At 38.3% G+C, this 72089-nt stretch overlaps 2 long non-coding RNA genes across 5 annotated transcripts; one reads left to right on the top strand and one right to left on the bottom strand.

Annotated features, from left to right (window-relative positions):
* Nucleotides 1-15823: 15823 nt before the first annotated feature.
* Nucleotides 15824-18518, bottom strand: LOC107808307 (uncharacterized). Of its 2 annotated transcripts, XR_012695753.1 has the most exons (4): nt 18112-18516; nt 16867-17009; nt 16577-16649; nt 15824-16073 (listed from the first exon to the last, which is right to left on the bottom strand). It is a non-coding gene; the product is annotated as an uncharacterized LOC107808307 (long non-coding RNA). The 2 variants fall into 2 exon arrangements; XR_001653112.2 differs by having other exon boundaries at nt 16867-18518.
* A 2498-nt stretch (nt 18519-21016) lies between these two features.
* LOC107808308 (uncharacterized) lies at nt 21017-31537 on the top strand. Of its 3 annotated transcripts, none has more exons than XR_012695752.1 (5): nt 21017-21123; nt 21989-22448; nt 23874-23944; nt 24789-24851; nt 25376-31537. It is a non-coding gene; the product is annotated as an uncharacterized LOC107808308 (long non-coding RNA). The 3 variants fall into 3 exon arrangements; XR_001653114.2 differs by lacking the exon at nt 25376-31537 and adding an exon at nt 21802-21862 and having other exon boundaries at nt 24789-25084; XR_001653113.2 differs by lacking the exon at nt 25376-31537 and having other exon boundaries at nt 24789-25084.
* Nucleotides 31538-72089: the final 40552 nt, after the last annotated feature.

Raw genomic sequence — 72089 nt, 5'->3', positions numbered from 1 at the left:
TCCAAGACTGAACAAAACTACTATTTCGCTTTGCAAATACACGAAATAATTTCTAGACATCAAATTCAATACATAGAATGACACAAACCTCACACACACATGGCACATAACTCACTCAGGATTGGACTCATCAAGACACTCGAGTCAAAGTAGTTAAGCAAAGTTATATAGATTAAGGTACTTATTCAAGAGTCAAAAACTGAACCTAAGCGTCACTACCAAAGTATTCACTATTCTCAAGACATAACAAAGTCAAGAGATATTGCTTCAATTCCAATCGCAGCACACTGCTCCTACATACTCCTAAAAAAATACAACCAACCATAACCAATTCAAACAAAACCCTTAGAAAAGAACCGTGGCACAAAGAAAAACCAAGGGAAAATTATTACAATACCTAACAAAAGAAAATCTTTTTGTCTTTTTTATTTCGAACTAAATCCCTCAAAAAACCTGTCGAATGACATCCATCGTCGGGAAAAGTCCCATTTTTTGATTTTTTTTTTCCGTTTTTAACAAAGACTACTACACTAAGAATGAGTACTACAACTAAGCTAAGATAGCAAAATTACCCAAGCAATCTCCTCACCCCACACTTAAAATTGTGCAATATCCTCAATGCACACTATAAATAACAAGAGGGTAGAAGATATACCCTGCCAAAGGCCGAAGAATTAGCAGCTCACGGGTACTCAGGCTTCCCCAGGTATGGTCCTTTGTGTGGGCACCCCACACTTAGTTCGCACCATCTAGCTCGTTTTTGCATATTTTCAATGGCTTTGTTTCCTATGTTTATAATCCTAAAAAATCAAAACAAACACTACAAAATAATATAATAAAAATAAAAAAATAAAAGAAAGCAGTAGAGTTGGGTTGCCTCCCAACAAGCGCTTGATTTAACATCGCGGCACGATGCCATCATTTTCACCATTTTTCCTTCCACTTTGAGGATATAAATTGCGCTCCCAATTTTGCATCAATTTTTCTATTACGTTCCTAGGGCGGTGGTGTAAAAAGAAAGGAACTAAGCAATAGGTATTGCACCTTGCACTTCTATGCCTTTAAGTACGAGATGTAGTTTTGCCTCTTTGGTATGACAAATTTCAGAATTTAAATACTTTATTCCTCATCCAGTTACTCCTCCATATGCTCAAATGGATCAATTCTCGTGTCACCAACCAAGCAAAATGTTGAAAAATTATTAGAATGAGGTTCAATGCGCTCCAACTTTAGAATCACTTCACTTTTGACATCCTCACTTTTTCACACTTTGTCAACCTTGGCATCATTAATAATTTGGTCAAATAGTTGGGATTCCTCTTTTTGCTCCATAAGTTGGCCAGTATCCACAACAATTAGTTGTAGGGCATCAGACGCCTCAACTTGTTTTATTCAATTTAGCCTGCATGTCATGGATATCTAAGCCAAATTGGTCTATCTCTTGCCTGAGCTCAATTCTTCCTTCTATCAGTTGTTCTGTCATATTTGAAAGACCATCGCGAAGAAACTCGTGAGATTTTATCAGTTGAGCTTGTTCCTCTAGCCAAGATTGGCTCACTATATCTACTTCTTCAAAATTATCTTCTTGCGAGAACTCGCTCTCTTCGGCCACTTCTTCCGCCTCGACCTTCATTCTCATGATTGTTGCAATAATTCTTTGTATAGTCTTTTGATTTTCATCTTGTTTCTCGGCCACTTGCCTCATCATGTGCATAATACGAGCAACGTATTCCATATCCTCCACTTCATTGCTCCAATCAAACTCATAAACATTATTAGAAACATTAAACTAAGAGTTTTAAGAAGGACAATAAGAATTAGGACAACCATCCCAATAGCCACCTTGACAACCACACACATTACAAAAATTTCACACATCATATTGAGATGCATAATTTTACCACAAGTGTGGTCCTCCATAATAGGATAAGAATTACCATAATAAGAATAACCAATATTCTACCAATTATCATTCCAGGATATCATGTCAACAAAGATAATAAAATATTAAACTAAGATAAAAATAAAAAATAAAAACTTGAATAGACAAAAAGTGAAAATCCAATCTAGTAGACTAGATAATTTCTAAGTCCCCAGCAACGGCGCCAAAAACGTATTGTTCCCAAACGCACATGCAAGTATACGTGTGAGAACAATATTCTTATTGCACTGTCTACAAAGAACAAGGCTGGAATGATCAATGGAAGAATCTCCCAGTCATCGATCACTGGTGAGATACAACGACATAGTGTTTGCATGGTTAATCAATTCTTTGCCTAAAGATATTGTTGACAGTCTCCTACATTGTAACACTGCAAGGGAAATTTAGAGAGATATAGAGGAGAGGTATGGGAAGTCTAATGCCAGTAGCTATTATCAAATTCATAGAGAGATTGTTGGTATCTCTCAAAGGTCTTCTGATATTGCTAGTAACTACACCAAACTTAGGAAGTTGTGGGATGAGCTAAAAACTGCCTCTTTTGGTCCATCTTGCACATGTGGGGCTGAACCACAATGCAACAAAGGGTAGAAACTGATCCACTTCCTAACTGGGGTCAATGGCACCTACTCCAATGTCAGAATGACCCCTGTGCCAATTCTAGGAAAGGCCTATTCTATGCTCCTTAATGATGAAAATCAAAGAGAATTTCAATTATCATGGGCCAACTTCCTCTCAGAGTCTGCCTCTTCTGTCAAGACCTATCCTACTTCACTTACTGATCTTTCTCAGCCTAATAACACTAACAATGTCTACACTCAGAGGGTCATTTTTGACAACAAAAGGGTGACTAGTGTTTGCAAATATTATAAGAAACCTGGACATTCAGTTGACAAGTGCTACATACTCCATGGCTTTCCGGTGGACTTAAAATTCACTAAGGGAAAGAAGTCTGCAGCTTGTGCTCAAGTTGATGAACTTAGGATAGATTCTTCATCCTCCTTGAAGTTACAACACCTGCTCTTGCTCATGGGTTCATCAAGGACCAATACCAACACTTGATGAATCTCTTCCAATAATCTCACCTGACCACATCAATCCAGGAGGCTCCCACTAGCAATGTTGCCATGGGTGCTTTTGCAGGTGTGTTCTGCAGCCTTGCTGTATATTCCACTGCCTTGTGTTGTGCTTCAGATTTAAAAATAAACACTTGGATTCTAGATTCAGGAGAAACAAATCAGATGACACCTCACAAAGATCTCTTGCACACCATTCAACCTTTACCATTTCCTTTTCTAGTAACACTCCCATATGGTTATAAAGTAAAAGTAACATGCACTGGTTCTCTAAATCTTTGTTCTGATTTTACTTTGTCTAATGTACTTCTAGTTCCTTCTTTTCAGTTCAATCTTATCTTTGTTCCTCAATTAGTTTCTCAATTCAGTTGTACAATCTTTTTTACCAAAGTTTCTTTTCTCATACATGGCCTTTCTCTGAAGAGGCCATTGGAAATTGGTAGAGCACCAAATGAGTTGTATATCATTCAATCATCATTTTCTAAACTTGATACATGTGTACATACCATTTCAGCTACTACTTCTTTACCCAGATGTGATTGCAGTGCTTGCACTACCTTTTGTAATCATGTTACTTCAAGCAATAAAGTTGATTTCCTTGGCATCAAAGATTAGGACATATGTCTTTTTCTAAAATGAAAACCATTTCTGATTTGTCTGATAAACTGTCTTCTAAGCAATTTTTTATATGTTTTGCATGTCTTTTATCTAGACAACAAAGACTCCCATTTCTAGATAGTTCCATTAAATCTACTCATCCATTTCAACTTGTTCATGTTGACTTGTGGGGTCCTTATCATACTAGAACATATCATGAATTCAAATACTTTTTATTCATTATGGATGACTATTCTAGAGTCACATGGACTCATTTGCTTTCTTATAAAGGTAGTGCCTTCAATCTTATTAAAGCATTTGTATTTGTGGTAAAAATCCACTTTCACACTTCCTTTCAAACACTTAGATCCGACAGTGCCATTGAAATTGGTTCAAGTTCTCAGGCTGCTTCAAGTTCTCAGGTTGTTTCCTTCTTAGTTGAATCTGTCATTATCCATCAAACCACTGTACCTCACACTCCCTAGCAGAATGGGGTGGTTGAAAGGAAATATAAACATCTTTTAGAAACTTTTAGGGTCTTACTTTTTCAGTCCAAACTCCCTGTCAAGTACTAGGGAGATTGTGTCTTAATAGCTACCTATCTCATTAATAGGTTCCCTTCCCTGTTATTCATAATATATCTCGCAATGAGAAGTTGCATGGTCATCCTCTCATTTATAATCATTTGAGATCCTTTTGTTGTTTGTGTTGTGCCACTTTACCCAAGATAAAGAGAGACAAATTTCAACCTAGAGCTTCTCTGTGTATTTTTAGGGTACCCCTTGGGCAAGAAGGGTTATAAGAGTTTGAACTTAGACAATCTTTTCTAGGGATGTTACTTTTCATGAGCACATCTTTCCCTACCATTCTTCTACTCCCTCTTCTGTCCCTCCTACTTATTCAGTGTCTATGCCAACTCCTTCCTTTTTTGAAGATTCTCTTGTTTCTACTCCTCCTTCAGACCATCCTCTACCTACTCCTCCTTATGACCATCCTCCTTCACCTTTTTTCCATACTCCTTCTCCTCCTCTCAATGAAGTACCTTCTTTTCCTTCAGATTCTGCACCTTGTTCAGCTCCTGCACCCCTCAGACATTCTACTAGAGTCATTAATCCTCCCACCTTTCTTAAAGGTTACATCTGCACTTCTGCCAGCTCTGCTGCTCCTTCCAAACTTTCTCCACATGTATCTCCTTTCCATGAACCTCAGCAATTTTAGCAAGCTGGCCCTCACCCTGCATGGCAAGATGTTATGCTCAAGGAATTTAAGGCCTTGGATGCCAATCATACTTGGGATATTGTACCTTTGCCACCTGACAAGAAGGTTTTTTCTTGCAAGTGGATATACAAAGTCAAACAGATTAGTGATGGGTCCATTAAAAGATATAAAACCAAAGTGGTCATCAGAGGTGATTCCGAATAGGAAGGCATTGACTACACTGAAACTTCAGTCATATGGTCAAAACCACTAGCATCAAATGTCATCCTCACTAAGAACTTTAATACATATACTTTATACCAGTTGTTCTGTCATATTTGAAAAACCATCACGAAGAAACTCATGAGATTTTATCAGTTGAGCTTGTTCCTCTAACCAAGATTGGCTCACTATGTCTGCTTCTTCAAAATTATCTTCTTGTGGAAACTCGCTCTCTTCAGCCACTTCTTCCACCTCGGCCTTCATTCTCATGATTGTTGCACTAATTCTTTGTAGAGCCTTTTGATTTTCATTCTGTTGCTTAGCTACTTACCTCATTATGTCCATAATACGGGCAACACGTTCCATATCCTCCACTTCATTGCTTCTATTAAACTCATAAATATTATTAGAAACATTATAACAAGAGTTCTGAGAAGAATAATAAGAATTAGGACAACCATACCAATGGTCATCTTGACCACCACACATATTACATATATTCCACACATTAGATTGAGATATAGATTTTTTTTTCACAAGTGTGGTCCTCCACAATATGGACAAGGATCACCATAATAAGAATAACCAATATTCGGCCAATTATCATTCCAAGATGGCATATCAACAAAGATAGTAAATATTAAACTAAGATAAAAATTTAAAAACTTGAATAGACAAAAAGTAAAAATCTAATCTAGTAGACTAGTTAATTTCTAAGTCCCCGGCAACGACGCCAAAAACTTGTTGCTCCCAAACGCACACACAAGTATACGTTTTCGACAAGTAATATAGGATTGTAAGTCCAGATATCATACCCACAGAGACGATTAACTATAGACTAAATTAAACCCAAACAATTAATCTATTCAAACGAATTCTAAAGTATGAATATTTAACTAATGATAATCTAGAGTAGTTAAGAAACAAAGTAAACAAATTGGTGAACTTAGACACGAATTCAATGGGAGAAAATATTCTAGAGCTATGGGTTAGCTAACAATCCCGTTGAGTTTTCTACCTAAATTGTCTAACTAATTTATCTGGTTTATTGATTGACGGGGTTAGTATTGCTCGTAGCTTTCTCCCGAAGTACAACTCGCCTATTCAAGCTAACCTAACGCCTATATCCCTATAGAATTAGGATTAACAAGAACGCATTTATAATTCCCGTATAATAATCAAGCAAGGCGATTAGGTATATTCATATCCTAACCGCAAATCCGTTTTCGATACTCAAATTTAAGATCTTGCTTTACTCAATCTTAAGTGCAATTTAGAATTCCCTCTCCTGAGTTCTCCTAGATTCGTAGATAGTATTCGATTAGTGATCAAGCAATCAAATAATTAAGTGCAAGAGTGAATAAATAAACCAATATGATAAAATAGTAAGAACAATCTAAGTTTCAAACTACAACGTTCATATATCATTCCACAACTCTACAACAAATAAACTATGAAACTAAAAGAAGAGAAGAGAAGAAAAACTAGTTAGAAGCTTCCTGTCACGACCCAAAAACTGACCCGATCGTGATGGCGCCTATCATGATATTAGGCCAGCCAACTATTACCCATTTACTCCGTTTTTCAATTAAAGACTTAAGAAAAATCATATTTTTAAGCAGAAATCCAATAAGATAAATATAGAAATCAAATCCAGCGGAAAGAAATACATGCTCGACCTCGGGCGTCACTAAGTCATGAGCAAAATACTACAACCGTTTTAAATAACCAAGACTACATAGTCTGAGAAAAATTCAATAAAAATACTACAAGGAAGATAAGGAAGGAGAAGGCAGAACTGCGGTCGCCATGCAGCTACCTCACTATCTCCAGAGAAAAGCCTCCAACTGATAAGATCAGCAACTGATACCGTGCCCCGAGATACCTGGATCGACACACAGGGGTGCAGGGGGTAACGTGAGTACACCAACTCAGTAAGTAATAAGTTCAAACTATGGACTGACGGTAATAACGAACCAAACCTCAACAGGTAGCAATATTTAATTGTATAGAAAAGTAGACATGCTTACAGTTCAAGTAAATTCTCAGTAGTGATTACACACAATATGAACAATACAGAGTATATAGCTCAGGAACCTCTAAGTACCAATGCACAGATAGCATGATCAATGTTACATATAATACTTTCACTCACAGTGCTCAACCACTCGATACTGTATATGGCCCATTCGTTCCAAGGAAGATCCATTCCGGAATATATACATCACTGACTATAAGTCACCCAGTACCGAGGAAACAAGCCAATCCAGCCCCATGAAGAAGATCCATCTCTATGCCAATACTTCGGACAAGATCCATGTCTAGGGAAGATCCATCCCTCAATATCATCAATTGCGCTCTCTGGGGGTGTAAAGACTCCGGAGGGGCTTCTCTAAGCCCAAGCGCTATATCAATGCAAGCGAAGGCATGATCAATATCTTGTTGCGGCGTGCAGCCCGATCCCATACTGTCAATCAATATCAGACTCTCGGCCTCACTCAGTCAATACTCTCTAGTACATGGGCTAAAAATGTCATGATACAAGCCCGAATAATGATATGATATGATATGTCAAATAGCAATAATTGAGACTGAGGCATGATATAATATGTATGAACATGACTGAGTATAGAATATAAATGAAGCTAGTGACATGAGAGCAAGAAAATGACCTCTCGGGTATCAACAGTATTGGCGTGAAGCCTTAACATGATAATTAGCATGATTTGCAGCTCATTAACTAATCACATAATTACAACACATATATCAATATAAAAGAGTCACTAAGTGGTGCCATGGAATAATCCAGGTTGCATTTTTTCCGGTGCACGCCTACATGCCTGTCACTTGGCATTGCGTCACCTCAACAATAATCATAGAATACGTAGTTTGGGGTTTCGAACCCTCAGAATCAAGTTTGGAAGCGTTACTTACCTCAAGCCAAGCCAACCTCTAGCCCGCGACTCATTTTCCTCTCGATTCGGCCTCCAAATGCCCCGAATTAATCAAAATCAGAACCATAACATCAATATATGCTAAGGGAACAAAACCCACGTGAAAATAATCAAACTACATCACAAATCCCAAAATTGGTCAAAACCCGACCCCCAGGCCCACGTCTCGAATTCCGATAAAATTTACCAAACTAGATTCCTTATCCTCTCACGAGCTCATACATACCAAATACACCAAAATCCGACCACAAATAATCCTTCAAATCCCTAAATCAAAGTCTCCAATTCCAAGCCCTAATATCCCAACATTCCTCCTTAATTTTCCACTAGTACCATGATTAAACAATGGAAAATGGCCATAAACACAAATAATAAGGCTTAAGAAGCTTACCCAACTGAAACCCTTCGATTTCCTTGAAAAATCACGGCCCTAGCTTTCTTCCCGTCTTCAAAAATGATGAAACTTAGCAAAAATTCGCAAAGACATCTATTTATATATTTTGCCCAGTGATACCGCACCTGCGGTCCATTTCCGCATCTGCGGTCACCGCTTCTGCGAATTTCCAACTGCTTCTCCGATTTTTTATTTAATTTCCCTTACCGCACCTGCGACCCAATCCCCGCATTTGCGGGCTCGCAGTTGCGACATACCATCCGCATCTGCGATGCTCGCCCAAACAGTTGACCTCCGCTTCTGCGGTCAATACGCCGCTTCTGCGCTTCGCACCTGCGGTCCTCAATCTGCAAGTGCGGTTGTGACAGAAAATAAGCAGCTGAAGCTACTCAAACAAATTTCCAAACTTCCCAATAACTATCCGAAATCATCCCGAGGCACCCGGGACCTCAACTAAAAGTACGAACAAGTCAAATGCCACTATTCAAACTTATAACAATCTTCGGAACACTCAAAACAACGTCGAAACACCAATCACCCTCGGATTCAAGCCTAAGGATTCCAAAACTTTCAATTCCCGCTTTCGATCAAAAAGTCTATCAAACCTCGTCCGAATGACCTAAAATTTTGCACACACATCACAAATCACCACGGACCTACTTCAATTTTCGAAATTCCATTTCGACCTCTATATCAAAATTTCCACTATCAACCGGAAACGCCAAAATTCCAATTTCGCCAATTCAAACTTAAATCTACCCCGGACCTCCAAAACCTATAATGATCACGCTCCTAAGTACAAAATCATCTCCCGAAGCTATCTGAATCATCAAAATTCACATCCGAGCCCTTTTTTCATATAAGTCATCGTCTGGTTGACTTTTTCAACTTAAGCTTACTCAAAAGATACTAAGTGTCTCCAAATTCCCAAAAATTACTCCGAACTCGAACCAACTAACCCGATACCACATAATACAACTGAACAAGACATAAAGAAGTAGAAATGGGGGAGACGGAGCGGTAACTCATGAAACGACCGGCCGGGTCGTTACACTTCCTCCAAGTGTGGTATGTGTTTCTCCCTCCCAAAAGTCATGTTCACTTCAAAAGTTATTTATATTGGATAGAGTTAGCATGGGGTAAAATAATACAAGCCTACTTTGAAACAATCTTTTTAGGTTAGCTCGTTCACTCTCTCGTGTGCACGCGAGAGTGAACGAGCAAAATTCTTCTCTTATTCTTTTTCTTCTAGGTCTCTCGTGCACTTCCATATCTTTTTGATATACTTCGCGGTTTTTTTTCTCCAAGCTCTTCCTCAATAGCTCGTTCACTCTCTCATGTGCACGCGAGAGTGAACGAGCAAATTCCTTCTTTCGTCTTTTGGTCACGAATCAACTTCTTTTGCTCACATTTCGTTCAACTTGCTTCTACACATAAGAATGCTCGTAACGAGCATAATTCACTACAAAAACTCATATAACTTACCGTGACCACACAAGTTATAAAATGAAAGTATATCAAAAAATATGCATTTTTTGGCCGTCTATCAATATCTATTCCAGAATTGTCGATGTATTAATGAAAAGAATAGGGCACTGCCATATTTAATTCTTGTTTTGGGTACAACGGTGCTATATATTTCTACCGGTGTATCCGTGCACATATATTGTCCGTAGTTTACAAAGCCCAGATTACGATTTTTACTGATAGCATTGGTTATGACTTATGTCTAATATTTTTCCCATTTTCTTAGTATAAATAATATTATCCTTTTATTTTATCTAGATCTACTTCTCTTTTTTCCTTTTGGTGTTTCAAGTAAATGGGACAGATCTCAAAAGGTATTTATTGAATTCTGATCAGCAATTCCTCATTGCATACACATGCTTAGTGAAGACAAAACAAGTGTACGTAATACTTGGTGTAGTATAGGAGAAAATAACATTAACCACACTTCAAAAGCATTAGAAGCTTGTAATTAAGACATGGCAAATGACTCCTAAATGTCAATCTCAGCTTAATAAGAAGTAAAGCAGCCCAAAGTTTTTAACTAGCTAGGCGTTTTGGACAACATTTGAATCGAAGCTGGGCAAAAAATAGTACTTGAAGCTAAAAAGTTTTGTGGAAATCATTTGCGTTTAGATACGAATTGAACTTCACTCGGAAAAAACAAAAGTTGGCAAAAATTAAAACTTTATGAGTGAAAAATCCGTTTCACTTGAAATACAGCCTAAATCAATGTTTCAGTTGAAATTCAAAGAAAAAAAGTAATGATTCATGGCAACACTTAATAGACATCCCTCTCTGGTCCAGGAAAACGTCAAGGTGGTAAAATGTTGACAAACTACCAACAGGTCATAATATTTACTTCTCTCTACACAATCTCCGATCCCCTCTTTTTATAGACCCTGAGAACAGTGACAACTCCCGATCAGCAGACCAGACAGTCACAATATTGGTTAAGATTTGAAGTAATGACAATAAAAAGAGGCATATAGGGACATGAAAGCTAGCTAGCTTATAAATGTGTCTTTAATGTACTATACTATAAGTTATAACTTTGTCCTATCAATTTTCTGACTCCAGTACAACACTGATACATCATCTTATTTTCTGCTCATTCAGTTCTTTTATAGTATCATAGTTATGTACTGCTTGCACCAGTGTATATATATATATATATATATATATATATATATATATATATATGAACCTTTCTTAACAAAAAATTTGAATTACTTTAAATTTGGATTGGTGAAAGAGTTGAGTTTGTCTTTGACTTCCTACAGCCAGGGTCGGGGCCGGAGCCGGAGCTAGAGAGGCAGAAGGGGTAATTACTTTCTTCGCTGAAAAATCACAATTAAAACTTTTTTATGTATATATAATAGATATTGAACATTCCTCGTTGAAAATCCTGCTCCCGCCACCGCCTCAGGCGCAACTAATTATATTAATTGTCTGAAGGTATGAGGGTTTTCTTTATATATGATATATCTGGGAGGTGTAGACAACTAATTTCTGTTTCCTAACTGATCATCAATCATCTCCTTCGTTTATACGTATGTCTAGTATTCAAATCCTTATAAGCTAGCTCTGTGTTATTCAGTTGCGTATGCATACCCAATGTCGAACGTCAATCTGTCTTAGCATATACCCATCATATATGCTTGTCTAATTAATTAATACCCCTAGCTAATGTAGTAGTTTATAGAACAGTAGTAACTATTAAGTAGTATTCCTTTTTTTTCGCTTTGAAAAAGCATTAAGCCTACAATGGGTCTTTGTAATTTGATGGGAACAAAGTTATCCTAAGTTTATCTTGGCATTAATTGGATTATTTAGTGCTATTGCTTTGCTTACTGTTTAGTTCATTGGATTAAAAGTAGAATATACTGTATATTATCCAAATATATGTGTTTGACTTAAAGGTAGATAAACTTGAATAAAGAATCTTTGATATTTCATGACTTAAAGAAACAAATATTTTAATACCAGAAAGCTCTAGCCAACAATATTTTCTTATTATAATAAACCTAAATACCCAACTCTCACATAACCAGCGTAGTTAAAATATCCATCACTGTCTGAGTTTTGACGTTAATTAATTAGGATAAAGATGCAAAAGTACATACTTAATCTCATGACCATTCCAGGACATTATATATTAATCAGAAGTCTTGTAAAACAAGTTTTTAAACTAGAATATGATCAAATTAGCGTTTCTTTTTCTTAAAGGTCTTGGCTTAAGCTGGCCACATGATAAACACCAATATTAGGCGCACTCACGTACTGCTTGGCTATTTTACATATGTTCCTTTGTTACTAAAACGGAATATACATATATAATGAATGGAGTCCGGAACCAAAATGTGGTTCTTTTGGACTTAAAGAACCAAAATGTACTGTAGAAAAAAAATGGTGACCAATTTATATATAACATCTTTTAAAAAAATACTATACGTTAACGGCCATTTCCCAGTTAAGTATAGCGTCCTTTTAAACGATGCTATAGTTGAATTAAATAAACCGGGGAAGTATAGCGTTCTTTATTAAGACGCTATACCTACCCCTTTCCCTTCCTCCCCCATTTTTAAAACGTGGAAATTGTAGCTTATAGCTTAAAGGGCTGCATACTTGTCTATAATATGATACTAAAACTGAGCAAAAGAGCGTATAAACAGGCCTATGTATGGTAGTGAAAAATGCAGACGGATAATCTGGTCATTTCTTAACTTTATTCTAGGATAATTTTATCCCTCTTCTTAGATGGGATTATTAATCTCAATGTATAGTGTGAGACTCATACTGATTTTAATTAATCTATACAACAAAACATATGATAAATTTAATTTTAATTTCTAAACGAAGATATATATAACCTTTATCCCATGACCAAACGGCCGTATCTTTACACAAGATCAGAGACTTCTCTTCTTTTCTTCTTCCTCTTTTGTCTTTTACCAGCTTTGGCTTCCTTCATTCAAGTCTGCCCCAGTGACCTTTCTATTTTTTACCCTTATCTTTTCTACTATCCATAAAGTGCTAGCTAGCTTCATCCTGTAACTAGGGTAAATTCATCTGATTTTTACTTCCTTCGTTTGCTCTCACTTTCTCTCTGTGTCTGAAGAAAGATTAGATTCTACTTTCTGTCTCAATACAGATTTTTCACGTGAATGACCCCTTGTTTCCATAATCACCAATCAGTTTTTACTTTTTACCTCCATATATATCATATTTAATGTACCCTTATGTGGTCTTATGTCTTGAGGAGCATGTATATACGGACAACAAAGTTTTTTTATGAGCCGAGGGTCTGCCGGAAACAGCTTTTCTGTCTTGTTAAAAGCATAGATAATGTTTGCGTACACTTTATCTTTCTCAGACCCGACTTACAAAATTACTATGAATATGTTATTGTTGTAACTTTTAGAGTTTTAGTTTACTTTTTATTTTTTTTGTCACTTCTCTTTGTCCGAAGGAGGATAATTCTTGGCTTCTTTTGTATTTGACTCAAACTCAACCCATTTCTTTTCTTTATTTTGGGCTTTTAAATATTTATAAGTAGTATATTTTATAAACTCATTTACGAAAAAATATTTCTTTCATTTTTATTTAGTTGTCAGGATAAGATCACTATAAGAAATAAGGCTAATTGTGAAGGTTTATTTGTGAGATAATAAGAACCCCCATAATAAGATCATTTTGTGGCGTTTCTTTTAACCCCTGAAATAAAAAAAAAAAATTGTGGCGGTTTATTTGCGGATGCTTTTTATAACCTCTGCAAATTGCATCAAATTGTGGAAGTTTGTAAAGTATCACAATTTGATACAATTTGTGGCAGTTAATAACCCCCATATTTAGGGGTCAACCAAAAGCATAAATTATGGAGAAGCACTTTAGGGCATAAGAATTTTAGGATAAGTAGAAGTACTATTGAATACATGCTTTGCTTTTAGCCAACCCATGAGGAAGTTGAGGTGAGACTAGACTGAATAGCAGTACCAAAATTAAAATAATTAGATATTTATGCTCGTTATTTCAAAAGAATAGAATGATAGATAAAAATGTTACTCGTAGAGTACTTAAATCAGATGGTTGAATAGACAAGTGCTACCGGGATGTTATGTGACAAAATAGTGTCCATCAAAGAGAAGAAATACTCCTTAAAATAGTTATAATACCGACAATGTTATATGGTCGTGAGTGTTGAATTGCTAAAGTCCAATATATCCACAAGATATGTGTTGGGCAAATGCGGATGCTAAGATGGATATGCAATTATTCAAGATTAGATAAGATTAAAACTTAACCACATTCGCCAGAAGGTGCAAGTCGTATATATTAAAGATAAAATGGAAGGTCGCTTCATATGACTTAGTATGTCCAACATCGACATATAGATGTACCGATCCATAAATACGAAAGAGAAATCTTTAATGACCCGATAAGTCATCTAGAGTTCTAACTTCTCATTTCATAATTTAAGATCTTATATAGCTTTAGTCGATGATTTATGATTTGTGTGCATAGTCAGTTTTGATTTTTGAAAATTTAAATGTGATTTTTTAAAAGAAAATTTGATTTTAAAAGTTATAAGTAATTGAAGTTGATCACGGTCAATATTATTGGTAAACGACCTCAAATCGGTATTTTGACAATTTTACTAGGTTCGTATGATGATTTTGAACTTGTACGCATATTTGGTTGGCGTCCCGGGTGGCCCGATTCTGTTTCGGCGCTTATTATAAAAAGTAAAAATTTAAACTTAAGAACTTTGAAATCTTTGAGTTTTGATATGTGATTTTTAGTTCTTGATGTTATTTTGATGTTTTGAACTTACGAGTTAGTTTGTTTGAGGTTTATATACTTGTGTGGATGTTTGGATGGAGTCCCAAAGTGCCCAAGTAAGTTTCGAATTGATTTCGGACTGGTTTCGTAGAACTTAGAATTTGCTGGTACTGCAATTATCGCAATTATGATAAACTTCTCGCAAATGTGATGTTCGTAATTGTAAAGTGGGCCTCACATTTGTGAAGGTGGGATGGGGTGGCCAGCTTCGTAATTGCGAAGCTAGAGTCGCATTTGCGACCCTCCCAATTGCGAGATCTATGTCGCATTCGTGACACCTGAGGCTCAAGGTCATTTTTGCATTAGCGAACACTGTTTCGCTTTTGCAAGCTGAGCAATTGCTTAACAAAAGTTTGCAACTGCGACATCTGCAGCTGAGTAAACATAAAAAAATTTGGGATTAGCTTATTTTATTTTATTTTTTAAGACCTAGACTTTGTGGGAGATGATTTTTGAAAAGAAATCGTTTCCCGTCTTCAAGGGTTAGTAACTTTAACTTGTTTCTTATAAATTTTCATTACTTTTAGTTGATTTTCATCCCTAAATATAAGATTTCATCTAATAGAAATAGGGCTTTTGGGTAAAACTTAGGATTTTTCTATTTTATAGATTTAGACATCGAATTGAGGTCGGATCTCAAAACAAATCACATATTTGGACTTGGAGCTACAAGAAATCTGACTTTTTATGGCGACTAAAGTCGCTACAAAAGCCCTAAAAGTCGCCACTAAATGGTTATAGCGGCGACCAAGGCTTGCCGCATGTACATCTGTTACAAAATGTTAGTTGTGACGACTAGGGAGAGTCGCCACAATTAATAGGCATTTGTGGCGACTTTCGTCGCGGCATAAAGTGAATTAGTATGCAACAAAAACATGTTCCACAAAATAGATTGGGGAAAGTCGCTGCAAAATAATTACTTTTAGAACAATCGCGACAATTTTGTTGCCACTGAGACTGTTTATTTTTTGTGGCAACTAAGGTCGCCACTAAAGGCTTTTTTTTTTAAAAAAAAATAATAATAATTTAATGGGCATCATTATTCCTGCTAGCTGCTCAACATGACAAAAATAATCATGAAAACCATCAAATACGCTTAAACAAAATTATGTACGAAGTTTTCATTACCAAATAGTCTATACATCAAAGTATACGACGCTCCATAATACATTGTACTTTGTATATGCACATGGAAAGAGAAAAAAAAGAAATCAAATGTTTTGAGCTCCTACTTGTTGAAGAACTTTATACTGCTATTTTAAGAAAAAATACAAAGGATCATATCTTCAAACTTGTCTTCGAGCAACTTCATTTTATTTTCCAGTTGTTGAAGTACTTTATCCTTGCTATTGAAAAAACAAAGAACATTAATATAATGTGCACTAAAAAAAAGTGTTGATGCTAAGTCAAGTACTAAAGGAAAGCATATAAAAAGAAACGTCAGTTAGAACTACAGAACTGTGCCAAGTGATTGTCAAGATATTCAGGGCTTAAACTGAATTTGCACTGTATGCCTTGGGAAATAAGTACTATTAAATTTTGAACTCAAAACTGTTTGTGCAACCAGAGGGTCCAGAAACATATTCAGTTATGTGAATCTATTAGAAGGAAGATTGATCATAGTTCCCTTCTCAGTGTTATCTTTGATTCATCTGCCTCCCCAACAATTAGTATATCTTGCATCAAAATACAAAAAAAAATATTTTCTCATTAAGGAATGTCTATTCTTATCCCATGTTGTAAACTCACACCATGCTTTCTTGTCAGAGATGAAACCGTTAAGTGGTGATCAGCAATAGAGTAAGAGATATTAATACTAAATTTTACCACGCATTTAAAAGAAACTTACTGAAAGGGCTAACATCTTGTTGTCAAGAATGAGGGATGGAGTGATAGAACCAGGAACATTTGTACCAAAAGGGCTACAAAGGCAAAACAAAAAGTTCAAATGCATTAGCTAATTGAAATAGATCTTCAGGCACCATAAATGTATACTAACTTCTAAAAGCAGCTCCAAAAATTAACAAAGACATTCATTATTCAATTTAGTCTACTAGAGAGGTTAACCATTTATAAGCTGAATTTCTTCAGTCCATTATATTTGATTTGTGTGATAATTGCAACAACCAAGAAGCTAACCTTAGAAGGAAGCACGTCCCAAGAATAACCATCACCGTAGTGGTAACCATCGCTAAAAATGCTCATGCCTCTTTACCCATGGTCTGATGGTTTCTTTCCATCGAAATGCATTTCCTACTACTTACCTTCGACAAAACAGCACTCTACAGACATACATAGTAATAAATTTATTCACATTGAACAAGATCATCAAAGACGCTCAAATGGAAGGTTATCCATATAGATGGATCGGGAAGAACTTCACAGAAGCACATGGCAAAATAAAACGTAGTAAAATAAGAGCACAAACATGGAATAATGGTCCATTGATGATTAACTTTTCTGAAATTTAACTAGCATGTATATCCTATGTCCTACAATATGTTAATATTATCTAAGATACTAACTTTGATTCTATTATAAATAAACCACAATGCCCTGGTCCATCAGCTCGTAATGCTACGCAATTCACATAAACTAGTTGAAAAGTTGGAAAATATAGACAACTACATATATAGTATATGATACTTATACTATTTCAGAAAGTACCCAGCTTCTTTAGTCTATTTGAACCGGTTAAAGCTACAGATAGATTAATTGATTCTTGTGAATGTACATAACATATTAGTTTGCAGCTCTTTCCCTGTTCAATATTCTGCAGAAATGCATAAAAATAAGGACAGCTAGTAACAAGGACACAACAAACTCATGAGTATATGGACATAGAACTGCTAGAGTATCTAAACTTTGAACGACCCATAACTACCATCTAACATCAACTACATCCACCACCAATCAACAAGGTAATACTAACATATTTACCTTTCTCCAACAAACCAAGCAACATTGGTTGGTCCTCAATCCACACATGAGAAGCTACAATGATATTTACTGGAGTGCTCTACCAATAATTAAACTTTCCGTTACAAAAGAAAGCCAAAAGAATACATGCTTTACTTTTTCTTTTGTTTAAAACAGTAAGAAAAAAAATACAATCATTTACATTTCATAAGATAGAGGCTAAAAGAAAATGAATACATTGTTTTCAAGAGCAAGATTCAACAAATTTCTCTGACACCTAAGAACTTCAATCCTAACAAGTATAAAGAAGATTAGACAGATCAAGAAGGCATCACATAAAAAGGAAAAAAGGAAGGCACATACGCTACTCAAGCACATTCACCAATATGAAAATGGAAATTCCGAAAACATCAATCAGCTACATATGAAAAACATATACAGAATAAGGTGGAAGAGGGAGGTTGCCTGTCTGGATTTTGTGCGATTTACCCTCTGCATAATGAAGATCTAAACCCTCACCAGCAAGTCAGGAATTATGAAGAACAGCAACCTGAATACCAAAATGGTTGAAGGAATGGTAGACAAAGGGGTTAGGGTTTTTGCCTCTTCAGAGAAGAAAGCAAAAAATTTGAGTTGTTTGCATTTAATCGATTCACTAGGGTTTGGGTAGATGCATAGATTTTGGCTAGATACGAAGGAGAGGAGATACGAAAGAGAAAAGAGCCGAGTTTGGAAGGGAGAGGGAAAATCACCGCATCAAACTTGCCGGAGAAGTGATTTTGGGAAGAGGGCGTCGGGTAGGCTGGAAAAGCCCCCATTTGGTTTTTGGGGGAAATGAGATCTGTATTTCTGCATTTCTGGAGGGATTTCCAAATTATACTAACATTGTAAAATTCACAATTGCTCCACTTGTTGTAGCGACTAATAGCCCGTTTGGTCAAGCTCCAAAACTCAGCTTATTTTGATAAGTGCTTTTTTTCAAAAGTATTTTTCTCAAAAGTACTTTTGGTGAGAAGCAGTTTGTGTTTGGCTAATTAGTTTGAAAAATGCTTTTGAGCAACAATTAGTGTTTGGCCAAGCTTTTAAAAACTGCTTCTAAGTGTATTTTTCTCAAAAGTGCTTCTCAAAAAAGTGCTTTTGGAGAGAAGCTATTTTTTTCTGCTTCTCCAAAACTGCTTCTGCTTCTCCTCAAAAGCAATTTTTTTCCTTCCAAAAGATTGGCCAAACACCTCAAATTTTGGCCAAAAAGAAGCTTGGCCAAACAAGCTATAAGTCGCCCCAAAAGACTCTTCCGTGGCGACTATCTGTAGGTCGCCACAAATACTTTGTACATCCATATTTCCCCTCGAAAACTCGATACACATTTGTGGCGATACAAAAATAGTCGCCTCTTAAAGGTTACTTTCTGTGGCGATTACAAAGGTCGCCGCTAAACCTTTCAGCTTTAGCATCAATCTTTCTAAGTCGCCACAATAACCTTATTTCTTGTGGCAACTGCTTGAGTCGCCACTAAACGTTGTCACAGAAAATCATATTTCTTGTAGTATTCAAGATTTAGTCTTCATTTCGAATTTCAACCAAGTGGATCCGAGTTGACTTTTTATTGACCTTTCTAAATATGCTAAAGACGGACTTTTTGGATACAAAGATAGTTTCTAAAGCTTATTTTGACTATTTGAGTATTAATTTGCCATATTCGAATAATTTGGAAGCTTGTGCTAAAGACAATGCAGTATTTGAGGGTTGATTTGTCCTAGAAAGAGGTAAGTGACTTGATTAACCTTGATTTGAGGAAATTAGAATGTAACTACGTCTAATTGCTATGTGTTGGGAGCGACGTATGCGCAAGGTGAGGGGTGCATATGTGTTTGCTATGGGTTAAGCATACCGGTAAAACTGACTTTTATGCTTTAATTAGATTGTGAAACTCTTTGACTATTCTTATTCATGTTGGTAGTCGTGTTGAGCTTGTTGCGATATTGGGTAGTAAGGCTATTGAAATGTTGATTTCGCGATTGGTGATAAGTGATGACTACTTTCCTTATGGCAAGTTATATTCAATCACTCTTCTTGATATTATTTGTTCTTTTCATCTTGCTTGGCAATGCTTTACATGTTTATGCGTGGTGGGAAGAGTGAATTGCACAAAAGGTGTTTTTGTGCTCGTGGGGAAGAGTAATATGCACGAGGGGTATTTCCGTGCTTGTAAGAATGAGAGTAATAATTCAAAGAGTGATGTTGTACCATTTGATTGATATCTCTTATTCCTTACTTTTACGATATAGATTGAGAGTTTGGCTATGTTGTTTCATAGTCGCATTGTCAAATGACTTAAACTTGAATTGTAGTGAAAGACTTGTTTAGTGTTATTTACATCATTATACTCCTTCGTTAATTCTTTCATTATTCCTCCTTTTATTTATTCTGCTACTACACTCACGTGTTACCTAATCGCTATCTTAGTTGCTACTTTTTTTTTGTTCTCTTAATTGCTATATCTCTCTTTATTTTCTCGTTACTTAAGTGCACAATTTTATATGTAGGTGTCTTGTCTTAGCCTCGTCATTTTTTCGTCGGAGTTAGGCTTGACACTTACAGAGTATATTGGGTCGCTTGTACTCATACTACGCTTCTGCACTTCTTGTGCAGATTTTGGCATCAGATTCCTTACTGGTACTCAAAGGATGAACTAGCTTGCTTCGTTGTGGAGACTCGAGGTAGTGTTGCATTATCGTCCGCAGGTCTTGATGTCACCCATCTTCTAGATTTTATACTGTTTAGTCGTATCAAACAGTGTATTTGTTATTTCAGACATTGTATTTAGTAGTTCTGTAGAAGCTCATTTACTCGGTGACACTAGTTCTGGGAAGATTTTAGATGGTTGTTGGATTTAGTCTTGTTACATATTGGTTTGCCTAGCAAGCGATATTGGGTGCCATCACGACCTTTTGGTTGGAAATTTGGTCATGACAAAAAATACAAATATATGCACATGAGTGTCTTTTATTTTCATAATTTTAGGAGTTGTGAATAAAGACAAAAATATTAGCACTTTTATAATTTTGTCATATTTATGTAATCAAGAATATTTAGCAATTTGAATATTAAATGAATTATTTTAATGAGTTTTAATAAGTTTGTATTATATTTAATTTATTATTTGTTTGGATCTTTTGTTTTTCGTTTTTTTTTGTATAGTAGTATATATCAATTACGTTTAAGTTTGTTGTATTAGTAAGTTAATTTTATTTGTCAAAGTTTCTTTCTTTTAAATAATAAAAAGGAAATAAAAGAGAAAACTAGAAGTAAAGAAAGACGCTAAAAGACAATATCTTTATAGGTTTTAATTGGCACCTTACGGGGTAATTTGGAAATTACAATTCCCTCTCCCCAACTCACAAAATCTTTCAGGCCCAAATTTCCTCTCTTCATCGCCTTCTTTACCGAGAGAAAGTCGGCGCAATCAGAACAACAAAGGTTTGTACTTATACTCTTTTTATTTTCAGTTGCTTTATATCTCCTTTGTCTACTATTCGTTACAGAGTTCGTACTCGAAATTGTTTAAGATATGCTTGTGGATTTATGTATTATTACTACTATTGTGTTATATTTTGGTTCAATTTTGTGTGGATTCCTTCGCTTGAGGTCTAATTGCAAATTTTACCCTTTTAAGAATTGTTGTAGTAGAATACTGTGCGCGTTTAAATGGAGGCTCTCTAGTGAGAGACTTTATATTTGTATTAGGTGGTATTTGGGAGATCTTTGGTCTTTTACGGTTGATTGAAGGTTTTCCTATTTTGGCTATTGGATGGATTATGTATTTAGAATTTTGAAGTACGGGGAACAAGGCAATACACTCTTTCTTTGTCCAACGACTTTGATCGCTACTAAGTTTTGGGTTTGATTTTTGAATTGTTTGTAAGTTGGTCCAGCTTGGAGATTGATGGTCCAACGGTCTAGGAATTGATTTCTTGTTTTCTTTCTTATTACAATTAAGTAAAATTTTGATTTCCAACCTCTTCATAATGTAGTACTCTAGTTAATGTTTAATCGAGGCTGCTTTACGGGATACTATTGTGATTTTCTGATATTAATTAGCATTGTTTACTATTCACGAACTGCCATAATCACTGACCAACATGAGAAATTTGGTAGATGGTCTAGACTATCGGCTCTCGCCTTTGTTGACAAACTAATGTAAAATGAGAAGAATGAGGTACAGTCTTCTAAGTTTGATTTTCTGTTGTATATTTGCAAATATTGCATTCTTGTATATAAAAAATGATTAGAAGCTTGAGTACAACTACATTAACTTTTGCATATGCTCACGTGGTTGTTGTAGAAAATTACTCCAATGGATCAAAGGATAATCTAAAGCAATGGATTGATCATCCAAGATTTGAGCTAATTCGTGAAGGTAAAGCACTCCTTGTGTTTGCTTCTACAAATATATTTGGATTTCTTGTTATTCATGAGTACTTTTGATCAAATGAATAAAGCGTCTAAGTAATTCCAACATGCTTGTTTAACCATGATTATCAGTGAAAATCTAGAGATTAAACTTTAGCTACTTGTTCCGACTTTGAGTTAATGAAGTCTTATCTAAAGCATCTAGACATTTCTTATCATTATAAAAAAAATTTAATGACTAGTCAGAACTATCTCTGTTATACTTCTTCTTGTTTCCCATTTCATGATGCATGATCTATTTGGGGTGCAAACAAGCATGGTGAAGAAAATTTCTTTCACTGGTGAATATGTGGGCAGAGGTTTCAGGATTGTTGTGTTGGTATGACTAAGGGGTAAGTTGTGCTTCTTAACTCATTTCTTGACTAGGTGTTCGTTTCACAGAAGCTTATTTTTTGTATGACAAACTTCACGACTTATAGGAAGTTAGAAAAATGGGAAGGACATTTGTGTAACGACTCGACCAGTCGTTTTAAGAATTAATGTCTCGATCCCCCATTAACTGCTTTCTCCGTATTTGTTTCTGCTATTTTGATTTTCTGAGATGATTTGTTTTGAGTTTCGAAGTGTTTTGGGACACTTTGTCCCTAAAAGAGAGCTTAAGCTTTAGAAATTAAACAGTAGTCGGAGCAGTATGAAGACGGCCTCGGAATGGAATTCCGTCGTATCCGTTAGCTTCGTTGGGTGATTTCGGAATTAGGGTGTGTTCGGATGACATTTTGGAGGTCTGTAACTTATTTAGGCTTGAAATGCCGAAAGTTGAATTTTTGAAGTTTCCGGTTTGATAGTAAGATTTTGATATCGGGGTCGGAATGAAATTCCGGAAGTTGGAGTAGCTTTGTAGTGTTGAATGTGATGTGCTTACAAAATTTCAGGTTATTCGGACGAGGTTTGATAGGCTTTTTGATCGAAAGCGTAATTTGAGAGTTTTTAGAGTTCTTAGGCTTGAATCCGATGTTAAATTGGTGTTTTGATGTTGTTTTGAGCATTCCGAAGGTTGTAACAAGTTTGAATGATGTTTTAGGATTGGTTGACATGTTTGGTTGAAGTCCCAGGGGCCTCGAGTGTGTTTCGGATGCTCAACGGACCATTTTTGGACTTGGAGAACGATCAATTTTTTTCTGGTTTTCTGTTGCAGACTTTTTTTCATCGCGATCGCGTGAGGAAGCTTGCGATCGCGAAGGCTTAGATGAGGTAGAAGGGATTTTGTTCTACGCGATCGCAGGAAAGGGAGTGCGAACGCGTAGTATTGGTAGAAGTTGAATCGCGAACGCGTGGGCTACGCTGCGTTCGCGATTAAGGTCGTGTATGGGCAGAACATAAAGTTCAAAATCGAGGGTCTTGAGTTCATATCACAAAATTGAATTGGGAGCTCGGTAGGAGACGAATTTTTGAAAGATTTTCGGAGGAAGTTTGCGGGTAATGATTCTTACTTCTTTTTGCTTATAACCCATTAATCTAAACATGAATTCATCATATAATTTTGGATTTGGGGTGAGAAATTAGGAAAAAATTTGAAAAAGTTTTTAGGCCTAATTTTCGAGTTTTGATTGGGGATTTGACATCGGATTTGGATAATTTTGGTATGGTTAGACTCGTGAGTGAATGTGGGTTCATAATCCGTAACTTTTATCCGATTCCAAGACATAGGCTCGGGGGGCTTTTTGGATAATTTTCTTAATTTCGCGTGTTAGCTTCGAATTAACTAGTGGAATTAGTTACTTGAAATTATATTTACATTATGCAATTGATTTGAATAGATTTGGGCTATTTGGAGCCGAGTACTCGTGGCAAGAGCGTGGTTTCGGGTTGATTTTTGAGCCGGTTCGAGGTAAGTGGCTTGTCTAACATTGTGTGGGAGAACTCCCCTTAGGATTTGATGTTGTTGATATATGAAATGCCTTGTACATGAGGTGATGAGTGCGTACATGTGCTAATTGTTGAAAATTCTGTTTTCATTACATAACTATAATTGTATTTTCTTCCCTGTTTATACTACTTGCAATTTAAGTCTACTGTTAGCTTAAGAAAGCATGTCTAATTGACTTAATTGCTTTATTTGCTCAAACTGCTTTATTTAAACTCTGTGCAGCATGCTAGGTTAGAAATACCTGTTTACATTGGTATGACATTTGGATTTAATTGAATATTTTTCGTGTTGCTGCTGTGTGTTTACCTTGGGACTACGGGACGGTATCTCGGGAGATCCTCTTGCATATTTACTTTGGGACTACGGATTTGTATTCCGACATTTATATTGGAACTACGGGACTGCACTCGGTAGATTTCCCAAGTATTGAGTATTTACATTTGAGACTATTGATCGGGATTCCGGTAGATCCCCGCGCTCTATGAATTGGACTACGGGACGACACCCGGGAAATCCACTGGATATTTACATTTGGGGACTACAAGACGGTATCTTGGGAGATCCTTAGTTATCTCTGTGTTGAGCTGTATTCCTTCTGTGATTATTTCGTCTTTGTTATAGTTGTTTCTAGTCTTATTACCCTGTGTTACTTTAATACTGCTTCTTTTCCTTATATATTATTGTATATGATCGGTAGGGTCCTGACCTTCCTCATCACCACTCGACTGAGGTTAGGCTTGACACTTACTGGGTACCGTTGTGGTGTGCTTATGCTCTTTCCTGCACATGTTTTCCCCGTGTGCAGATCCAGGTTCTTCGACTCAGTCCTACTATCTTTGAGGCGAAGCGATTCTTCAGAGATTTCGAGGTATATCTGTCGCGTCTGCAGATCGAGAAATCTCTCTCCATTCTCTCTTATAGTTATAGCCTTTATGTATTTACTTTTGTTTAGATATTCTGGAGTTAGACACTTGTAGTTATTTAATAGCTTATGATTTCATGAGATTTTGGGTTTTGGTAAGTGTTCAGTTTTAGAGTTATATTTGTATATGCCGAGCGACATTTTAGACCTTCATTATGTTTATTCCGCAGTTTTTATTAGTTTTATCTATTTTCCCTTTTCCCGCAATTATTAGGCTTACGACTAGGTGTCATCACGATAGTTCACGTAGGACGAACTAAGGTTGTGACAAGTTGGTATCAAAGCTCTAGGTTATAGGAGTTATGAATCACAAGCTGGTTTATTAGAGTCTCACGAATCGATACGGAGACGTCTGTACTTATCTACGAGAGGTTTTGAAACTGTTAGGAAAATTCCACTTCATTTGATTTCCTTGTCGTGCGAGATTTTTGATTCACAATTCTAAACTTCTGTCTTCTATTCTCTCACAGATGGTGAGGACACGTGTTACCAGAGATGATCAGGCACTCGCGCCCCCTACTGGAGCCGTCAGAGGCTGGGGCTGGGGTAGAGGTCGAGGACGCGTCGTGGTGCAGCCAGAGCACCCGTGCGAGCTGCCACCGAGGTGCCACCAGCAGTTCCAGTTGGAGTCCAGACACCTGATACGTCTACTGCTACTACTACTCCAGCTCTTCCAGAAACTCTTGCATAGTTCATGAGCATGCACACCACTCTGGCTCAGGCAAGGTTGCTTCCCCTTACTGCAACCACATCTCAGGCCGGGGGAGGAGCATAGACTCCTGTCGCCTGCACTCCTGAGCAGCGAGTACATGTTGATCAGGTCCTAGAGATTATTCCTGTACAGCCTGCAGCTCCAGATCAACCTGAGGACAGGGCAACGACTTCCGAGGATGAGCATCAGAGGCTTGAGAGGTTCAAGAAGTACAAGCCTCTTGTATTCAGTGGTCTAGCATCAAATGATGCTGTGAGATTTCTAGATGAGTGCTACTGTATCCTCCGTACTATGGGTATATCAGGATCGAGCGGGGTTTTCTTCACTACCTTCAAGCTTCGAGGAGCCGCCTATAAGTGGTGGTGTACTTATGAGTTAAATAGTCTGGATGAGGCAGCTTCCCTAACTTGGACTCAGTTTTCAAATATATTCCTGAGAGAGTATGTTCCTCAAAGCCTCAGGGACGCATGGCGCGCAGAGTTTGAACATTTGCGCCAGTGTGTTATGACTGTATCAGAGTATGCTGTTCATTTCACTATCTTGGCTAGGCATGCACCAACTTTGGTTTCTACTATTCGCGAGTTCGCGAGAGGGTTCGCCAATTTATTGAAGGGATCATTCCCAACATCATGTCTAGCATGGCTCGTGAGATGGATATTTCTTATCAACAGGTAGTGAGCATTGCTAGGAGAGTGGAGGGTATGCATGCTCGGGATAGAAAGGAGAGGGAGGCCAAGGGGTCTCGAGAGTCGGGCCATTATTCTAGTGCTCGTGCTCCAGCTGCAGTTCATCATAGTAGGGGTTATATGAGTCGGCCCGTTCATTCAGCTCTTCCAGCTGCCAATGGTATTCTAGCTCTTCATAGACCCTATAAACCTTATTATGAACCTCTAGTATCTAGTGCGCTTCCTACATAGGGTGCTTTCAGTGGTCAGTCCAGCAGACCTGACCTGAGCTAGTCATAGCAGCCACTTCCTTCCAGAGCTTGTTTTGAGTGTGGTGACACATGCCATATAGTGAGGGATTGCCCCAGACTTAGGAGGGGTGCACCTCCACTGACTTCTCAGCCATAGCGTGCCTCGTAGAATTCTCAGGCTATGATTATAGCACCAGTTGCTACCCAACCTGCCCAGCCAGCTAGAGGTGGAGGTCGGGGAGGTAGAGGTCGCCCTAGAGGGGGAGGCCAGGCCAGATATTATGCCTTTCTTGCCCGCACCGAGGCTGTCGCCTCTGATTCTGTCATCACAGGTATTGTCCTGGTTTGTCATAGAGATGCATCGGTTTTATTCGATCCAGGCTCTACCTATTCTTATGTGTCTTCTTATTTTGCCCTGCATTTGGGTGTATCTCGGGATTCTTTGAGTTCCCCTATTTATGTTTCTACTCCTATGGGAGATTCTCTTGTTGTGGACCGCGTTTATCGGTCGTGTGTGGTTGCTCTTAGTGGTTTTGAGACCAGAGCTGATTTATTATTACTCAGCATGATAGATTTTGATGTTATCTTAGGCATGGACGGGTTTTCGCCCCATTATGCTATTCTTGATTGTCACGCCAAAACTGTGACGCTGGCTATGCCAGGTGTACTGTGAGTAGAGCGGAAGGGTACCTTAGATCATACTTCCAGTAGAGTTATTTCACTCCTTAAGGCTTAACATATGGTTGAGAAGGAGTGTGACGTGTATCTAGCTTATGTGAGAGATGCCAGTATTGATACCCCTACAATTGATTCAGTCCCTGTAATACAAATTTTTCTGATGTGTTTCCAGCTGATCTTCTAGGCATGCCGCCCGATAGAGATATTGATTTTGGCATTGATTTGTTGCCGGGCACTCAGCCCATTTCTATTTCTCTATATTGTATGGCCCCTCCTAAGTTGAAAGAGTTGAAGGATCAGTTACAGGAATTGCTTGATAAGGGTTTTATTCGGCTTAGTGTATCACTTTGGGGTGTTTCTGTCTTGTTTGTGAAGAAAAAGGATGGTTCTATGCATATGTGCATTGATTATTGCCAGTTGAACAAAGTTACAGTAAAGAACTGTTATCCTTTGCCCCGTATTGATGATTTGTTTGACTAGCTATAGGGTGCACGAGTGTTTTCTAAGATTGACTTGCGTTCAGGTTACCATCAGTTGAAGATTCGGGAGCCAGATATACTGAAAACTGCTTTCAGGACTTGATATGATCATTATGAGTTCCTTGTTATATCATTTGGGTTGACCAATGCCCCAGCAGCCTTCATGCATTTGATGCACAATGTGTTCCGGCCATATCTTGACTCGTTCATCATTGTCTTTATTGATGATATTTTGGTATACTCTCGGAGTAGGGAAGATTACGAGCAGCATTCGAGGACATTGCTTCAGACTTTGAGGGAAAAAAAGTTATATGCAAAGTTCTCGAAATGTGAGTTTTGGTTGGATTCCGTGGCATTCTTAGGCCACGTGGTATCGAGAGAGGGTATTCAGGTGGATTCGAAGAAAGTGGAAGCAGTGCAGAGTTGGCCCAGACCATCCTCAGCTATAGAGATCCGCAGTTTTCTTGGCTTGGCGGGTTATTACCATTGATTTGTTGAGGGGTTTTCATCTATTGCAGCCCCTATGACCAGACTAACTCAGAAGGGTGCTCCGTTCCAGTGGACAGAAGAGTGTGAGGCAAGCTTTCAGAAGCTCAAGTCATCTTTGACTACAACCCCAGTTTTGATATTGCCTATAGGTTCGGGGCCTTATACTGTCTATTGTGATGCCTCGAGGATTGGCCTTGGTGCGGTTTTAATGCATGACGGTAGGGTGATTGCCTACGCGTCCAGACAGTTGAAGGTACAAGAGAAAAATTATCATGTCCATGATCTCGAGTTAGCTGCTATTGTTCACGTCTTGAAGATCTGGCGCCAGTATTTGTACGGTGTGCTTTGTGAGATTTCTACTGATCACCAGAGTTTGCAGCATTTGTTCAAGCAGAAGGACCTTAACTTGCGTTAAAAGAGGTGGTTAGAGCTGCTGAAGAACTATGATATCACTATTTTGTATCACCCGGGCAAGGCCAATGTGGTGGTCGATGCCTTGAGTCGTCGGGCAGAGAGTTTGGGCAGTTTGGCTTATTTACCAACAGCAGAGAGGCCCATGGCGATGGATGTCCAGGCCTTATCCAGCCAGTTTGTGAGATTGGATCTTTCGGAGCCCAATCAGGTTCTAGCTTATGTGGTCTCTCGGTCTTCCTTATTTGATTGTATCAGGGAGCGTCAGTATGATGACCCTCATTTGCTCATCCTCAAGGACAAGGTTCTGCACGGTGATGCCAGAGATGTGACTATTAGTGATGTCGGGGTATTGAGGATGCAGGATTGGGTATGTGTACCCAATGTTGATGGGCTTCGGGAGTTGATTCTAGAGGAGGCCCATAGTTTGCGGTATTCCATACATTCGGGTGCCGCGAAGATGTAGTAGGATTTGAGGTAGCACTATTGGTGGAAGCGTATGAAGAAAGATATAGTTGGCTTTGTAGCTTGGTGTCTCAATTGTCAGCAGGTGAAGTACGAGCACCAGCGACCGGGTGGGTTGCTTCAACAGATAGAGATTCCGGAGTGGAAGTGGGAGAGGATCACCATGGACTTCGCAGTTGGACTCCCACGAACATTAAGGAAGTTCGATGCCATTTGGGTGATTGTGGATCGGCTGACCAAGTCCGCGCATTTCATTCCTGTGTATACTACCTATTCTTCAGAGCGATTGGCGGAGATTTATATCCGGGAGATTGTTCATCTACATGGTATTCCAGTTTCCATCATTTCAGATAGAGGTACTCAGTTCACATCACGGTTCTGGAGGGCCGTACAATATGAGTTGGGTAATCGGGTGGAGTTGAGTACAACATTTCACTCCTAGACAAACGGACAGTCCGAGCACACTATTCAGATTCTTGAGGATATGCTCCGTTCGTGTGTGATGGAGTTTGGAGGTTCTTGGGATTAGTTCTTGCCATTGGCAGAGTTTTCCTACAACAACAGCTATTAGTCCAGCATTCAGATGGCACCGTACGAGGCTTTATATGGTAGGCGGTTTAGATCCCCAGTGGGTTGGTTTGAGCCGAGTGAGGCTAGATTATTAGGCAAAGACTTGGTTCAGGATGCTTTGGAGAAGGTTAAGGTGATTTAGGATAGACTCTGTACAGCCTAGTCTAGATAGAAAAGTTACGCAGAACGGAAGGTTCGTGATGTTTCCTATATGGTTGGAGAGCGGGTTTTGCTTCGAGTTTCGCCTATGAAGGGCGTTATGAGATTTGGAAAGAAAGGAAAATTGAGTCCGAGGTTTATTGGTCCCTTTGAGATATTGCAGCGTGTTGGGGAGGTTGTTTATGAGCTTGCCTTACCTCCCAGCTTGGCAGGAGTTCATCCGATATTTCATGTTTCAATGCTCGGGAAGTATCACGGTGATCCGTCGCACGTGTTGGATTTCAGTTCAGTCCAGTTGGACAAGGATCTATCTTATGTTGAGGAGTCGGTGGTAATATTGGACAGGTAGGTTCGAAAGCTGAGGTCAAAGAACATTGCATCAGTGAAGGTTCAGTGGCGAGGTCAGTCGGTCAAAGAGACGATCTGGGAGACCGAGCAGGATATGCGCAGTTGTTACCCTCATCTTTTCACCACTTCAAGTATGTCTCTATGCTCGTTCGAGGGCGAACGAATGTTTTAAGTGGGGGAGGATGTAACGACCGGCCGGTCGTTTTAAGAGTGAATTCCCCACTCCCCCATTAATTGCCTTCCCCGTGTTTGTTTCTGTTGTTTTGATTTGCCGGGATGATTTATTTTGAATTTCGGAGTGTTTTGAGACACTTAGTCCCTAAAAGAGAGCTTAACCTTTAGAAATTGAACCGTAGTCGGAGCAGTATGAAGACGGCATCGGAATGGAATTCTGTCGATTTCGTTAGCTCCGTTGGGTGGTTTCGGACTTAGGGGCGTGTTCGGATAGTGTTTTGGAGGTCCGTAGCTTATTTAAGCTTGAAATGCCGAAAGTTGAATTTTTGAAGTTTCCGGTTCGATAGTGAGATTTTGATATCGGGGTCGAAATGAAATTTCAGAAGTTGGAGTAGCTCCGTAGTGTTGAATGTGACTTGCTTGCAAAATTTCAGGTCATTCGGACGAGATTTGATAGGCATTTGATCGAAAGCGTAATTTGAGAGTTTTTGGAGTTCTTAGGATTGAATCCAATGTTAAATTGGTGTTTTGATGTTGTTTTGAGCGTTCCGAAGGTTGAAACAAGTTTGAGTGATGTTTTATGATTGGTTGGCATGTTTGATTGAGGTCCCGGGGGCCTCGGGTGTGTTTCGAACGCTCAACAGACCATTTTTGGACTTGGAGAAGGATCGGATTTTTTCTGATTTTCTATTGCATGCTTTTCTTCATCGCGATCGCATGAAGAGGCTCGCGATCGCGAAGGCTTAGATGAGGCAGAGGGGATTTTGTTCTACGCGATCGCGGGAAAGGGAGTGTGAATTCGTAGTATTGGTAGAAGTTGAATCGCGAACGCGTGGGCTACGCCGTGTTCGCGAAGAGGAAGAAGTGAGGCATCTAAGGAGTGAGAGTTTGCGGGTAATGATTCTTAACTCATTTTTGCTTATAACCTATTAATCTAAACATGAATTCATCATCTAATTTCGGATTTGGGGTGAGAAATTGGGGGAAAATTTGGAAAAGTTCTTAGGCCTAATTTTTGAGTTTTGATTGGGGATTTGATATCGGATTTGGATAATTTTTGTATGGTTAGACTCGTGAGTGAATAGGAGTTCATAATTCATAACTTTTACCCGATCCCGAGACGTGGGCCCGGGGGACTTTTTGGGCAATTTTCTTAATTTCGCGTGTTAGCTTCGAATTAATTAGTGGAATTAGTTATTTGAAAGTTATATTTACATTATGTAATTGATTTGAATAGATCTGGGTCATTTGGAGTTGAGTACTCGTGGTAAGAGCATGATTTCGGGTTAATTTTTGAGCCAGTTCGAGGTTAGTGGCTTGCCTAACCTTGTGTGGGGGAACTCCCCTTAGAATTTGGTGTTGTTGATATATGAAATACCTTGTACGTGAGGTGACGAGTGCGTACATGTGCTAATTATTGAAAATCATGTTTTCATTACGTAACTATAACTGTGTTTTCTTCCCTGTTTATACTACTTGCAATTTAAGCCTACTGTTAACTTAGGGAAGCATGTCTAATTGACTTAATTGTTTTACTTGCTCAAACTGCTTTATTTGAACTCTGTGCAGCATGCTAGGTTAGAAATACCTGTTTACCTTGGTATGAAATTTGGATTTAACTGAATATTCTTCGTGTTGCTGCTGTGTGTTTTCCTTGGGACTATGGGACGGTATCCCGGGAGATCTCCCTTCATGTTTACTTTGGGACTACATATTTGTATTCCGGTAGATCCCCCTGCACATTTATATTGGAACTACGGAATTGCACCTGGTAGATTTCCCAATACTGGGTATTTACATTTGAGACTACGGATCGGGATTCCGATAGATCCCCGCGCACTATGAGTTGGACTACGGGATGACACCCGGGAGATCCACTGGATATTTACATTTGGGTACTATAGGATGGTATCTTGGGAGATCTCCAATTGTTATCTTTGTATTGAGTTGTATTCCTTCGGTGATTATTTCGTCTCTGTTATAGTTGTTGCTACTCTTATTACCCCGTGTTACTTTAATACTGCTTTTTTTCCCTTATATATTATTGTATATGACCGGTAGGGCCCTGACCTTCCTCGCCACTACTCGATCGCGGTTAGGCTTGACACTTACTGGGTACCGTTGTGGTGTACTAATGCCCTTTCCTACACATGTTTTCTCTATGTACAGATCCAAGTTCTTCGATTTAGCCCTACTATCCTTGAGGCGAGGCGATTCTTTAGAGACTTCGAGATATATCTGCTGCGTCTGCAGACCGAGGAGTCCCTCTCCATTCTTTCTTGTAGTTATAGTGTCACGACCCAAACCGATAGGCCGCGACGGGCACCCGGTACCTTACTCAACTGAGTACCAACATAACGTATCTTTCTTATTACATCATCATATACACATGACATACAAGCCTAATAGGCCAACATGATCCTTTATAAACTCAAAACACAGGCCGACAAGGTTGTACAATATTTTATGTATACGACATATGTCTACAAACCTCTTAGAGTACATAAATATCATAAAGGTCGGGACAGAGTCACACCATACCAAACAATACACGTCTAAATCATAATAACCAAACGAGCAACTCCGAAGCAAATGGAGCGCACCAACATCTTCCGTTGAGCTGATAGCCTACTTGGAAGGCTCTCGAGCTGTCTATCGGAACCTGCGGGCATGAAACACAGCGTCCCCAAGCAAAAGGGACGTCGGTACGAATAATGTACCGAGTATGTAAGGCAAATAAATAAATATATAAGAGACATGGAATACATATAGAGTACATGACTCAACCTGCAAGTCTGAATAACTTTGTAAATCATAAATTACTTTTAGTGTCATGCGTATGCGTATGAATGACATGTCGTACATAAGTACATGTTTCATAATATCATCAGCCTCTGAGGGCATCCCATCATATCATATCGGCCATTATTGGCAAAATCATCATCGTATACCAGCTAATCAGGTGGTAGTGCGTATGTAACGCTATAACCTTCCCCATATCCCATATACATATATATACATACATATATACGCGTATATAACGCAGTTTGAATCATATTTACATATATATATATATAGCTGTTTGAATCATATTTACATATATACGCGTATATAACGCTGTTTGAATCATATTTCAGCTACTGTGGGCAACATCATCATCATATACCAGCTGATCAGGTGGCGGTGCGTATATAACGCCATAACCTTTCCCATATCTCATATACATACATATACATACATATATACGCGTATATAACGCCATCTGGTCATGGGTCAATGCACATGAATGCAATGCATGAAAAGTACGTTAATAAAATCTTTCGGAGTTTCATAAGATCATTTTGCCTTTGAGTAATATCATAAAGTAAACTCTTTTCAACTTTCATATTTTTCTGAGACCCATGAACAGATGATAAAATATTATGACACACGAAATTTCAAGAACATAGATATCTCTAATACCTCTATGAATAGAGTCATTCATGGAATTTGTGCATTTGCACATTTCGTTCGTATCGTATGGATCATGCCAAAAGAAAGAAGGGATAGCCTTAATATACCTGGAGATGGGAAAAATCCGTATAATATTCTTAAAAAGTTTGCACCGCACTCGTTTAGATTCACAAAATCTCACGTTGCTATTGTGCTAAGAAATCTCATTGGAATCTGAAGATGGCGCTGCACTACTTATACGAAACAACCACCAAACAAAGATATTTTAGTCCAAAACTTTCTCACCGTGTTTTCCTCCCATCTGACCTCTAAGTTTCCATTTGAGATCCTATAGTTTATCTGTGATTTCAGTATCATATGCTTTCAAATTCTTGTTGATGAGAGCAACCAACTCTTTTGCACTTGATTTTGTAGGAAATGTTATCTACATAAGGAAATTCAATAGGAAACCATTAAAAGGAGACCAAGACATCTAACTTTTCCATTTTGAGACCAATATAGTGTAGCTTGTCAAATAACTTTGTAGTATCTTTCTCAATTAGTAGACCGTTACCCTTTTAATGCTTTTCGCCCAACTTCCAAAATAAAGATGACACCCAAAGTTTGAATGGCCACCTTTCATGCCAAATGATGAGTCATTTAATATGTTTCAAGTGCTGCCACATTTTTTTTACTTTTGTCTTTATCCAAAGACTTTAATAAATCCACCACAATTATTAATTAACTAGGTAATGTCCTATTACCCAATAATTAACTAATTACCTTCATAATTAAGAATTATTTCCACTTACTTAAAATACTATTCACTTTTCGCACACGTTATACATCTTACTATCATGGTCATGTGGTACCTTGTATGGTACTAGTCCATAAATATCGAGTATTAACACTCAACCCATATTTTATCCCAACATGCCAAACTTGGACGAAAATTCAATTTCTTTGACTAGCTTCCACTCTCACCTTCACAAATTTATTCTTCACTTGTTTGAAATAGCATAATCCTTATAATCTCCAAATAATCTTTTCCTTGTACTGATATCAATTTCCTTACGACAAATTCAACGTACAACACTACAGGGTGCAACATCGTCGTAATTTAATACTGCGAAGCATAGCATCATTGTAACGTAATACTGCAAGGTATAACATCGATATAATATTGCGGGGCGTAATATCATTCCTCCCTTTGGAACATTCGTCCTCGAATGTTGACTGATTCTCTTATCATTTTTGTAACTTATTGCTCTTGTGAATACATTAATACTCTTCTTGCCATTCAAGCAGTTGTTCTGTGAATAAATCCAAAGTCTAGGGTATTCCCCTCTTTAGTCTTTTTGCTCATATCATGACCTATGGTCGAAATCTTCCTAATCTTGCAACTTCTGTTACCTCTTGTCATGCGGCCTGTATGACCCTGGCTTGTAGGTGAACTTATGCGATTCATCTTTCCTTTTTTCATTTTACCTTTTAGTCAATCTGTAGGCCTTACTTTGTATATACAAGGCTTAATAGGATGTCTCTCTGGGCCTCTATAGGTATATTGAAGTCCTTTGCTCGATATGTTGTTGGATTTACGAATATTGCTATATCTTATCGCATAAGTCCGTTTAACCATCCGTATGAATTTACTCCCATAACTCTTACTTTAATTTATCGTTGCTCAGGCTACCAAGTCCCAGCTTACTCTCGTTGCTCATTCCATATGTATAAATTTAAGTCTTTTAATGCTTCCCCATTACTGTTCATCTTTAGAATAACGACCTAATTTTATCACATACTTTGTAACTTTTGTCCATCCATTGTTGATTCACCTCAATATTGATCTACAATATACTACTGATAACTTAACCTTTTATGTAATATTGTTGCTAGGATTCACGTTTTATCGGGGAACGTCTGAAATGATTAGATTGATCCACCTGGGATGATACCCTGTTTCATAACCATACCTCACAACATTCTAATGTGATTCAACTTGCGTGGGTACTTTAATCCTGTCCAATTCATAAGATTCGTGTTTTTTTTCTTTGTTGAATCATTACTCAATCGAAGGCCCAAACATCATCTTTTATCTATCACAATTGCACCCTCATTCTATTACCAAGGTGACATTCTAAATGCTATTAGTCTTAGACTCCTTTGAGTTCATTCAGGCTATAGTGAGCTTTGTATAATTTAGAGAAACCATATGCTCTTTTTGTTTTCATGGGTTTAATCCTGAGGACTTATCCATTTTTGTTACCTTCTCACTTGCCCTTTCTTATCCTTACTCTTGTCTTCTAGAACCTTGTCGCTTCACCATACAATGGCTTGCGACCTACACAACTCTATTTATATTACTTGCAACCTTTCAACTTGCTTGCATCATAGATTTCCTTATGTCATTCTGGGACATCAAGCGAGATATCACATCGTCTCTAACTCTTCTTTACTATCTTAATTAGCCTCCTCGATACCTATAAACTATAGGCTATGAGATATGCCACTGACTATGCCGCTATCATTCCTGGATATTGAATCCCAGCACTTCTAGCCTTCTATCCGAAGTATGGACTATTCGCATATTCTGCCTTTGAGTATCTCGTACGCTGTTCACTTTTACCTTACTTACTTAAAATCTCGTATCGTATCTTTTATCTCCTTCATAACCTCCCTTCCATCTAGGTGTAATTCACGTCCATAACTTGAAGCTTTATTATAATACTCGTACCTTTGGTACATACACAATCTAGTGGGAGCTTCGTACTGACTTCTTATGAGGTTGGTACTTCTTCTAACTAGCTTCCTTGTAGAGCCATTATATATTATGGTTGTTGTGCTATATCTCTTGAACATCTGATATTAATAGTGATTTTGTCATGTTCTCAAGCACAAATTCTATAATTTTTCTAGGTCCAATAATCAGACTCCTGATTTACTTGGGTGATGTAATTCTTTAGTTTCCTCTTCCTTCTGATCAGCCTTTACGTAGGCTTAACTATTTTCCGGTCTGTGGCTCATGGTATCAGTTATTACCTTAGCCTTTCATGGGCATTATGAAATATCCATGATACAATCTTCTAACGATTCAATCCTTTGTCTATGCCCTCGGCTCAATTCTTTCTTTTAACTTATACCGGAGTCTTCTATGGTTGTATGATTGTCAACAAATATGTTGCCTGGATAATGCTCCAAAATCTTGAGTGTATCCATAACGTACTAACTCTGGATCATTGATCAAATAATTCTTTTGTTCCATCTTAGCTTTCTTTCAACGTAAGCTATTACTTTTCCTGGTCTTTCTGCCCTTGTTGCATCCATACTTAGCTTATCTTAGTGCCCACACTTGCTAGAGCTTTCATACAACTCATATGATCTCGAATATTACTTTTAATTCTTACTTCCCGTTTATTAGCCACGGTAGGTGCCATTTTCCTTTGGAGTGCTTACAATGTTATTGCGAGATTATTGTTACACGACCATTTCCTCTTTAGGTCGTTGTGCTTAGATTGAAGCCTTCTTTCTTATCTCCCTAGCTAGTCTTTCGTTGTAGTACTTAGGGAGAACCCTTGACTCTCATAAAGCTGTGAGCTTATTACGGACCTTTTTGATGTCCTTTCTTGCCTATAATCATCTGTAGCTGCTTACTTCCATGCCTTTGTGCTTGTATGGTTGTTTCTGAACTAATATTTTGACTGCCTTCCTAGTGACACTTTCTTTTATCCCTGTAACACTCATACGGTACCTTTAACTACCCCGACTCTTGTTTGAATATATCTCAAGTTTTATAGTGATATTTTTCGAGGCTGAATTCTCCATGTTGGGTTCTACTATGTTTACCTTACACGATCTGATGACTCGTCTGTAACCTCTTGTTTAGCCATAACTGGGATCTTCCTGACCAATTACTAACTACTCGTTGGACCATTCTCATATCAATATTCCTCGTAATCTTTCTTGGATTATTTCCTTTGTCTTAACTTACATCTCGCGCAGTCTCTTTATTTATTAATAACAGCTCGGGCAGGAACCTTTACTTCCTTTCCTTGACGTCGTGCTTGCACAATATTCTTGAATCGTAACGTATTTGTAAGATTGGATAAGTGTCATATCATTCCTCTTTCATTTATCGCATTCTTCCTTTACCACTCCATAGTTACTCTTATTTTTATCGCATTCTTCCTTTTATCATTCCATATTCCCCCCTTTAGGGGAGTACTAAGAGTTGGAGCTACGACGACCTACCTATAGATGTTTCACCTTTTCATCCTTGACATCCTTTCACATCATCGATGACCCTTACTCGTCTTGCGGTAATCCTTTCGTACCAAGGATAGCAAAATTCCTTAATCACGAGGGTGAAACTTAGTATAACTGGCACATACAATCCCTTAAGATGAACTTTGCTCACATTGCTTGCTGTAGGGAAGTGTCTTCCTGAATGACCATTCTCTAAACTTCTCATGAATCTTCTTTTATCGTCCATTCTATTATTGGCGGAACAAAATCTGAAATTCTTATGATGGCAGCTATTATTAGTCACTCAGTCCCTAATTCATGTTTAGTTTATCTTGTTCACCAATCCATACTGGTTCTATTACTCTTGGGTCTGCCTTTTCCTCTTGGTAATCGCGTTAGAGTTGCGGACTTATTTCTCGAAATGAGAACATGACTGTATGGCCTATACTCTTTCATTGTCTCAAGGCCTGTCATCTTTTGTCTTTCCCTTTACTTGATTGTAAATTATGTAATACTGTCATCATTTTTTTTGACCTACCGTTATCATCCGTGTATCATATCTTACTCATAATGCTTCATTAACTCTTTTCCCATCTCCCTCTAATTATCTATGTCTACTGCTTTATTCTAAAAACTCGAATACAACATTGTTTTGCCTTTGGCTCCCCTTGCTTCATCCCTTGGCTCTTACAGTTGCCTAGCATTCTTTCTTTATCGAGGTGGGAGCCACACTAAGGTAATATTTATTCCTTCAAGGCATCCAGTGCTCATATCTAGCTTTAATATTTTAGGGTGCACCATGTAGGTGTCTCACGAGGAGATCTACTAGCACACTTGCAATATCCTTTGGAAATGTCAACCGTCACAAACAATTCATCCATCATATCTTCTTATACTGCTTCTATTAACCCCCATAGGGCATATCTGGAATGGGTGCGACCAATTGTATATACCTCTGTTACTATTGAATATAACTCAAAAAGCTTATGTTCCTTTGCTCAATTATAAACGTCGTTAGTCTTCATTAATTGGGTACCTCGTACTTTTCTTCACCTTGCTTCTTTTACTTCTTGAAAGCATTGTCTTTCACCATAAAGGTGAATAAATATTCTTGCCTTAAGGCTTCTTATCAGGAAGCTTGCACCTTTCAGTACACCCATTGTCACACCTCCTTTTTCCTACACCCCCGGAAGGGAGTTTATTCTAATTTAAGTGACAATCGAAACGGGATTATTTTATTTAAAATTCAGAGTCGCCACTTGGGATATTTATGGTGTCCCAAGTCACCGGTTTTAAATCCAGAATCGAGGAAAGATTGACTCTAAAGATTGACTCTGTTTTACAGTCCGCGAACACAGAAATCCGGGTAAGGAATTCTGTTAACCCGGGAGAAGGTGTTAGGCATTCACGAGTTCCGTGGTTCTAGCACGGTCGCTCAACTGTTATTGTTGGCCTAATTATCTGATTTTAATACATGTTTTAGTCTATGGTTTAATTTTAACTTATTAACCGCTTTTAATCATTTTTAGGAAGATTCAACGTTATTTAAAAAACACGCCTTGAACCATGCCACATGAAATGCACCCGCGATCCACGACATATTTTATTTAACGTTATTGAGAATTGGAGTTGGGTCACATGAAATGCACACCCGAGTTTAAGGAAATTAATTTAAATAGCGCGCCTAAAGCAACTATGCACTTTCAAGTTAATGACATAGTTTGCGAGGGCCATGCAAAATTTAACTAATGGCACACCTCGATTTCTGAAGGGATTAAAATTAATTAAGTGAGGGCCATGGGTTTAGGGGTTTTATTTGACATGGCACGCCTCAACCTATTCATGGAAACACAAGTGGAATAAATAAAAATGTTATGGACACATACCAACAGAACTAATGTTCAATTTATTTTTCCCATACCAGTTAGTAAATGTCACAACGTGATTCTAAATCATGCCAACTCAATGCACCTATCTCATCTTATACATAAATTATGTTGATATGCGTCCAATTTAAATTTTAAAATATCAATTTATACTTTAAACAATTAGAAACAAAAGAACGATTGATTCTTCCGAACACACAAAAAAAAGTATAAAAAGGGTGGCTATTTTTAGTGTCACCTAGCTAATCATTGAAATACTTAAGGTGTAGAAGTTAAAACTAATGTACCTGCTTATGCTTATATACAAAGGAATCCGTTATCCTTAGATTTTCTGTAAGCTACTTGTCATACACATCAAAGTTGCACCATGATTATATTAGCTTAATCCATCGTAGCCCGTAATCAACAAAGAAGAGACAAACACCAATGGATCAATTTTCAGCTCAAAATACAAACACCCATTTCCAGTACTCAAAGACCACATAAACGACTACTACAACTATATCTCAATAACAAACACATCAAAGGAAAGAAGAAAGCATCCATATCAATTTCATTTTTGATTCCCAGATGCATAGAATTTCTCCACCAATAAACTCTTCAAATCATTTAACAGGCAAACAAACATAGAATCAACACTTAGACAGATCTTGAGCGGGAAAGAGGAGACCAATCATTAATAAATATAGCAAGATACAAAGAGTTTTCTGAGTTTACCTCTTAACTAAAAATGCAAAGTGAACAAATTCCTTAGCAAAGTCGAAAATAGCTGCTACAATTAGAGCTTAGTCATTTCCTTAGCAAAAGCAGAAGAGCAGCGACATCAACCTCCACCTTTAAATTTTTTTTTCCGGTTTTCTGTTTTTTCTTCTTTAGATCTGGATAGGAAAATTTGGGATTCATGGGGATCTGTTTCAGAAGGGTTCAGAGGAAATTTATGGACTGCATTTGGAGCTTTTTCGCTGCTCATTTTCTGAGTTGGAGTCACAGCCTTTCATGGCTGAAGCAGGTTGTTCGTTTTTTGAAAGGGGAAGCTCGGCAACGTGCCGTTTTTGTTCAAAAAATGGGGAAGGGGAGGGGATTTGATATTTGGAGATGATGAAGATGGTCTGATGTGTGGATGAAGAAGGAGCAACGTTTGTTTCCTTTTTTGGGTGTTGAAGAAAACAGGGTTCTCTTCTTTTTGGAGTCCCTGCGGCGTTGGTCCTCTTCCTTCCAGGTGGGGGGTCTAATGTTAGGTCTATATTTAGGTGTGAGGTTCTATTATATAGGGGTAGAGATTATGTTAGGGGTATGGGCCTAGGAATTATGGGCTAGGTCCAAAATTAGGCCTCGAGCCCATGTTTTATTATTTTCTGGGTGAACAAGACTAAAATACTACTTTATTTATTAATTAATTTTACTTAAATAATATAACTATTAAAATAAGACTGACTGTTGAAATAAACTATTTTTTTGGGTATTTTTCAAGATTAGAAATGACTACAAAATATTAATAGAACTATTTTTGTAATTTTCATTTTTCTTGTAATAAAATAAAGTAAAAGAGTAAAAATTAGTTGAAATAGCTATATTAGGCCTAAATTAAATATTTACATGCTAAAATATAAAAAATCTTGGGGAGGGTCAAAAATCACATGTCTACAGCTGCCCCACTTTGACTGGAAAAATGAAGAGTTTTCAGACAAAGAACGACTAGACAAATTTTTTGACCCGACCTTTATTTGGGAGAGACTAAAATTGAGAAAAGGGGAATGTGACCGAGCCCTGGTATCTGAGCTGCCTACATATCCTTGACTATAAAGGAATCAGGCCACGTGTAGTTCAGCGGTGAGTGAGATGATGGAGTGTGCCGAGGTTGAGAGCCAGTCGAGGTACCGTTCCGCTGAGGTTCCGATCCGCGGTCCCGTTATTAAATCAAAATTTAAAATAAAAAATACTAACTAAGCTTATCAGCTACGAGTTACAAGATTCCTATCTATGAGTCTTCTGAAGCTTGATCTTGAGTCTTGGTTGGTTCTTCATGCGGACTCTGATCTGAATCTTGATGCTTGTTAGCCGCAGATGTTGGCTCAATCTTCTTGAGCTTTTCAAACCAAGACGGGACATGCAGAGCTTGTGACCTCAGTCCTATCTTGAGCAGCTCACATCTTTCATTAACTTATGCATTTGGATTCACTTCTTGTTTTTCTTTTTTTTTTCTTTATATTTTGGATTGTGACTAACTTCTGTTGATCATCCAGGACTGCTGACTCACATTCTTGATGCGAGGTTCTTTTGTTGCTGACCTGTATTGTATTCTAAATTGAATTCTCTTATTTTCCAGGCGTGCGCCTGATTGCTGAACTTGAACCGTCTTCTCTTGTTCTTTGACACTGTTTTCCCTTGCACCTTGAACCATTTTCCCTTGAAACTTGAACTGTCTTCCTTCGAAACTGCTTTCCCTTGAAACTTGAGGTGTCTTCCCTTGTTCTCCAGGTGGGCGCCTGATTACAACAAAACAAACAAAACAAAAGAAATTTTTTCTGCCCCAGTTTGCACTAGGAAGATTTGTGAGTTGTTAGCAAAATTGTAAACCACGTGTACTATTGATGCAATGATGAGAGTAAACTAAAGAATAGACTAGGAAAACTATAAACTAAGCTTGATTAAAGTAAAAACTTACCCTATTCTTCAAGCGGGGCCCTTGATTTCAAGAAAACTAAACATTGATAACTTAAGAAAACTAAAAATTGACCTATTTTTTCAAATCCAGACTTCCTTTTTTTTCAAAATATCCTAGGAGAAAATTCGTCAGACTAGGTTTTCTATCTTAGGAGAAAGATTCATCAGACTAAGACGTTAATCCTAGGAGGAAATTCATCAGGCTAGGCCTTTTTTCTACTACTTTTGGTATCTTAGGAGAAAAGTTCATCAGACTAAGATTTCTATCTTAGGAGAAAGATTCATCAGACTAAGATTTTGATCCTAGGAGAAAGTTCATTAGATTAGGTCTCTTTTCTTTTTTGGTATCTTAGGAGAAAGATTCATCAGACTAAGATGTTTATCCTAGGAGAAAGATTCATCAGACTAGGTTTTCTATCTTAGGAGAAAGATTCATCAAACTAAGATTTCGATCCTAGGAGAAAAGTTCATCAGACTAGGTCTTTTTTTTATCTTAGGAGAAAAATTCATCAGACTAAGATTTTGATCCTAGGAGAAAGTTCATCAGACTAAGATTTTGATCCTAGGAGAAAGTTCATCAGACTAGGTCTCTTTTCTTTTTTGGTATCTTAGGGGAAAAGTTCATCAGACTAAGATGTTTATCCTAGGAGAAAGATTCATCAGACTAGGTCTTCTATCTTAGGAGAAAAATTCATCAGACTAAGATTTTGATTGGGAGGAAAATCCATCAGACTAAGACTTTTTATCCTAGGAGGAAAAATGTGAAGATCAATGGCAAGATGTTATGCACAATAACAAGACAAATAAAGGCAAAGATTTGAGAAACTTCCCTTTGTCGGCTCTTATCGTCTTTTCTTTTTCTTCTCTTTTTTTGTTGTTTTTTTTCATTTTTTTCTTTTTGAATCACTTTCCTTGCACCGCTTTGTCCCTGTTTCATACAAAGAAAAAATTGTCAGTTTTGAAAATGGTGGTCGGTTTGTGGCCTTGAATCTTGGGCGGCTTGGCTTCTGCTCAATCAGCTTAAGTCGGCTTCAAGAGACTTTTGCTCTGCATCAATCCTAATTGTTTCACACCTAGTATCATTTGTATTTGCGGCTCAATCAGCCTTATCCCAACGGAGATCCTTGCTTAGGTGACCTTTTCCGATATCTTGAATGACTACCTGCTTTTTTGAGCAATTTGCCGGTCAGAGAGAATCACCAGTTATCTTTGCTTGCGCCAAGTAGGCTGACAAGAGTCTTTTGGGGGAGCCTTTGCATGAATTCTCAAGGCACATTGACAGTAACAACCGAGTGTACTGACCAAATTTACTTTGTGCAACTGAAAAGCTGGTAGCAGATTTTGAAATCTTTTCTTGCTTGTTTTGACAAGGACTGACTCAGAGGGAAGGACACAATGCTATAAAGAAACAATATTAACAAGAAATTCCTCCTGTCGGAAGGACAGAAGGAAGAGTTTTTTTTTTCAATAACTAGCCTTAATGATCATGACATGCATTTTGGACTTAACAGCCGATCTATCAAACTAATTCAATCTTTCATTTTACCATTCTTATGAACTTTGAAGTTGGGCTTGTTCGTGCCAATTCTTTGCATCAGCTTCATGACTCACTTTCGACTAGTGGTGCCCCGAGGGGTTTTCACCAGCAAGTCTCTTTCATTTATTCATCTCTGCTTGCCGTCTCCTTACACTGCCCGTGAAGGTTTTCACTAGTAAGACTCTCTCATTTTCCTTATTTTTCTTTTCTTTTACTTTCTTATGCGAGCAACTTGACAGTGTTATATGTCGTGTGATAACCGTTGCTCATTGCATGCTTCTCTTGCCATTCTTGAAGGCATATTGAGAGGTCTTTATTTGGAAGGATTTTGGATAGGGTTGGAAAGAAAGGACGTCATGAAGACGCAAAATAAACTCAAAGTAAAGGGGGTTGTGGACTTACAACTCTTGGAATCGACTCTTTCAAAAGTGAAATAAAATCTCTGTCCCAGTTTCAGATGCTGGGGATTTTGGATTTTTCTATTTTTTCTATTTTTTTCTTCTAAATTCTTATTTGGTTGGACCGAACCGTGAGGCTGCCTACGTATCCTTATTTTTTAAGGAATCAGGTCGAACGTAGTTCAAACATCTGACCTAACTATAATTTTTTCATCCTTCTTTCTGTATCTCTTTTTTCTTTTTTTTTTCTTTTTATTTCTTTTGTTTTTCAAAACAAGTTGCCCCAACTTCTATTTTTTGAGGGCAGACAATTCTTTTCTTTTTTTTTCACTTGAACTTTCTAAGAATCGCCCCAGTTTGTACTTTTGGGACATGGACTCTTTTTTTTCCTTTTTTTTCATTTTTCATTTTTTTTGACTCTTGACTCTAAACTTGATTCCAAAAGATGTTGGGCAAAGAAAATAACACAGGTTCAGAAGGGGTAACAGAGGGTATAAAGTGTTTGGATAGCAGAAAAAGGGCCTCCTAGCCTCGAGAACGCCAATTATTGTATTTTTCGCGATCACATCATTGATGAACATGACTGACTTCTTGGGTCATTTTCAGTTTAAAGTTGTATGAACAATACTTTCCTCGTTGTGAATGACCCTTGTCAATTTGGGTGATTTTTCTTGGATTTTGTCTTGATGTAGAAGATGCATTTTGCCATTAACTGATCCATTTCAAGTTGTCTAGAATACACCTTCTATTCAAAACACTTTCTATCTCTTACTGCTAAACAGACTTCAGCCCATCCGATTATCCTTAAGCCCGATCTTCTCAAATGATTCAAAAGGTAGAGATCCTTAACTTCCATGAGCATGACTGCTTTGGTTCCATGTATACTTGGCTCATGCTTATTTTCCAAATGTTTCATGTCTTTATTCATCTTCCAAAAATGTCTCTTTCTCACTTATCCAATTCAAGACTACGTCAGTTTTCTAAAATCTGGCCAAAAATTCCGCATGCATGTCATGTTACTAGTACTAGCGTGAAAAGAATTATGCATAAAATGGACACAAAATGACTGGTTGTCTTTAATTGAATGAAGGATAGCAGGGTCCGATAACACAAAAGAAGAAGAAAAGAAGAAGAAAAGAAGACAAAATAAGCTATCATGGCTAAAGGAGGAGTGACTTTCCAGTTGCTAAATGATATTTTAGCCATACATTCGCACATCAACATTACCACGACATTTTGACCATTTTAATTGCTTTGGATTCAACACTCAAATTTTGACAATCATCCCGAGCAGCCCATGTCCTATTGCTCAAATCTAGTAAAGTTACCCCCACATTTGCCTCCGTTTTTATTTTTCACCGCCAACTTGACTACTTGACTTTTCGTGACTTTGGATCAACAACAATGGTGTTTATTCCCTTGGTTGAGAAGATACTTTTATTTCCGAGAGATCTTGGATTGTTCTTATGACTCACCATTACAAACCAACAAACCGACCACCTTTGACTAGCTTTTATTTCAAAACAACAGCCATGTTAGAATAAACACTCTTTGTTTTTTTTCCTTCTTTTCTTTTCTCTTTTTTTCTTGTCTCTTTCCTTTCCCTTTTTTTTTGGTTTTTCTTTTTTTTTTTTCTCTTTTTCATTTCCCCCCCTTTTTTTAAGCCTTTCGATCGAACCTGATGTGGGTTGCCTACGTATCATGTGGGAACATGAATCAGATTTTGCGTAGTTCGGGAATATCATGAATAAAGTAAATAAACTAACTCTTTTTTTTTATTTTGAATTTTTTTTTTTCCGAAAGAAATACTTACAAAGAAGAAAGAAAATATTTTTGGATTTCAATTTTTTTTAAGGATTTTTGAAAAGAAAGACTTCTAAAGAAGAGAAAAAAATAATTTTCTTGAATTTTAACTTCTTTTTCTTTTCTTTTTTTCTGAAAATTTCAAAAGAAAAACTTCTAAAGAAGAAAGGAAATATTTTTGGAATTTTACTTTGAATTTATGAAAGAAATACTACAAAAGAAAAGAGTTTTTTTTTTGAATTTGCAAACAAATATTTTTGGATTTTGAGAGAGATTAGAAGAAAATATTTTTGTATTTATTTTTTTTAAAAAAAATTGGGGTTTAAAAGAAAGACTTTCTAAATAAAAAAAGTAAATGAAAATATTTTTTGGATTTTTTTTAAAAAATGGTGTCTCAAAAAAAAAGACTTTTCTAGAGAGAAAGTAAAGGAAAATATTTTTGGATTTTTTTAAAATTATGGGCCGGAACCGATGAGGTTTGCCTACGTATCTCACATCCGGTGAGAATCAGACTCGCGTAGTTCGCGCAATTTTGACGAAACAGGAAAAACATGACTTATTTTGAAATGACTTTTTTTTTTCAAAAATTCAGTGGAGTTTCAGGATATTGCAAATACCTACCTCTCACTCTTGATTTTTGTTTTTTTTGATTTTGATTTTTTTTCATTTTCTTTCCCTATTCTAGAAGCTAGTCAACATGCAAGCCGAAACAGACAGATACACAAGTAGCACGTAAGATGCATCAGGATGGTCTTTTAATTTGGGTACACCTGTCCTAGACGGACCCATCCCCTGTGTTGAGTCCCCAAAGGTAAATGTACGTGATGCAAACAAGCGTTCCTACTAGGGATCTGGCATGAGGCTATGTTATTCTAGGTTTAAAACCTGGGTGTATTGTTCTAGACCTGGCTTACCCGAGCGGACAGCTCGAGCCGAGGGAGGGCAGCGTACCGGGAATAAAGAAGCTTCACCGGCTTTGCAACTTGTCCGAACCTCGTTCTAAAATTGGGATATGACTCTAACAGAAAAGAAGTCACTCGAAGTGCACACTTCCCAGCTGATTTAGAAGACTAAGAGAGAAGAGGGTTTTCGTAACAGTTTATATACAGTTCAAGCAATATTAAAGCGGTAAAAAACGGCATTTAGCACATTAGGCTCAAACACGCAAAAAATCAGATAATAGATAAAAACCAAGTATGACAGTTATTCTAAGCTCGAATTCTGAACCCTGAACCAGAAATTCTGGGTTCTTATCCCCAGCGGAGTCGCCAGAGCTGTCACACCTCCTTTTTTCTACACCCCCGGAAGGGAGTATATAAGGGAGTTTATTCCAATTTAAGTGACAATCGAAACAGGATTATTTTATTTAAAATTCAGAGTCGCCACTTGGGATATTTATGGTATCCAAGGTCACCGGTTTTAAATCCCGAATCGAGGAAAGATTGACTCTGTTTTACAGTCCGCAAACACAGAAATCCGGGTAAGGAATTCTGTTAACTCGGGAGAAGGTGTTAGGCATTCTTGAGTTCCGTGGTTCTAGCACGGTCGCTCAACTGTTATTATTGGCCTAATTATCTAATTTTAATACATGTTTTAGCCTATGGTTCAATTTTTAACTTATTGACCGCGTTTAATCATTTTTAGGAAGATTCAACGTTATTTAAAAAATACGCCTTGAACCATGCCACATGAAATGCACCCGCGATCCACGACATATTTTATTTAACGTTGTTGAGAATTGGAGTTGGGTCACATGAAATGCACACTCGAGTTTAAGGAAATTAATTTAAATAGCGCGCCTAAAGCAACTACGCACTTTCAAGTTAATGACATGGTTTGCGAGGGCCATGCAAAATTTAACTAATGGCACACCTCGATTTCTGAAGGGATTAAAATTAATTAAGTGAGGGCCATGAGTTTAGGGGTTTTATTTGACATGGCACGCCTCAACTTATTCATGGAAACACAAGTGGAATAAATAAAAATGTTATGGACACATACCAACAGAACTAATGTTCAATTTATTTTTCCCATACCAGTTAGTAAATGTCACAACATGATTCTAAATCATGCCAACTCAATGCACCTATCTCATCTTATACATAAATTATGTTGATATGCATCCAATTTAAATTTTAAAATATCAAATTATATTTTAAACAATTAGAAACAAAAGAACGATTGATTCTTCCGAACACACAAAAAAAAGTATAAAAAGGGTGGCTATTTTTAGTGTCAGCTAGCTAATCATTGAAATACTTAAGGTATAACAGTTAAAACTAGTGTACCTGCTTATGCTTATATACAAAGGAATCCGTTATCCTTAGATTTTCTGTAAGCTACTTGTCATACACATCAAAGTTGCACCATGATTATATTAGCTTAATCCATCGTAGCCCGTAATCAACAAAGAAGAGACAAACACCAATGGATCAATTTTCAGCTCAAAATACAAACACCCATTTCCAGTACTCAAAGACCACATAAACGACTACTACAACTATATCTCAATAACAAACACATCAAAGGGAAGAAGAAAGCATCCATATCAATTTCATTTTTGATTCCCAGATGCATAGAATTTCTCCACCAATAAACTCTTCAAATCATTTAACATGCAAACAAATATAGAATTAACACTTAAACAGATCTCGAGCGGGAAAGAGGAGACCAATCATTAATAAATATAGCAAGATACAAAGAGTTTTCTGAGTTTGCCTCTTAACTAAAAATGCAAAGTGAACAAATTCCTTAGCAAAGCTGAAAATAGCTGCTACAATTAAAGCTTTGTCATTTCCTTAGCAAAAGCAGAAGAGCAGCGACATCAACCTCCACCTTTAATTTTTTTTTTCCGGTTTTCTGTTTTTTATTCTTCAGATCTGGATAGGGAAATTTGGGATTCATGGGGGTCTGTTTCAGAAGGGTTCAGAGGAAATTTATGGACTGCATTTAGAGCTTTTTCGCTGCTCATTTTCTGAGCTGGAGTCACAGCCTTTCATGGTTGAAGCAGGTTGTTCGTTTTTTGAAAGGGGAAGCTCGACAGCGTACCGTTTTTGTTCGAAAAATAGGGAAGGGGAGGGGATTTGATATTTGGAGATGATGAAGATGGTCTGATGTGTGGATGAAGAAGGAGCAGCGTTTGTTTCCTTTTTTGGGTGTTGAAGAAAACATGGTTCTCTTCTTTTTGGAGTCCCTGCGGCGCTGGTCCTCTTCCAGGTGGGGGGTCTAATGTTAGGTCTATATTTAGGTGTGAGGTTCTATTATATAGGGGTAGAGATTAGGTTAGGGGTATGGGCCTAGGAATTATGGGCTAGGTCCAAAATTAGGCCTAAAAATGGGTAGCTCGAGCCCATGTTTTATTCTTTTCTGGGTGAACAAGACTAAAATACTACTTTATTTATTAATTAATTTTACTTAAATATTATAACTATTAAAATAAGACTGACCGTTAAAATAAACTATTCTTTTGGGTATTTTTCAAGATTAAGAATGACTACAAAACATTAATAGAACTATTTTTGTAATTTTCATTTTTCTTGTAATAAAATAAAGTAAAAGAGTAAAAATTAGTTGAAATAGCTATATTAGGCCTAAATTAAATATTTATGTGCTAAAATATAAAAAATCTTGGGGAGGGTCAAAAATCACATGTCTACAACGATCTGCTAAAGACCTCACATTTACTTATCGTAGGCATTATACAAAAATTCAATTCCTCTGACTCAGCTCTTCCACAACTATCTCTCTTTCCAATCCTTCTTTCCGGATGTAGGTATCGTCTTATTACGAATAATAAAAAAAGAATTTCGGAATTTGAATTCTTATAAGTGAGCTCTGCCACACGATCTAGAGTAAGAAGAAAGAGTGACAATCCTAAATGCCCTGTAGCCTCCTACTTATAAGTATGGTGCACGACACACCCATAAACAAGACTCTACTAGACATGACTTTTAGACTCCCTAGGACGGAACTGCTCTGATACCACTTTTGTCACGACCCAAACCGACGGGCCGCGACGGGCACCCGATACCTTACTCAACCGAGTACCAACATAACGTATCTTTCTTATTATATCATCATATACACATGACATACGGGCCTAATAGGTCAACATGATCCTTTATAAACTCAAAACACAGGCCGACAAGGCCGTACAATCTTTTATGTATACGACATATGTCTACAAGACTCTAAGAGTACATAAATATCATAAAGGTCGGGACAAAGTCATGCCATACCAAACAATACACGTCTAAATCATACTAACCAAACGAGCAACTCCGAAGCAAATAGAGCTCACCAACATCTTCCATTGAGTTGATAGCCTACTTGGAGGGTTCTCGACCTGTCTATTGGAACCTGCGTGCATGAAATGCAGCGTCCCCAGGCAAAAGGGACGTCAACACGAATAATGTACCGAGTATGCAAGGCACATAAATAAATATATAAGAGACATGGAAGACATATAGAGTACATGACTCAACCTGTAAGTCTGAATAACTTTGTAAATCATAAATTACTTTTAGCGTCATGCATATGCGTATGAATGTCATGTCGTGCATAAGTACATGTTTCATAACATCATCAGCCTCTGAGGGCATCCCATCATATCATATTGGCCATTGTGGGCAAAATCATCAACGTATACCAGCTGATCAGGTGGTGATGCGTATATAACGCCATAACCTTTCCCATATCCCATATACATATATATACATACATATATACGCGTATATAACGCCGTTTGAATCATATTTCAGCCACTGTGGGCAACATCATCATCATATACCAGCTGATCAGGTGGTGGTGCGTATATAACGCCATAACCTTTCCCATATCCCATATACACAAATATACATATATATATATACGCGTATATAACATCATCTAGTCATATATCCTATATACATATATATACATACATATACGCGTATATAATGCAATCTAGTCATGGGTCAATGCACATGAATGCAATGCATGAAAAGTACGTTAATAAAATCTTTCGGAGCTTCATAAGGCCATTTTGCCTTTGAGTAATATCATAAAGTAAACTCTTTTCAACTTTCATATTTTTCTGAGACCCATGAACAAATGATAAAATATTATGACACACGAAAATTCAAGAACATAGATATCTCTAATACCTCTATGAATAGAGTCATTCATGGAATTTGTGCATTTGCACGTTTCGTTCGTATCGTATGGATCATGCCAAAAGAAAGAAGGGATAGCCTTAATATACCTGAAGTAGACAAAAATCCGTATAATATTCTTAAAAAGTTTGCGTCGCACTCGTCTAGATTCACAAAATCTCACGTTGCTATTGTGCTAAGAAATCTCGTTGGAATCTGAAGATGGCGCTGCACTACTAAATACGAAACAACCACCAAACAAAGATATTTTAGTCCAAAACTTTCTCACCGTGTTTTCCTTCCATCTGACCTCTAAGTTTTCATTTGAGATCCTATAGTTTATCTCTGATTTCAGTATCATGTGCTTTCAAATTCTTGTTGATGAGAGCAACCAACTCTTTTGCACTTGATTTTGTAAGAAATGTTATCTACATAAGGAAATTCAATAGGAAACCATTAAAAGGAGAGCAAGACATCTAACTTTTTCATTTTGAGACCAATATAGTGTAGCTTGTCAAATAACTTTGTAGTATCTTTCTCAATTAGTAGACCGTCATCCTTTTAATGCTTTTAGCCCAACTTCCAAAATAAAGATGACACCCAAAGTTTGAATGGCCACCTTTCATGCCAAATGATGAGTCATGTAATATGTTTCAAGTGCTGCCACATTTTTTTTTTACTTTAGTCTTTATCCAAAGACTTTAATAAATCCACCACAATTATTAATTAACTAGGTAATGTCCTATTACCCAATAATTAACCAATTACCTTCATAATTAGGAATTATTTCCACTTACTTAAAATACTACTCACTTTTCGCACACGTTATACATCTTACTATCATGGTCATGTGGTACCTTGTATGGTACTAGTTTATAAATATCGAGTATTAACGCTCGGCCCGTATTTTATCCCAACATGCCAAACTTGGACGAAAATTCAATTTCTTTGACTTGCTTCCCCTCTCACCTTCACAAATTTATTCTTCACTTGTTTGAAATAGCATAATCCTTATAATCTCCAAATAATCTTTTCCTTGGACTGATACCAATTTCCTTACGACAAATTCAACGTACAATACTACAGGGTGCAACATCGTCGTAATTTAATACTGCAAAGCGTAGCATCATTGTAATGTAGTACTGCGGGACGTAATATTGCGGGGCGTAATATATAGCCCTTCTGTATTTACTTTTGTTTAGACATTGGAGTTAGACACCTGTAGTTATTTAACAACTTGTGATTTCATGAGATTCCGGATTTTGGAAAGTGTTCAGTTTGAGAGTTATATTTGTATATGCCGAGCAGCATTTTAGACCTTCATTATGTTTATTCCGCAGTTTTTATTAGTTTTATCTGTTGTTTTCCCTTTTTCCGCAATTGCTAGGCTTACCTAGTCGTAGAGACTAGGTTCCGTCACGATAGTTCACGGAGGGCGAACTGGGGTCGTGACAATTTGCAACATTGAACACTACTTTAAGTGAAACAAAAAATGGTAGCCTCGGGAACAAGTAACACAGTTAGCTCATTGACATCTTTTTCTATACGTGGCTACAGGTGGATGTAAACTTGATGTACCAGTCTAAACGGACAACACACATAAATAAGTGGCGGTTTTCGATTAAATTGATTGCATTTGGATTTTTCTCATCCCCAAGACTACTGGTTACTGAAATATACAACAATTTTCAGAACAAAGGTCCCTGACACTCTTATGGTGATGGTTCTGCTATCTATTTTGTCAACTCCAACTATATGAAGGGCATGTTCTAATTATTTAGTTAGCTTAACGATATTGCTTTCTTATAATTTTGTAGGATATTGAGATGGTTAACTGATGAAAAGAAAACTACTGAAAGAAACTAATCAAACAAAAATTCCATAATTCGATTGTTGAGATGTCACAAAGTTATCTCCTACATTTTCAATCCTTTCACTTTTTTCCCTTGGTTACTGTATGTTATTAAGAGTAATTAGTTTCGTATTCTCTTGCAGTGTTAGTGATACAGATACAAATGAAATTCATGTCTGCGAAATTTGATTAAGCCCTTTAACAAATTAGACGTTGAAGTAAGTTGGTAGTATATAAATTCTATTTTTTCTATTCAAGTTTTGGCACTTTTTTGTTGTTTCTTTTGCTTGAAGTTAGCTCCAAAAGATTTTGACGCTAGCTTGGTTTGTTTAGCTAATTATTAGTTTAGGGCTCCTATTTTACCCGCTCATTTCTTCTACTTGAGTTTTCCGGTGCTGTTAGCGTTCAACTTTTCATTTTCCGTTAATCATTGGGCTGGATTATAACTTATACTTGTTGAATTCTAATGTTAGAAAATCTATAGAGGTTGACTAGCACTTTAATAGCTACATAGGTGGGTTTTTTATTTCATGAATATGGCCAGAATTTATGTTGCCAAGTAGAGTAGTTCGTTGAGGTAAGATTTGTGATTGATATACGAGGAATTAACTTTGTACTTTAACTCTTATTCATGTTATAATATCCAGCAACTTCTGTTCAATACCTTGATTAGACCAAGTGACAGATTAATTTGTTAAAAAAATTAGAGCTTTCATCTATTTATGTAACTGAATTTGTGCTTTTGGTTTGTCAAAATGCTAGTCAATTATAAGTTTTTCATCAAATATTTTTGTTTTGTTATTTCAACTTAGTGATGTGGAATGCGAGTCTACTTCCCCTCATGGATGTAAGAGTAGCATCAAGTGATAACAATGCAAATCACCAAGCAAATATATTGCACTTTGTATATTTATTTATTAAGGATGAGGATCTACTCTTTATTGTATAATGTTTAAGTTATCATACATTTATTTGTACAATTTTAGTTTGATATGAATTTAAAGTTGTGATATTTGTTAGTATTGATATTATTAATGGAATTTGATTTGTGTTGTGAGAATGTAACGACCCTACTGGCCGTTTCATGAGTTATAGCTCTGTTTTCCCCGTTTCTGCTTTCTTCTGTGTTCTTCAGCTGTGTTTTATCTCATCGTGTGGGTTGATTCGGGTCCGGAGTGGATTTGGAGTGGAATGAGTCACTTATATCTAGAAACTTAAGTTGGAAAAGTCAATCGGATGTTGACTTATGGGTAGACAATCTCAAATGGGATTTCTGATGGTTCCGTTTAGTTTCGTTAGGTGATTTTGGACTTAGGAGCACGTCCGGAACGTGGTTTGGAGGTTGTGGTGAAATTAGGCATGAATTGGCGAAAGTTGAAAATTCGATGCATTTGGGCCGACGTGGAAAATTTGATACCGGTATCGGAATAGAATTTCGGAAGTTGGAATAGGATCGTAGTGTCATTTGTGACGTGTGAGCAAAATTTTAGGTCATTCAAAGGTGATTAGATAGGTTTCGGCGTCATTTGTGGAATTTAAAAATTTAGAAGTTCTTAGGCTTGAATCCGAGTGTAATTTGGTGTCCTAATATTGTTTTGAGTAATTCAAAGGATCTACTAAATTTGAATGATGTTATGGGACGTGTTCGGATGTTTGGTCGAGGTCCCGAGGGCCTCGGGTGAGTTTTGGGTGGTTATCGAATCACTATTTGGCTTTGGGAGTTGGAAAATACCTGATATCTCATGTTTTAAAAGTTGCAGGTCTCGGATCATTGGAAGTGCGACCGCGATAGGAAGTTCGCGGACCGCTAGAAGAATGCGGTCGCGGTAGAAGTTCGCGAACCGCGAAAGGGAGGAGTTCAGGATTGGCGGCCGCGATGGAAATTCCACGGCCGCTGTGAGGAATACGCGGACCGCGGGCTGGAAGTTTAGAGAGCTATATAAGCGAGGGTTAGGGTTTTATTTCACATTGCTGTGAGGAATACACGGACCGCGGGCTGGAAGTTTAGTGAGCTACATAAGTGAGGGTTAGGGTTTTATTTCACATTTTTGGACTTTGGGAGCTCGGTTTGAGGCGAATTTTTGGGAGTTTTTCAAGAAAATCATTGGGGTAAGTGATTCTAACACGGTTTTGGCTAATAATCATGAATATATCATTGATTCCATCTTTTGATTAGTAATTTGGGATAGAATTTGGGAAAAATTTGTGAAACTTCATAAAATGAATTTTTGAGATTTGAAAGCCAATTCGAGGTCGGAATTGAGTGAAACTAGTATGGTTAGTCTCATAATCGAATGGGTTGTCGGATTTCGTAACTTTGGTCACATTTTGAGACATGGGCCCGAGTCCCGCCTTTGGAGTTGACTTTTTGACTTTTGACCTTAAGCGTAGCATTTTCTTATGGGATTGATTCCTTTAGCTCGTGTTGGTTGTATCGAATTGCTTCTGGCTAGATTCGGAGCATCCGATGGTCGATTTGAGGGGCAAAGGCATCACAGAGTAGGATTTTGGCTTGGTTGAGGTAAGTAACGCTTTCAAACTTGGTTCTGAGGGTTCGAAACCCCGAACTATATGTTATGTGATTAGCGTTGAGGTGACGTACATGCCAAGTGACAGATGTGCGGGTGTGCACTATGAGAATTGTGGCCTGGTTCATTCCACGACACCGTTTAGTGACTCTTTCTTGATGATATCCGTGTTCCTATTATATGACTAAGTAAATGAGTTGTAAATCATGCTAATTATCATGTTAGGGCTTCACGCAGATAATGTTGAGACCCGAGTGGTCGTTTCTTGCTGTCATCTCATTAATTCCGTTGACATTTTGTACTCAGTCTTATTTATGCATATCATATCATGCCTCAGTCCCAATTGTTATTATTTTAGCATATCATATCATTGTTTTGGGCTAGTTTCATGGCATTGTGAGCCCGTGTGTGTGAGACTGGAGAGTGATGACTGAGTGAGGCCGAGAGCCTGATTATGAGTGACAGTTATGGGATCGGGCTGCATGCCGCAACGATTTATTGATATATGCCTTCGTTGGTTTGTGATAGCGTCTCCAGAGTTTGTAACACACCCCCAGTGAGTGTGGTTGATTATATTGAGGGATGGATCTTCCCTTGGTATGGAGATGGATCTTCTCCATGAGGCTGGATTGGCTTGTTTTTCCTCAGTACTAGAGACTAATAGCTAGTGATGTATGTATTCCGGGATGGATCTTCCCTGGGCTGTCTGAGCCATATACAATATCGAGTGGTTGTGAGGTTATTATCATTATCTGGAGATGGATCTTCTCCATGGGGCTGGATTGCCCTTCCTCAGTACTGAGTGACTGCTGTCAAAGATGTATATATTTCAGGATGAATCTTCCCTGGGCCGTATGAGCCATATATAGTACTGAGTGGACGAGCATTTGGGATTGTGTTCACATGAGGCACTCAGCATGATGCATTACATACAGAATGTGCATTGGCATGTAGACGTAGCAGAGTTATATTCTTTACCATGTCCATATCGTCTCTATTTCGATGTTTTTATACGTTTCTGTACGTTATTTTATATTATACCCGATGAGGTTGAGATCATAACTACCTTTCAGTCCATAGTTTGGACTTGTTACTTACTGAGTTAGTGTACTCATGTTACCCCTGCACCTTGTGTGTAGATCCAGGCACTTTCGATCCCAATGGCGGTCATTGATTGAGGTTGTAGGCTTTGGAGATGGTTGAGGTATCTGCATGGCGTTCACAGGCCTTGACCCTCATTCTCTATTCTAGTTGTGTTTAAGTTGTATTCAGTAAACAATTGTAGTAGACTATGTTATTTCTCTAAACGCTCATGTACTCCGTGACGCCCTGGTTTTGGGCTGGTTGAATCGTGTTATGGATTTTTATTAAATGATAAAAGTGCTTTTCCGCAAATGTTCTAAATTTTAGTATTGTGGTTTTTGTTTTCATTAAGTTGAGGTTGGCCTAGTTCCATGATAGGCTCCATCACAACAGATTGAGTTTTGGGTCATGACAAGTTGGTATCAGAGCCTAGGTTACATAGGTCTCACGAGTGATGAGCGGGTTTAGTAGAGTCTTGCAGATCGGTACAGAGATGTCTGTACTTATCTTCGAGAGGCTGCAGAACCTTTAGGAAAACCTCACATTCTTGAATTCTTTTCGTGCGAACTATTGATTCTAGAACGAAACTTCTGTTATTCTATTCTCTCATAGATGGTGAGGACACGTACTACCGGTCAAGACGGACAACACCGACACCACCAGTTGGGGCCGCGAGAGGCCGAGGTCGCTGTAGGAGCCGTGGCAGAGGTAGAGGTGCAGCTTGCACCGTAGCTAGGGTAGCACCAGTAGATCTACCCGCTGCCCCAGTTCATGATCAGGTTCCGGGTGTAGATGCCCCAGCGGGACCAGCTTAGTCACCAGTTGTGCCTATGGTTATTCCAGGCCTTCAGAAGACCTTAGCTTAGATTCTGACCGTGTGCACCAGTCTTGCTCCGGCGGTCATTGTTTCTACTACAGCAGCTACTTCCCAGGCCGAGGGAGGCACTCAGACTCCCGCCACCCGCACACCCGAGCAGGTTGTTCAGGGACTTCAGACACCGGGGCCACCACTAGCCTAACCAGTTGCGCCTGTTCAGGACTATATGGTTCCAGTCATGCCTGATGATGAACAACGTAGATTGGATAGGTTTGGTAGACTTCAGCCTCTGGCTTTCAGTGGTAGAAAGTTCGAGGATGCCCAGGGTTTCTTGGACAAGTGTCAGAGAATTCTTTGTACAACGGGTATTCCAGAGACCAGTGGGGTTTCGTTCACTACCTTTCAGTTCTCTGGAGCTGTCTTTACTTGGTGGGAGTCTTATGAGAGGCGTAGGCCTATTGGTGCAGCGCCCCTTACCTGGCAACAGTTCTTTGTTCTCTTTCTGGAGAAGTATGTGCCGTAGTCCCGTAGAGAGGACCTGTGCAGGCAGTTCGAGTAGTTGCGTCAGAATGATATGACTGTGATGCAATATGAGATGAGGTTTTCTGAGTTAGCCCGTCATGCTTTCTGGTTGGTTCCTATAGACAGAGAGAGGATCAGGAGGTTCGTGGATGGCCTTGCTTATCAGCTACGGATTCTTATGACCAGAAAGAGAATGTCTGGTGATTATTTTGAGGAATTGGTTGACATTGCTCGAGAGATAGAGCCAGTCTGCCGCTAGGAGCGAGTTGAGAGGGAGGCCAAGAGGCCTCGGGTATCTGGTAGCTTCATTTGTGTTCCTTTTAGGGGTCAGTTCCAGCATGGTAGAGGTCGTCATTTCAGACATGCTTAGTCAGCTCATCCAGGTCACCGTGGTCGATCATCTGGCTAGGGTCCTCACAATTCACATCAGGGCCACTCATCTCTTAGTGCTCTTCCAGCTCAGAGTTCGACTCATGCACCATCAGTTCAGGGCTCATCTATGCCTGGTTCTTCTAGTGGATATCCCGGTGCTCAAGGCTCCCTTCAGTCCCCACCGCTATTTGCCAGGAGAGGTTGCTTTGAGTGTGGAGATTTGGGTCATATCAAGAGATTATGTCCCCGCCTTACGGGAAGTTCATCCCAGCATAGGAGTCAGCCTACGACTTCAACACCAGTTACGTCCCCATCTCCCATCCAGCTCGGGGTGGAGGTCAGTCAGCTAGGGGTCACCCTAGTGAGGGAAGTCAATCAGGTGTCGGTCAGGTTCGTTTCTATGCACTCCCTTCCAGACCGGATGCTATTGCTTCAGATGCGGTGATTACAATTATTATCTCAGTTTGCCATAAGGATGCCTCTATACTATTTGATCCTGGTCCACCTTTTCATATGTGTCATCATATTTTGCTCATTATTTGGATACGCCCCGCGAGTCTCTTATTTTATCTATTCGTGTATCCACTCCTCTAGGCGATACTATTATTGTGGACCGTGTATATCGGTGTTGTGTGGTGACCATTGGGGGTTTGGAGACCTTAGTAGACCTTTTAATGCTTAGTATGGTTGATTTTGATGTGATATTGGGCATGGATTGGTTGTCTCCGTGTCATGCTATTTTGGATTGTCATGCTAAGATAGTGACGTTGGCTATGCTGGGGGTGCCACAGATTGAGTGGCGAGGTTCATCGGATTATGTTCCCAGTAGAGTGATTTCGTACTTGAAGGCTCGGTGGATGGCTGAGAAAGGTTGTCTTTCTTATTTAGCCTTTGTGAGGGATGTCAGTGCAAAGACTCCTAGTATTGATTCAGTTCCGATGGTGATAGATTTCCCGTATGTATTTCCTGCAGACCTGACGGGCATGCCGTCGGATAAGGATATTAACTTCGGTATTGATTTGGTGTCGGGAACTCTGCCCATTTCTATTCTACCGTATCGTATGGCACCGTTGAAAGAGTTAAAGGAGCAGCTTCAAGAACTCTTTGATAAGGGGTTTCTTCGGCCTAGTATGTCGCCTTTGGGGTGAGCCTATTCTATTTGTGAAGAAGAAGGATGACACTATGAGAATGTGCATTGACTACAGGCAGTTGAACAAAGTCACGATCAAGAACAAATATCCTTTGCCTCATATTGATGATTTATTTGACCAGCTTCAGGGAACGAGATGTTCTCCAAGATTGATCTCAGGTCAGGGTATCACCAGTTGAAGATTAGGGACTCGAATATTCTTAAGACAACTTTCAGGACCCGATACGGTCACTATGAGTTCCTTGTTATGTCTTTTGGGATGACCAATGCCCCAACAACGTTCATGAATTTGATAAGTAATGTGTTTCAGCCTTATCTCAACTCGTTTGTTATTGTATTCATTGATGATATTCTAGTCTACTCGTGTAGCCATGAGGAGCACGCTGATCATTTGAGAGTGTTATTGCAGCGGTTGAGGGAGGAGAAGCTGTATGCAAAGTTCTCTAAGTGTGAGTTTTGGCTTAGTTCAGTGGCATTATTGTGGCACGTGGTGTCCAGTGAGAGAATTCAGGTTGATCCAAAGAAGATAGAGGCGGTCCAGAGTTGGCCCAGACCGTCCTCAGCCACATAGATTTGTAGCTTTCTTGGGTTGGCAGGTTATTACCGTCGGTTCATTCAGGGATTTTCACCTAGTGCATCACCCTTGACCAAATTGACCCAAAAGGGTGCTCCTTTCAGGTGGTCGGATGAGTGTGAGGCGAGCTTTCAGAAGCTCAAGACCACCTTGACCACAACTCCAGTGTTAGTCTTGCCAGTAACTTCAGGTTCTTATGCAGTATATTGTGATGCTTCTCAAGTTGGTATTGGGTGTGTGTTGATGTAGGAGGGTAGAGTGATTGCTTATGCTTCTTGGAAATTGAAGCCCCATGAGAAGAACTACCCTATTCATGATTTGGAGTTGGCTGCCATTGTGCACGCGTTGAAGACTTGGAGGCATTATCTCTATGGTGTGTCTTGCGAGGTGTTTACTAATCATCATAGCCTCCAACACTTGTTCAAGCAAAAGGATCTCAATTTGAGGCAGCAGAGATGGTTGGAGCTGCTAAAGGACTACGATATTACTATTTTGTACCATTTGGGGAAGGCCAATGTAGTGGTCGATACCTTAAGTAGGAAGGCGGTGAGTATGGACAGTCTTGCATTTATTCCTGTTGGGGAGACACCTCTTGTGGTTGATGTTCAGGCTTTAGCCAATCGGTTTGTGAGGTTGGATATTTCGGAGCCCAGTTGGATCCTAGCTTGTGTGGTTTCTCGGTCTTCCTTGTTTGACCATATTAGAGAGTGCCAACATGATGACCCTAGTTTGCTTATCCTCAAGGATAAGGTTCTGCATGATGATGCCAGAGATGCGACTATTGGTGATGACGGGGTATTTGAGAATACAGGGCCGGATATACGTGCCCAAGGACAAGGTTATGCATGATGATGCCAGAGATGTGACTATTGGTGATAACGGGGTATTTGAGAATGCAGGGTCGGATATACGCACCCAATGTAGATGGACTTCGGGAGTTGATTCTGGAGGAGGCCCATAGCTCGCGGTATTCCATCCATCCGGGTGCCACGAAGATGTACCAGGATTTGAAACAGCATTATTGGTTGAGGAGAATGAAGAAAGATATAGTGGGATTTGTAGCTCGGTGTCTCAATTGTTAGCATGTGAAATATGAGCATCAGAGGTCGGGTGGCTTGCTTCAGTAAATAGATATTCCAGAGTGGAAGTGGGAGCGGATCACCATGGATTTTGTAGTTGGACTCCCACGGACCTTGAGGAAGTTCGATGCTATTTGGGTGATTGTGGATCAGCTGACCAAGTCCGCGCACTTCATTCTTGTGTGTACTACCTACTCTTCAGAGCGGTTGGCTGAGATTTATATCCGAGAGATTGTTTGCCTGCATGGTGTCCCAGTGTCCATTATTTCAGATAGAGGTACTCAATTTACATCACAGTTTTGAAGGGCCGCGCAGCGAGAGTTGGGCACTCAAGTGGAGCTGAGTATGATATTTCATCCTCAGACGGATAGGTAGCCCGAGCACACTATTTAGATTTTGAAGGACATGTTACGTGCATGTGTTATTGACTTTGGTGGTTCATAGGACCAGTTTCTACCGCTCGCAGAGTTTGCTTACAACAACAGTTATCAGTCGAGTATTCAGATGGCTCCATATGAGGCTTTGTATGGGAGGCGTTATAGATCTCCAGTGGGGTGGTTTGAGCCAGGGAAGACTAGGCTTTTGGGTACAGACTTGGTGCAGGATGCTTTGGACAAGGTGAAAGTGATCCAGGAGTGGCTTCATACAACGTAGTCAAGGAAAAAGAGTTATGTTGACAGAAAGGTTCGTGATGTGTCTTATATGGTTAGGGAGAAGGTTCTACTGAAGGTTTCACCCATGAAGGGCATTATGAGATTTGGGAAGAAGAGCAAGCCGATCCCTCGGTTCATTGCGCCTTTTGAGGTGTTTCGTAGGATTTGGGAGATGGCTTATGAGCTTGCTTTGCCATCTAGCTTGTCGGGCGTGCATCCGGTATTTCATGTTTCTATGCTCCAAAAGTATATCGGCGATCCATCTCATGTGTTGGATTTCAACACAGTTCAGTTAGATGGTGATTTGACTTATGATGTGGAGCCAGCGGCTATTTTGGAGCGGTAGGTCCGAAAGTTGAGATCAAATGATATAACTTCAGTAAAAGTGTAGTGGAAAGGTCAGCCCAGTGGGGAGGCTACTTGGGATACCGAGCGGGAGATGCGGAGTATATATCCACACCTATTTGAGGCTCCAAGTATGTTTCTAGACTCGTTCGAGGATGAACGTTTGTTTAAGAGGGGGAGGATATAACGATTCGACTGGTCGTTTCATGAGTAATAGCTCTGTTTTCCCCGTTTCTGCTTGCTTCTGTGTTCTTCAGATGTGTTTTATCGTATCGTGTGGGTTGATTCGGATCCGGAGTGGAGGAGTGAAATGAGGCACTTACCCTCATATCTAGAAACTTAAGTTGGAAAAGTCAACCGGATGTCGACTTATGTGTAGACGATCTCGAATAGGATTTCTGATGATTTCGTTAGCTCCGTTAGGTGATTTTGTACTTAGGAGTGCATCCGGAATGTGGTTTGGAGGTCGTGGTGGAATTAGGCATGAATTAGCGAAAGTTGGAAATTCGGCAATTTTGGGCCGATAGTGGAAAATTTGATATCTGGATCAGAATGGAATTCTGGAAGTTGGAGTAGGATCGTAGTGTTATTTGTGACGTGTGTGCAAAATTTCAGGTTATTCGGAGGTGATTTGGTAGGTTTCAGCGTCATTTGTGGAATTTAGAAATTTAGAAGTTCTTAGGCTTGAATCCGAGTGTAATTTGGTGTCCTGATGTTGTTTTGAGTGATTCAAAGGATAGACTAAATTTGAATGATGTTGTGGGACGTGTTGGGATGTTTGGTCGAGGTCTCGAAGGCCTCGAGTGAGTTTCGGGTGGTTATCGGATCACTATTTGGCTTTGGGAGTTGGAAAATACATGATATATGGTGTTTTGAAAGTTGCAGGTCTCGGATCATTGGAAGTGCAGTCGCGATAGGAAGTTCACGGTAGAAAAATGTGGTCGCGGTAAAAGTTCGCGGACCGCGAAAGGGAGGAGTTTAGGATTGGCAGCCGCGATGGAAATTTCGCGGACCGCGGTAATGGTTGCGCGGCCGCTGTGAGGAATACACGACCGCGAGCTGGAATTTCAGAGAGCTATATAAGCGAGGGTTAGAGTTTTATTTCATATTTTTGGACTTTAGGAGGTCGGTTTGAGGCGAATTTTCGGGATTTTTCAAGGAAATTATTAGGGTAAGTGATTCTAACACGGTTTTGGCTAATAATCATGAATATATCATTGATTCCATCTTTTGATTAGTAATTTGGAATAGAATTTGGGGAAAATTTGTGGAACTTCATAAAGTGAATTTTTGGGATTTGAAAGTCGATTCGAGGTCAGAATTGAGTGAAACTAGTATGGTTAGTCTCATAATCAAATGGGATGTCGGATTTTGTGACTTTGGACGAATTTCGAGACGTGGTCCGAGGGCCTGCCTTTGGAGTTGACTTTTTGACTTTTGACCTTAAGCTTAGAATTTTTTTTATGGGATTGATTCCTTTAGCGTGTGTTGATTGTATCGAATTGCTTATGGCTAGATCCAGAGCATCCGGAGGTCGATTCGAGGGGTAAAGGCATCGCGGAGTAGGATTTTGGCTTGGTTGAGGTAAGTAATGTTTTCAAACTTGGTTCTGAGGGTTCGAAACCTCAAACTATAAGTGTTATGTGATTAGTGTTGAGGTGACGGACATGCAGGCGTGCACCGTGAGAATTGTGGCCTTGTTCATTCCACGACACCGTTTAGTGACTCCTTCTTGATGATATCTGTATTCCTATTATATGACTAAGTAAATGAGCTATAAATCATGTTAATTATCATATTAGGGCTTTATGCCGATACTGTTGAGACTTGCTGTTATCTCATTAATTCCACCGACATTCTGTACTCATTCTTATTCATGCATATCATATCATGTCCCAGTCTCAGTTGTTATTATGTTGGCACATCATATCATTGTTTCAAGCTACTTTCATGGCATTATGAGCCCGTGTGTGTGAGACCGGAGAGTGATGACTGAGTGAAGCCGAGATCCTGATTATGAGTGATAGTTATGGGATCGGTCTGCACGCCGCAGCGATTATGTTGATGATTATGATAACGCTTGGGCTGTAGGAGCCCCTCCGGAGTCTGTAACACACCCCTAGTGAGCACGGTTGATTATATTCAGGGATGGATCTTCCCTTGGTATGGAGATGGATCTTCTCCATGAGGCTAAATTGGCCTATTTTTCCTCGGCACTGGAGACTGAAAGCCAGTGATGTATATATTCCGGGGTGGATCTTCCCTGGGCCGTGTGAGCCATATACAGTATCGAGTGGTTGTGAGATTATTATCATTATCCGGAGATGGATCTTCTCCATAGGGCTGGATTGCCCTTCCTCAGTACTGAGTGATTGCAGTCAGATATATATATATATATATATATATATTCCGGGATAGATCTTCCCTAGGCCGTATGAGCCATATACAGTACTGAGTGGACGAGCATTTGGGATTGAGTTCACATGAAGCACTCAACATGATGCATTACATACAGCATGTGCATTAGCATGTAGACGTAGCAGAGTTATATTTCTTTACCATGTCCATATCGTCTCTATTTCACTATTTTGAGTTATTTATTTAACTAAAAACATGCCTACATTTCTGTACGTTATTTTCTATTATCCCCGATGAGGTTGAGATCGTCACTACCTTTCAGTCCATAGTTTGGACTTGTTACTTACTGAGTTGGTATACTCACCTTACCTCCTGCACCTTGTGTGCAGATCCAGGCACTTTCGGTCCCAGTGGCGGTCATTGATCGAGGTTGCAGGCTTTGGAGTTTGTTGAGGTATCTGCATAGCATTTGCTGGCCTTGACCCTCCTTCTCTATTCTAGTTTTGTTTCAGTTGTATTCAGTAAACAATTGCAGTAGACTATGCTATTTCTCTAGACGCTCATGTACTCCGTGACACCCTAGTTTTGGGCTGGTTGAATCGTGTTATGGATTTTGCTTATGTTATGAATAGTTTATTTTCTTAAATGATAAAAGTGTTTTTCCGCAATGTTCTAAATTTTAGTATTGTGGTTTTGGTTTTCATTGAGTTGAGGCTGGCCTAGTTCCACGATAGGCGCCATCACGATGGATTGAGTTTTGGGTCGTGACAGAGAGTTATTTAGTAAAGTTATTTATTGAATCCCCGAATATAAACTATCAGATAGATATTGTGGTAGTTACAAATTGCCACTACTAATTTTTTTTTATTTGATTGAGATCAAATTGTGAGGGTTATAAATTCCCACAAATTATTTTTTTAAACATTGAAATCATATTATGGAGGTTACAAATTGCCGCTAATTACTTTGATAAACTGTCACAAATTAAAATTTTATTTTGTGGCGGTCGTCGTGGAGGTTGTACAAATCTGCCACAAAAAATCTTGTGGCGAACGTAACTATGGCGTTTTTTGAAACCGCCACAATTTATTTTGTGGGGGTCGAAAACCGTCACTGATCAACAAAATAACCCCCACAAAATGAGTCTTTTTTGTAGTGCGATTTTGCACGTCCATTAAAAAATTATTAATAAAAGAATAGTTACTAATTTACCCTTTATTCTTTAATCTTTGTGTATTTACGTGTGTCTATTTACGTGCCTCTTAATTCTTAGAACAATTAATGGAAAACGATAAAGTTGAAAAAAGTTAATTAATTCTCTCTTGATTTTTTAAAATAACAAGTGATTTGGGAACAACTATTTAATACACATGATAACTAAATAGGAACGGAGGGAGTATTACTTCTTCTATTTTATGTGAATCTATTTGATTATGCGGAGTTTAAAAAAATAATTACTTTATAAACTTGTAGTCTTAAGCATATAGAAATATTTGTGTTGCTATAAACACTACAATTAATTAGTTTTGTCGTGGGACGGAGCTACACTTTTCAGGAAGAGTCAATTGACACCCATTCACCAAAAAATTATATTGTGTATATATATCAATTTTTTTATATATATGCACATATACTATATGTTGAATTCTTTTGAATTTGTGTCTATTTTATAATATTTTGATCCCCTTTAATAAAAATCTAGTTTCGACTCTAATTTGTACTAATATCTCCTATTCGGTTAAGAATCGGGTTCTCAATACAGTCTTTCTACTATATACGTTGTTTGGTTCAGAAAACCTGTTCAAGACATATATGAAAAATAATGATGGTTGAATTGAATAGTTTTAAAAGCTAGCTCTTGAAAATGTCTTAGCAATAAGACTGTCAGAAGACCCAAAAGCTCTTCTACAATTCCACAAACCGAAAAGAATCAAAGGATATTCCTACTAAAAATAATACAAATAATGTTCTCAACATAATTTTTTCTCACAAACTAATTCGAACATATATGAGTTTTTTTTTACTTCAAATGTTTTCCACGTCTTCACAATTATCTCTCTTTTTTTCTTTCTTTTCCGGTTCTTCTACTTTTTTTTCATAAATAATACATTTCACTGCAGCTGCCTCACCCAGTTTAAAAAATTCTCACACTTATTGATATGTAAGGCTAAATAATGAATATTACCTACCAACAACAAAGGATGTGGTGCAGCGGATGAGGCTGCTCTTCTCTTAACCAGATCCTAAATGAATCCCTTAACCATTCACACTTTCTCCTGAATGATTATGCGGCACGAATCCGGATATAGTCGGGCTACAATGCGGGTACCGAACACCGGATGGAAAACAAAAAAAAATGAATATTACCTAGAATTGCCCCAGTGCCCCACGTCTCTCCTATGACTTATGTAGGGTTAACGTAATTTTCCAATATATCACACTCTCTTTGTTTTGTTTTGTTTTTTCAATTTCATCTTCTTTTCTGTTGCTTAAAAATGTTCAAGTGACTTATTTTTATAAATTTCTTATGTTAAAGTAGAAATATATACAACATACTTGTAAGATTTTGGAGTACTAATACAAGTGTAAGAATGTTTATACAAATGCATCTTTTTAATTTATGGTGGTAATAATATTCGCGTGTGAGAGAGTCAAAGGTTAGAGCTTTCTCGGAATAATTAAGGTTTAGATGCTCCACGAGAATGACATAAAGCAATTTGCCCCCCTTGTCTCCAATTACTGCATAAACCTTGACTTCATTATTGGAATATGTTGGATATTTCTGAGACAACCAGAATCGAACACTTTTGGTGCCACCATCCGTTTCATTATTTTATCACTATTGCTAACAGTGTTATCATAATTGGCGAGCCATATATGTTTCAGATGAAAAAATGTCTCACATTTATTATTTCCAAAATGCATCTCCTGCTATGTCTGCTGTTATGTTAATGGTTTTTCATACGTTTTGTGTATATAGTACATTTATTTGTTACACTATAGGAAATTCATTCTTTTAGAATATGATCTAAAGCAAAACAAGAATATATATTTCGAAGCATAAAATAAGAAAGAAACTTAGGTAATGCATAAGTATATTAATATTTTTAAGAAGATGTTCGATAATCTCTTTTATGCGTGCCTCATGTAATAGAATCTAGAAAAATATAGCGTATAAAACTCTATAGGTTGAGGTTAAGCTTGTATTTTTCGACTGCAAACGGAAAATAAGCACTAGTACGGCCGTACGTATAAAACTCTCATTAGAATTTTGCTTGCTTAGCGATTCATTATAAAAACAAGGAATTCGTTCGGCGTTAACTATCAGGCCTGGTGTGACGCTATTTTATCCCCTGTGAGTCGCTAATTCACTGCTTTAATTTTGCCAAGTGAAATGCCTGCCAGTTAATTACTAATAGTACGTGATTTCCAATGGATAAATATTCCACTATATATGCGCACGATTGAGAGCTAACTCTTCACCACTAGAACTAGATGATTAGTAAATATTTTATCTTCGAACAAATTACAAACCGATCAAACGATCTCCTGAATTCGGTTCATCTTACAACTTGTAATTATCATTCACAGGATTCCATTTTGGCCACATTTCAAACTTGTATTGTGCGTATGGTTGGTGCTACCTGTTTTCAATGGAGAAGCTCACATACATGAGAATCTTGTGTGAAAGCATGTTAAAGTCGGTAGCCATGTAAGCCCAAGTTATAGATAACCGAAGGCCCTTCTGATGATGAGCTTTGATGCCAGGAAAGCAGTTGAGAGTTTTATAGAAAAGAGGCGACATTTTTAAGAATTTTGACATTGTCAAATCCATTCCAGTTTGTGCTAACAAGTTCTTTGATAAACTCATTCTGGATTTTTGACATGTTTGCAGGCTGAAAGAAAACAGGAGACTCTCCCTTCTTTTAATTTTGACCGGCTATTTATCTTTGTACTTAATTGGCTATGCAACAATTCCATAGGAGAAAACATTCTATTTCTGTATTCCAGAATTACAGCAATCACTGTTGCTAGACGGACTGGCAATTCTCCTTGTAACTAAGATTAATTATTACTCCTTCGTAAGATTTGATCAAACATCAGAGATATCTTAGCCGTATATTTTTTATGTTTCGTTTGTTTTAAAGTTACAAATACTATTCTACATTTATGTACTCCAGCATCTTTACTCCTGGGGCAGAAAATTGTGATATTTGTGGCTTGAATTATTTCCTTGTATTTTTAGGAAATCCATAATCCCTATAGGTTAGGAAAATTCATTGTCCTAATAGATTTGGGAAAGAAAAACCTATAGTTCTTGTCAAATTGGGAAACCTTTCTCTTATATGTTTGGGATCTTTTGGGATATATATATATATATAGGGGTTGTAGCTGGGAATCCTAGAGATTGTATTGTGATTTTCTTCTCATTCATAGTGGAAAACTCTCTTTGCTTTTGCCCCGAGAATTAGGCTTAGGCGAACCTCGTTATATCCTTGTGTTGATTTTTCTTCTCTATTTGCTTTGTGTGTGATTGTGTGCTAGTTAACCGACATATTCTACAACAATTAGTATCAGAGCGAGGTTCGGGTTTCTACATATAATCTAGGGTTAAGATGCCTTCATCATCTTCAACAAAGTACGAAGTAGAGAAATTTGACGGGGGTTCTAGTTTCATTCTATGGAAGATTAGGATGAAATCGTCCCTGGTGTTACAGGGGTTATGGAAGACAATTGATGAGGATTTTCCTGAAGAGATGAAAGATACAGAGAAGGTAGACCTGAAGGAGAGGGCTTTGAGTGCGATCTTCATGAATGTTACAGATAGCGTTCTTCGGGAAATTGCTGAAGAAACTTCTGCAGTAACGGCATGGAAGAAGCTGGGAGATCTATATTCTAATAAATCGCTAACAAACCGCCTCTACCTGAAAAAGAGGTTATACAATCTTCGTACGAATGAAGGTACACCTGTTAAAACTCACATTGATGAGTTTAATGCAATTATAATGGACCTGAAGAATGTGGATATCAAAATTGAGAGTGAGGATCAGGCCTTGATTGTGTTATGTTCTTTACCACCGTCTTATGATACATTTGCTGATACGCTGCTATATGGGAAAGACAACATTTCACTGGAAGATGTTAGTAAAGCACTAAAATCTAAAGAGTTGAAAAAGAGCTTTCCAGACAACAGAATTGAGGGCGAATGTCTTATGATTAGAGGCAGAACACAATAAAAGGACTTTAACAGAAAAAAGTTAACCGCCAGATCAAAGTCTAGAGCAAGGAAGCAACACTGTTATGAGTGCAAAGAGCAAGGTCACTACAAGAGAGATTGTCCTAAGTTGAAGGAGAAAAAAGGGAAGCAGAAAATAGATAATTCGGCAAATATTGTTGACACTGGCAATAATTCTGATGATAATGACTATGTAGGGGAAGTCTGTGTTGTGAATTCTAGTCATGAGCATAATTCTTGGGTTCTTGATTCTGGTGCTACTTTCCAGACGTGTCTACACAAGAATTGGTTTGCAACTTACAAGCAAATGAGTGGGACTGTCTATATGGGAGATGATAATCCATTACCAGTAGAGGGGGGTTGGTAACATCAAATTGAGAATGTTCGACGGAATTATCAGAAACATTGAGTGTTGACATGTTCCTCGGAGTGAAATTTATACCCTTGATCATCCAAAGTCGAAAGAGAAATCAAATTTCTCTTTATCCGAGGAACATGCCAACACTCAATGTTTCTGATAATTCCGTCGAACATTCTCAATTTGATGTTACCAACCCCCTCTACTGGTAATGGATTATCATCTCCCATATAGACAGTCCCACTCATTTGCTTGTCTTTGGATGATCAAGGATATAAATTTCACTCCGAGAATGGAATACTTAAAGTGTGTAAAGGCTCCATGGTACTCATGAAGGGTAAACTACATTTTAAATTGTATCTTCTTCAGGCCAGTGTAGTTGAAAGAGAAGCTGCTGTAGCTTTTGGGAAAAGTGATCTGAATCAGTCTCAATTGTGGCACTTGTGACTTGACCATATGAGTGATAATGGATTGTCTTTGTTGAGTAAACAAAATTTGTTGTATGAGTACAAAAATCAAATTTTGAATTTTTGTGAGCATTGTGTGTTTGGTAAACAGACAAGGGTAAAGTTCAGCAAGAAGGCCGAGCACAAGACCATAAACAAGTTAGATTATATACACTCCGACTTGTGGGGTCCAAACCAAGTTCCCTCCAAGAGTGGTGCCAGGTATTTTATGACTTTGATTGATGATTATTCAAGGAAGGTGTGGGTGAAAAAAAAAGCTAGGGTAAGTCGAACAATTTTTTCTCTCTCTATTTTCTTGAGCTCTCAGGCACATTCCCCGAGGAGTCTGAGAACAAGGAATCTTGAGGATTCATAAACACCATGAGCATGCTTATTCAATTCCGACCAACCCTCTGAAAACAGTTCCGACAAACAGCCTCTCACGCGCCGCCACGCGCCGCACTTTCCGGCGAGCAAAACGCCACGTGCCGGCGCGTGAGCTCAATCCCGGCCACTTTTTAAAATTTTTATTTTGGACAGCTTGATCGTTGGGAAATTCCGAGCACATCCATACAACTTTTTCTGAATTTCGACAACTTTTAGTTTTTCCGGTGGCGGGGAATCTCTCTCTGTCCAGAATTCTGGTTTTTCTGTTCTTTTTTTCAAGCTCTATAGCTCACGGTGATAACGTCCAAACAAACCCTAAAATTCCATAACCTGAGCAGCTGTTTAGTACAATATGGGAGACAACAGGATATACTTCAACGCAGGATTCAAATCTTTTGACATCACCAGATGGAACTCCAACAAAGATACTTGGTTTGAATGGGTGGAAAGAAGCCGCAACATGATGAGAAGATCATCCATGGGTAGTAAGGCAATGGAATGGATATGCTTTGCACTTAAAGAAGCGTTGACTGATCAAAACAATCGAGTGAAGAGATGGAAGTACAAGGAGCAAATGACAGAACATTTCTGTACTAGGAAATTTAACGCCCATGGAAGATATATGAGTATTCTGTCACTGAAGAGAGAAGGGAGGTCAGTGATTATAATCCCAGAGTTAACTTTGAATTCTAGATGGAAAGACATAGCAGCTAAGATAGAGAGATTCATACCCACCAAGTTGAATCCCATAGTACCACCCAGAAATACTGTGGAAAATTTCCCTTATGCCCAAGCAGTTAAGGAGAGTAAATGACAATCCAATACTCTTCGAGAGGCAAGGGTCAGCACGAACAATGGCGATATCACTGTTTTGGAACCTACTGGAGGAGAGGACACAAGCCTACTAAAAAGATGCATTATCGGGTCTT

The sequence above is a fragment of the Nicotiana tabacum genome, chromosome 10 (assembly GCF_000715075.1).
Source record: "Nicotiana tabacum cultivar K326 chromosome 10, ASM71507v2, whole genome shotgun sequence".
NCBI lineage: Eukaryota > Viridiplantae > Streptophyta > Magnoliopsida > Solanales > Solanaceae > Nicotiana > Nicotiana tabacum.
This window is presented reverse-complemented; position numbering and strand designations above follow the sequence as displayed.